This window comes from Cydia pomonella, chromosome 8, assembly GCF_033807575.1.
Source record: "Cydia pomonella isolate Wapato2018A chromosome 8, ilCydPomo1, whole genome shotgun sequence".
Lineage (NCBI taxonomy): Eukaryota > Metazoa > Arthropoda > Insecta > Lepidoptera > Tortricidae > Cydia > Cydia pomonella.
The window spans coordinates 10,448,448-10,500,385 of NC_084710.1; the positions used below are offsets into that span (position 1 = coordinate 10,448,448).

Below are 51,938 nucleotides of genomic sequence, written 5' to 3' on the forward strand. Positions count from 1 at the left end.
TATTCTCAAACTAAGCAAAGGTTGAATTATTGGTACTAGGCGACGATAAACATACGTATATTATTGATAAATATGTACATACTTAAATACATAGAAAACATCCATGACTCAGGAATAAATTCTGTGTTCATCACAGAAATAAAAGCCCTCACCGGGATTCGAATCCCGGGACCATCGGCTTCATAGGCAGGGTCAACTAACCAGTCTAACCACTAGGCCAGACCGGTCGTCATAACGGCAATTAATAACAAACTGCCTACTGACATCCATACATATGTAGGTATACCTACTTAATTATCACGTTAACCCCTCTGGTGCTGCGGGTGTCCATGGGCGACGATAATCGCTTTCCAACAGGCGATTCGTCTGCTCGTTTGCTTCCTATATCTACTCGTACCAGTAATAAGCTGTTATAGTATTATATGATAACAGTTTACTAGTCGTATAAATAAAAAATATAAGGGTTCCGTTTTTTGCCATTTGGCTACGGAACCCTAAAAACTGTGTCATGTTAAAGGCTATATTTTATGGGTAGAAGCGACACCTGCAGCTGTCCTTGTAATTTGAAAAGTTTATCTGCGTAAAAGTTAACAAATTGATTGGCGCGTCTACCAACTTCGCCTTTGTCCCCCGGGCGATCTCAGACGTCGTCGGTAAGGGCTATAGATTGCTCTGAGGCTTTCCAACTTTGCCCAAGAGCCTACATCAAATTAACTGACCGTGACATCCTCAATTTCGAGCCCTTCATTTAGCAAACAACGCCGCTTATTAACTTCGAATATGTTTTAGGGAAAATAAAACAACTCATAACATCGATAAAAACTTTTATTGATAAGAAGCGGCTGACAGTCAGCCGCTTCGTTCTATTAAGCGTACATTTCTCCCGAAAACTCCATAATTTTGTCGGCTATATGATTAAGTTGAATTGTTTAATGTTACAGTGGATTACAAGACACATTGTCGAACGACACGGGGCGGGGAGCGGGGTGGGGCGCGCGGCGGGAGACCGCTGAGGCGGCGGAAAACGCGCGCCCGCTCATCACAAATATATTTCTCTATCTAACAATAAGTCAATATTTTGATTGCTAATATTAAAAATTTACAATGAAAATAGAATTCACTCTAAAAATAATTGCGCGCAAAGCGGGGCGTCGGTCGCGGGTATGAAACGGTCCGATTTTGTGCGGATGCATGTCAGCATTTTTTAAGCACCGAGGGTTCTGATGGTAATACAGGCAAATATGTATGCATTCACACTTAGAAATGAGACGGTGGGGACGACCGGCGCTAGGCTCAGCGCACAGACTATCACATTGAAAGATCCGTAAAGTACAAAAGGTACATCGAACGCGAGAAAGGGACGTGGAACGAGTCGCGGCGGACCGCAGACCTTGAACCCTCTCGCACATCTCACTCTCCTTTTAAGAAATCAATCAGTAACGGCTAGGTAATAATTTACAAGAGTAATCCGCACTGGGTGCATCTACACGAAAAGGTCTTTTAATGATGTGCACAGGGTTGCATCGCATCCCTGCGCTCCTTCATCGTCTTCGGGCCTGGTGGGACACCAGCGCTCGTCACCGGGTCGGCCCGACGACCGAGATGCTCCTGGCGGCTCCGGCACTTTGGGTCGTGCGCCAGTACTTTTTCCTGTCTCTTTCAAAGTGGTGGCCGTAGTCCCCGAAACTCCAGGGTCTCCTGCTCCACCCTTCCTGAGAAAAACTTCAATTGCACTTCCAAGGGCGCTGGCATCTACGATCGAACCAGACGGCTGATCCCACACGACCGCCGCTATATCCCCCGGGGCTTGTTTAGCGTCTGGTGCAAAAGTGACTTTGGATTTTTTCTGTGGTTCGTTTACTTTCTTCTTTGTGGCCAAGGTCTGATGGCGTCGCGTGAACCAAGTAGTGCCTGATCCTGGGGGTTTGTCTCGCAAAGTTGACGCGTCGAAGCTGCTAGAGCGCGTGTCGGCCAATCGTCGTGTTCGTTCGGGCTTGCCGCAGAGGTCTATTTCAGTGGAAGAAGATGTGAGCGCATTAAGCATGTGATGGAGATCTGTGTCAGTGCAGACAACGCCAGCGCCGCTTCGCGGTGGGATGGGCGGTGGTGGTGGCATCTCGGAGGCACGTCGGCGAGCAGGAATAGGCGGCAATGGCGACCCGACGAAGTCAGAGTGCCGTCGGCCACGGTTCGTGTATCGCACGGACCCGCTCATCGGCGAGCGTTCGTCCAGTGGCTGCACCTCACAGACGCGTTCACTAGAGGTGTTCCAAAGGCGCATGCGTACTTTCCGGGCTTGTACGATGTCATCCATGATGTCGAGTTGTAAATTATGGGTGCTGCCTAATGTTTCGGTTGCTGGTGGACCTGGAACAGGCCTAGTGATTAGCCTCTGAACAGTGATTTGAAAATAGAAATACGAATATGTTATACAGGGTGTTTTTTTTAAACTCCGTTAACTGCGGGGTATCGCTATAAGTACATTTTTACCCTTTCCCGCGTATGCAACCATATATGGCAGTAATAATATTCAACTCTATTGACAGCTATTAAAGTTCAAAATTAAACAAAATATTTTTTTATTACATGCGTTAAGGAAATTTCGAATATTGACTGTCGGAGATAGTACTTGTGTTTAGCAGTAAATGTTGATTTGTAAACAGGCCTTAAGGCCTCATAAGGGGTCTTATCAGATAACAATAAATCATTGATTATCTTCAAGTTACTTAATTTAAGCTAAGGATGTATACCCTTGAAATTAACGGCCTTTAAAAAAAAAGCTGTGTAGGTAGATATATTGTTTCTAAATAATTACAGGACAGGTGTATGTGGTTAAGTAGGAGGGCACCTTAAAGTTAAAGGAATATGAAGCTTAAATATCTATGTTTTCAATTACATTTCATTTTAATTGGCAGAGTCCACTGGTTGCCAAAAGTCAACCGGAGCCGATTGATTGTGAAAATTCCATATAAATATTGAATGTAACTACCGTATGGTACTTGTTGTTTACCTCTTCTTTATGTGTTGTATTATTTGTACTGTTTCTGTATTGAGGTGTGCAATAAAGTGTATTTGTATTGTATTGTATTGTATAATGCCTGGTTGGCGGGCACCAATAGGGCTTAAGAATGTCAAATTTCGCGATACTAACATTTCTTAACTGAGTCCCGACGGCGGCCCAGCGCGGGGAAGGCGGCGATTGACTCGCGGCGACCTCGCCCGAACAGCGCTTGTGGCACGCGTGATATTGTCACAACGGAATGTCTGAAATACCATCATTTAGTTAATCAACATATAATTCTGACTTGTTGACAGGCAATGCAAAGAAACTTTTAGAGAACAGTTAAGTGACTCATCATTAATACTGCTATCATTTTCTGCTTTGTTCATTTCCAAATGTAACGACTACTTTATTGCATGTAACTCATTAGTCATTACTACATACTATGTATAAGTTTAGTGTGGGTCAGCAGTCGGTCCACTATTGAGTGGACCACGTCAGCACAGGTGTTCCATACCTTCGACCACCTGGTTGTGGCTGGACCTGGCTCAGTGTCGCTAGGAAAGCAGCTTCGCGTGCTTCGCGAGCGGCGCCTTCTCCTCGCTCTGATAGACGACGGACCTGTAGTAAAGAAATATACCCATGTACCTAGGACTTTAGCATCTTTTAAATCTTAGCTTTGTCTCTTAGTTGAGTTAGTTAGAAAGATAAATGGCAGGCATTTTGTTAATCTATTAATCGAAAAATAGTCTATTAATCCTTGGCTTTACGAGGTATATACATAAGTACAAGTAGAGATTGCACTCCTTCAGGGAGGAACTGGAATACGAGTATTAAGTGGTTAAATATACCTAAAGTTAAAGTGGGAAAACACTTTTGAGACCATAACAGTTTACACGAGTGGAGCAAAATACAAACAATGTAGAAGTTTTATTACTGTTTAATTGACCTTACTAGCAATAGGGTCTTTAGTGCAAGAAGGCGTAGGCAACGAGTGCTTGCGTGTATCCTGCCACGGAGACAGGTGGACAGACCGCGCGTGGCTACAGAGCTGCTCCTTCTTCTGCCCTAATATTCTTTGACTATACGAACTGACCTGACTACGAGTATACCTAGTATTTTTTAAACAGTTTATGGTTACGGTGACAAATATCATCCCCATACAATTTATAACTTTAAAACACAAAATTTTGCACAATTGTATCGAGATGTCATCTTTTCCTTTATCCAAGTTGTATGAAAACTACTATAGCAGTAGGGCCGGTAGTACAAGGTAGTCTGGGCAACAAGTTCCTGCGAATGGGACTCCTGGAACGTGGCTACGGTAGGAAACATACTTTTATACTATGGACTGACCTGACTAGCAGTTGGGCCGGTAGTACAAGAAGGCGTGGGCAGGGAGTGCTTGCGGGTGTCGCGCCACGGTGACAAGTGGTACGGGTCGGGTGGGGACTCCTGGTCGATGGACAGGCCGCGCGTGGCCACCGGGCTACGGTAGGAGGCCTCTTCTTCCGCGCCGCTCTCTTCCACCACTATCAGCGGTTCCCCGCCGCCGAGGATGGCCATTGAGCCGCGCCGCATCATGCCTGGACAAAGAAAAATACATCAATTTTAATTTTGAATGAAGTAGGTATCTAACTTGACTTTATTGGGCCTGTCGTTAATAGGTGGCACTCCACCATTTTAACAAACTGCAAGCCGTAACATATACCTTAGAAATTTATTCAACGTTACAATAAATAAATATAAGTAGGTAAAAATGCGCTACGTGGCTGAGACTATTCTGAGTTTGATTTACCTACCGATAAATATCGAAACTGCTTTAAGGCCAGAACTGCAAGCATAAACCGGAAACAACAATGCATTATAAATACATGCTTAGATAATGACTCTCAGCCAAATAAATCTTTGTCGAGTGAACAGTCAGAAAGTGTATTAAATTGCAGCGGACGAGCAGGTACGTTCCGAAACCAGCGACTATTCGTGTGATTTATGACAGTCGATAGCGAAGTTTGTTCAGAACTTGATTCAGCTATTCTAACCCGACATTTTGAACCCATTACCGAATTACGTAATCAGTTTCCAAAGCGCAATTAGTTTAAGGAAGTTTTTAATTACGTGGAGAATAGGTGAATGTGCATATAAATAATTACTAATATAATTCCTGTAACCGAAAACGAAATATTATACATACATTGAAAACATAATAAAAATAAACCTACAAAACTATGATCAAATACTATTACTTATATGACATACAAAAGATAAACTATATATAACTATATATAATTATTAATTATTTAGTATTTATAACTATATATAATTGTTAAATTACACTATAAGAGTATATACATTAGAAATTAAAGAAAATAAATCATTAAAGGGTCATATTTTCGTCTCCATTGATCGACCTTATCACCGTAAAACTCCACTGCCGAACATTGTAAAAAGGCGCAGTAGCCTTTTTATTAGCGTTGTCACTTAAAAAGACACCAAGAACGGGCGATTTTTATTCAGACAACATCAAGCAAGATAGTTTTTATAGCGTCATGAAAACTCTTTATTACCCGTAACGTATAAAAATACAATTCACCGGAGATTTCGGGTAGTTCCTTTGAAATAATGTTGGTTTATATAATAGCTTTATTGAAAATGTTTGCGGACGAGATAATGTATTGGCACATAAATTACTTGCTATTGTCGGAGAATGAGCAGCTGTATAAACCTGGCAACATTACCAATCACCGATATATATACATCCGCTATAATGCCAATAGTACTGTGATAACGTGCAAGCGAGCGTCCAAACCACATCAATGAGGGTTATGCATATTACATGTCGTATTGCGCAGTACAACTATTATTGTAAATTATATGTTTTTTAAATTCAATTCATTTACATAATATGCCAGCTAAATCTTAAGCCTCCAGACTACAGACTTAATGTTAATTTATAGTCAGTATCACCAAGTTCACGAATATATTTTAATACTTCAGCTACTAAAGGGCTTTAGCTAATATTTTAAAGGAATTCACTCTTTCAGCGGACACGACCGGGGGCGGTCCAGACCTTCAAAGTTGCCAAACGGTTTTCGCATTGTTATCTAAATCATGGTTTTCAAGTGTTAAACTTTATTACGTTGTTTTTCACTTTAGCTGAACCTGCGTTTGCGGAGCAAGCGAACGAAGCGAAAACAAATCGTTACAAACCCATTAGAAAGTCACAAGCATCTAAAGCTCATTATCATTAAATTGGCAACAAATAAGACAACTCTTCATTTATGCCATATTTTTTATTGCTATCGGGTTGTATAGTTATATGGGTTTGGCATATTAAGATGCAAGGCAAATGTGTCGGTCGATACAAGTATGTATAATCTGCACATTCTGGTCCAGAACTGCAAGTATATAAAATATATGCTAAAATATTGCACAATACATGAAGAGTACAAATGGCGGACTTAATGTCAGAAGGCATTCTCTAGCAGTCAACCATTAGCTAAACCGAAAGATCTAGTTAGTGCAGGGTCAGAATACAGTTAGAGTAAAAAAAAAAAAAAAAACACAAAATTATATAATATTATACCTACATACATGAATAAATAAATATACATACACCCTTCCGCAGGGGTCAGATCTAGGGGACCTAAGATAGGTGAGTATAAGTTTTATAATTATTATTTTTTATAGTTCGTACTTAATTTTAGTAGTAGGTTTTGTTATTGTACTTGTTTTTTTAGTCCTTGGTACTTAATTGTGTTCTAAATATACATACATACATAAATATATACCCATTGTGAAACATCATGAGGACGACCTTTGAATCTTATCAAACAGATGCTTGCGCAACATGCGCCTGAAGGAAAATTTGTTCTAGGCTTGTCTAATAGAGAGAGGAAGATCATTCCACAACCGGATTGCTTGGATGGTGATGATTCCTAGAGCGCTACAGTAGCGACAAATCTATCATATTGCTATTTTTGCAGGCATAAATTTGAATATTTGTGAAATTAGATTTATATCATGTAAATAATGATTGTATCATCATCGCGACCATATATTTTATACCTACGTCCCACTGTACGTGGCAACGTGGGCAGCGTTAGCCCAATGCGGATTGGGGACTTCACACACACCAATTAATGTATGTTATAAATATTGTTTACAGTGCTACTTTCCCGCACCCGTGCGGGAATGAGCACTTTCCGTGCATATGTCGAAACTTTAAAGAGCCATATGCACTGTAACGTTGTACGATACACGTGCGATAAGGTAATTCGCAACTCACCCCCTTCGGTCGTGTTTTAATTTATCACCACTCGTTGCGAATTTCCTATTTTCTGCACTTTCATTGTAAATAACTATTATTTATTTATTTGAAAACACTCAAAAGTGGATTCTACTAACAATAAGAACAAGATGGATTGATTGATGCCTCTTGTTTGAAAATTAAAACGCATCATTACTTTTCATTTTGATACCCACCGGGCTACCGCGAAAACTCGTGCAGACTAATTATTTAAATATTAACCCTAGTTTGATCGAATTGTCGTTTTCATACGCCCCTATATTGTGAATTTCAACAAAAACGCCACAGCCGGTTTTGAGAAAATATAAAATAAAAGTTATGCAAGTGTATTTAAAAAAATATGATACCGCTACTGTAGGTAGTTATTGAAATGTAAATTCAGTACCGATAATATTATGAAACTATTTTAGTTACACATAAATGTAAATATTGTTGTAAAAAATTGTATGTACGTTAATAATGTCTATTAAGTAAATAATGAAAACAATGCGCAAGTACCTGACTAGGTGGAAACTGAAAAAGCTATAGCGCTTAATGGAACGAGCTTTTGTCGAGTTCTGAGCATTGAAGATTTTTGTAAGTTGCAGTAAATTGCTTCTATAAATTACTTGTATTTACTACGCTTCGAATTAAAACATAGGTCGGTACTTCGGCCATACTACTTCTCGTTGTCCATAAAATGTTGATACTTTTTAGTAAAATGTATATTTTAGAATACTGGGCTATATTACCTTCCTTTTCTGTTTTATTGATGACGTAGCTATGTTCTATAAATAACAAACTCAGTGGTCCTTGATGTCTCCCGATTTGTATGAAAATAAGGCATTTACCACTGCGTTACCATCTTTTTACATAAATCAAAATTATTCCTATTCCTATTATTTAGTTCAGGTACATTTTTATACACAAAATCAATGCCTACTATACTTTTTTCTGGCAATAGATTAATGGTCATGAAAAAGTAGAATGACTCACTTTTATTGTTTCGCAAAATGAATGTTTGCAATTTCGTTGAAGAATATACAGTTAGAACAATTACATGAGTACTTAAGTATCTGTGTTTCTCAACTATTGAAAGGTTTTGGGTCCTTATTAAGCATACTCTATGTACCATGGATATAACTAAAAACAACTTCGAGAAGGGAGGAAATTCTTTAGAAACATTAGGACATACAAACAAAACCGCAGTCTATGAGTGTTATTAAAATTAATGTTTTAAAATAAAAAAAATATGCGCGACATATGCGCGCTCCTGAATGCATTATCATCCAAATTTGATTGTCCTTTTGTGTAGAAATGGAATGACATTCATATAAGTTTATGACATGCTGCTGCTGACATTTTATTTATAAACTATATTTAATCTGATTTGAATATTGATTTTAACTTGATTTTAAATGTGATATAACAATTATAATTTATTTATTTAGTTGTGACTGTGAATATTTATTTGAAATTAATGTAATATAATTTACTGTGGATACTAAGTTACTGACATACCCCCTTATTCATAAACGTGTACTAAAGTTACGATGCCGCTGCTCATCCATCATACCAATACGTCGGAAAGGGACAAACGATGATCAGCGGCATCGTAACTTTAGTACACGCGTTTATGAATAAGGGGGATAGTGTTTAAGAAAATTTGTAACTAATCTTACATAAATATGGGTATAATACCAGTACCCCTAGTGTAAATAAATTCGATTTCCAAACGTGACGTACGCGTTTGCGTTTAGTCTCATTTTGTATTGGATTTCGAAAGAGCGCGCCAAGCGTGACGTTTTGGAACCTCAAAATCCTATACAAAATGAGACTTAACGCAAACGCGTTCGTCACGTTATGATGTCGATCAAAGTTACACTAGGGCTACTGAAATAATTAATTCAATTTTAATTCAATTTCAAAAGTATCTTACCACGCAAGATAAAATTTAAAAGATAAACTTACTGTATGTAAAATGTATCAAGTTATTTGCCGTAACTTTTCCGAAACAAAAATAGATCAATCGAAAATAAATCGAGGATCAAATTGAAGTGAGAGTTTATTTAGGTATCACTCCTAAAGAAAATAAAATCACGTGGAACGTGTTTCCTCATATTCTTCCTTTGTTTTATTCAATTCGTTTTTATATTGACAAAAAAAAGAAACCTAATGATTTACTTCTATTTTTTTTTGCGCACATAGGTAAAGTCAGCAATACTATTCGCTTAGCATCTTTGCATACAAGCGTCTATGCAGGGGAGTCACTTTTCTTTGCAGCTGACTGTGCCTACTTCACGAATAATTGCAAAAAGTATTAGCCTGTACATAACACACGCCGGCTGGCGGCTCGTGTTAATAGAAATCTTAATCCAGTAATTAAAGTTAAGTGTGGTCGGGATCGGGATCAGCCAGCAACAGGTAGGCCAAGGCCCGGCACTGACCCGCGTGTGTCGGCCTCGACCCGCGCCGCACACTAACTGTCAAAACTCATCTCGCAACGCAACAAAGCCAGCTTTTAAATCAACGCCGCTTTGACTCGCAAATGTAGTCCGCATGTCACTGGAGAAATGATGTTTAGAGCAAGAAACAAATGTTATAATAATAATATCTAAGTAGGCATATCATAACTTCTTCAAGCTACGTGTTGATGGGTACTAGGGAAATGCAATTCTACCATTAATAAAAATTCAGTTCAAACACTATGTTCAGGTATTTATTTGGATATATTTTGTGTAATTCCTGTTGATGACTGACTTGTTACTAATGCAAATTTTATGGTCTTTTGCCAAAAGTAAATTAAACTCGATTATTCATTAAGTACATATTTTACGACCGGTATGTATTTTTAAGGTTTCGAGAATTTGTGTGAATATTGTACATTTTCGTCGTTTTTAAATTTTTTTGTTATTTTACTTTGTTACGTATTGCAATTTAATGGATGACTGTCATTGGCCTTCTTTTATGTAAGCATTTATATGTTTAGTTATATTTACGGCTGTTGTTATCCTGAATACCAATAAAATAAATAAAATAAATCTTGAGTATAAGAATTTTATAACATCTCCGACATTTGTTCCAATCCCAACAAATCTTGTAAAAATTAGCCTTTTTTCCAATGTTTTGATTCCAGACACATGAAATATATTGTGTGCTGTGTATTGCTAAATTTATTTACTATTTAGCTAAATTATGTACTAATTAGGTATATGCATATTTTTTACCTAGGTACTACCCTTACTTCACTTCGCCCACCTTGAAGTCGTTAAAATGTGTGTGTAATTTCCAGATTTTAAACAGATTTGTGCCAAATTTCATTGAAATCCGTTAAGCCGAAAACGTGAAGGAGAAACGATCCAAATAACACCCTTTACATTTACTTTACTTTTATAGTAGCATAACTTAAGCTTTTCAATGTGTAATGACACCAACTATCACCGTTATTACATAGGTACGTAAATTACCAGGGTTGAACAAAAGGCGACATATTGAATTCATATTCGTTGGCACGGTCGATTAGAGTTGTATCACGACGACCTATTTACCTAATCGACGCAATTAAATACGAACCATTAGCTACTGCTGTGTTTACAGACACGCGTTTGTTGTCAATGTAAATCACTTAATTTTGTTGTAGATGTAAGATACGACCCATAATGGTTATTTATTTAACAATGGAATGCAATTAAGGAATCGAGGCCAGGACTATTTAATTTTGACTAACGTGTAGTAGATATTAACAAAAGCTTATGTATGATTAAAAAAAGTGAGGAATGTCGGGATCCGTCGCCGCACTAAGGTGCAAGACGTTACGTTATGTTATTACCAAATTAAAATGGGAGTTGGTTGGGACGTGTTGCTAGGCAGAGTGATGGCAGGTGGACTAAAAAGTTAACGGGATAGTGGCCGCTTTCGGATGAAAGAAGCCCCTAGCGTCCGTTGGATCGTTGGGTGCTCGACATTCGGAAGAATGCGAAATGGATGAGATTAGCTCAGGACCGGGACAAGTGGCATACTAGAAGGCCTTTGCTCAGCAGTGGGCGATAAAGGGCTGACATGATGATGATGATATCCAGTTGCAAAAATGCATACCCACTTTATGAACGAATTTCATACAATACACTCTGCTCGTTTGCCTCCTCTACCATAAAAAAAGAAAAACTATACCTATGCTGCACATACACTATGCACATGCAAATACACTGTTCGTTGTACTTATAAGAATATGTCATAAGGCCTAATACTATTTATACAATACAATACAGTACAAATCCTCTTTATTGCACAACCTCAAAATAACATTTACAGAGAGACATACATAGTACATGAAGACATATTCTAAGTCAAATATTTACGAGTGTATCGATATAACTAACTAAGCCAAAATCAAACGCAGTAGCCAAAAATTCGTTGCGTCGAACTACTGACTTCCTTTTATTTCCTCCATATTTGGAAAAAGAATATCAGCTAAAATTAAATCGGAAAGCTAAAGCTAGTTTGTAAAAGCCTGAAGGAAAATCCTTTTCGTCTTGCTCAGCGATTACTTCCCGTAGTTTCTGTATCATGAAGCATAATATCGATGCACTTCCTTTGATACGTCGCGATTCAATTACATTCCTGTCTATTGAATCCCTATATCCCTTCGTTTTTATTTCTACAGACGTATGATGGATTGCGTTACCTGCGTGACAAAATAAACAACACTTTTGAGCATCATTCAACTGAAAGAGATGGGCACTGTCACTATGACGGTGTCACGTTCGACCGTCATATTCGTACTGGAAGTCAATTTTTGATGATATTTTTACAGGTGAATTATCACCTGAACCATTAGGAAAGAGAACCATTAGGTTCTGTGTGATAAGAAGAAGAAATACATGTAGATGGAGAGAAGAGAATATATATAATATGTCATAAATTCAATACCGAAATTAAAAGAACTAAATACCTAGTTAATTAGGATAATATTATTATATAATAGGGAAGCACGCATCGAAGATCTGTAGAGACTATCAATTAAGACTTAAACAGAAAAACTACCTAGGTATTTTTCGGCAAATAAATAAAACACAAATAGTAGTTTTGCTACACGGTTGCACAATAAATGCCTTCGTTTTTTTTTAATACTACGTCCCGCCTGGCAAACAAGCATACGGCCCGCCTGATGGTAAGCAGTCTCCGTAGCCTATGTACGCCTGCAACTCCAGAGGAGTTACATGCGCGTTGCCGACCCTAACCCTTCCCCCCCCTCGTTGAGCTCTGGCAACCTTACTCACCGGCAGGAACACAACACTATGAGTAGGGTCTAGTGTTATTTGGTTGCTGTTTTCTGTAAGGTGGAGGTACTTCCCCAGTTGGTTGTTAGTGTCGTTTTAAATGCTTCATCTAGTGGATAAAAGATCCGGGGTCTTACCGTACTTCATATGAGGATAATATCGCCTGAGCCGACGTTATGGCCCGTGAAAGCGTATTGAAAGCCCATTGGCTACAACGTATTGCACATAAAATACTTACACGAAAGCTTACTTAAATCCAAACGTTAACTTTAACGAAGCGTTAACGGTAACGGTTTCTTAACGATGACATGTTATGGTTTCTTTGCGTTTATGGATTAGTTTTCAGTGGGCACAACGCTGCATCCTTAGGTGAGGCAATAGCAGTAGGAGTAGGAGTTTTATTACTTTTATAAGTGCACTGCAAGTAATGTTATTTTCGCTTTTTAATAAGCACATAACATCTACAAACTTTTATATTTGTAATACCTAACTGTAATTAATTCCCCAGTGATTGTCATTTATAAATTACCTACTAAGTGAAATTGAATACAGTTAGTTCGTTATGGGGTAGATGTGAGTGCAGGCTAGACCAAATTGCATTTATGCACATGGAATTTGTAATTATATTAATTTAGTGTTTAACCTTTTCACCGCTATTGACTTGATATAAAGCCAGTAAATTTCGTGCCCCACACGCCTCGACTACATATCAAGTCGTGGTTTTGGTCAGGTTTGTATACGTGTCATTTTTGCCGTGGCGTTGATGAGACTTTATTACTTAATTGACGTGGCGGCTAAAAGGTTAAATCCATCAAAATATTTATTTAGAATAAATGTTGATAACAAATTGGTATTAAAAAACCAGTCAAGTGCGAGTTCGTTTTACTCGCGCACCGAGGGTTCCGTACAAACTATGAATTATCTTGTGTAACTATAAAGGCGAAAGCCTTTTGATCAGTTGTACCTATACTAAGCATAATTGTGTACAGCCATCTATCGGCAAATTGTCTAACTAATTTGCGCGATATAATGCACATATTATGTTGGTTTTTCGAGGATAATTCTCTATCATGTGAAACGATTTCAAAAATTTTGCTTTTACGTGAATAAAGGTGTCTTTAATGTAATCTCATAGAAATTTCAAGTGTAATTAACACACGTAAAGTTGGTTAAATTGCAAACTAAATTCGGAAATGTTTTTTTGTTAATTTAAAAAAGATACCTAGATAGAGGTCTGATAATATTTTTACGGTAAAATTTATAGTAATGTTAATTAAGAGGATTAAATGTTGACATGACATGTTGTTTTGGACCCGGGTACGTCCTTAAACTACGTCCACAAGAGAGGTATGGGCATTGTGGATGTCATTCCAGATCTAGAGCAAAGCCCAACTGGGGAAGTCCCTCCACCTTACAGAAAACCGCAGCCAAATAACACTAGACCCTACTCATAGTGTTGTGTTCCTGCCGGTGAGTAAGGTTGCCAGACCTCAACGAGGGGAGGGAGGGTTGTTAGGGTCGGTATTACCTCGTTAAACGCGCATGTAACTCCTCTAGAGTTGCAGGCGTACATAGGCTACGGAGACTGCTTCCCGTCACGCAGGCCGTATGCTTGTTTGCCACGAACGTAGTAAAAAAAATACTTATGTAAAATCTTCATAATATTCTTCGGTAAACTTCGGAGATAAGGGGGGGGGGGGGATGGTATTTTTTTCACATTTTCCTCCATTAATCAATTCTTTTTCACTACGAAAAAAAAAGAAAAAATGTTTTGGAATGTACAATTTGAGCTCTTTCAAATGATACCCCACTTGACCTAGTCACTGGACTGTGAAATTTTGAATGAAATGAAAAAAATGATACTTTCGAATTGTCTGGGTTAGCGTTGTTATAAACTATTCCAAATTTCAAGTTGATAGCTTAAGTGGTTCATGAGATATTTTGTGATGTGACAGACGGACGGACGGACAGAGTCCCACCATAAGGATTCCTTTTGTACTTTTTTGGTACGGAACCCTAAAAACGATACGTGCAACTCTGTTTTATTGTAAAACAAGGAAGGTAGAGCGCAGTTAGGTACCTACATGGAGGCATTCCTATAAAAAATGTTATATGCCACTACTTCAGTGTAAACCTAAAAGCGAGACAACTGACATTTAAATGAAATGTATGCAATATGTTAAATCTGAATATACCTCATGAGCGGACAAGTTCAACAGTATATTTGTATTCAATCAGTAATCCATTTTATGTTTCTAAATACGCCCCGAATAAATGAGTACTCTACTTTCCGCCCCCCCCGCCCCGCGGTTTCAATAATACACCCATTTGCAACAAAATACCCCATCGCTAGCCTTGTCCTACATTCGCTGCAAAATCTCGCATTACCCATCACTCCCATCTGTCTCTGTGCCCAGTAAAGTGTTGTGAGTTTATATCCGTATTTACCTTACAATATTCCCGGTAGTTGCCTTTTAGGAAATTGGCCGCTTATGGAAACAATATCAAAATTTTAGATTTTATTTTTTATAAGTAGGTACAATACATGTCAATAATATATTATGCCCATGTTTTTACGGTAGATTTTTTTATATATATAAATAAATAAATATTATAAGACACAACACAAGCCTTCTTGGTTTACCTTGACTTAGTATTAGTAGTAGTAGTAAAACACTTTATTGTACAAAAAGAAACATAAAACAGGAAAGAAGACATATCATTTGTACAAAGGCGAACTTATCCCCTTCATTGATCTCTTCCAGTTAACCTTTGAGCAATTGAGGAAGACTTGGAGAACGGTATGTCTACCGTTTAATTAATTTTGATAATTTAATTTAATTAATTTTAATGTTAATTTTGATGTCTCAAAATTGTACTAAACGGCATAAAATAAATTATTTAATATATAAGTGTAATTAGTCAATTTGTGTAAGAATGTGCCTATTATATTTATCATATTTATTTATATTATAGGACATTTTTAAACAAATTGAGTAAGTCCCACAGTAACCTCAAGAAGGCTTGTGTTGTGGGTAATCAGACAATGATATATATAATATGTAAATACAGAACACAACAATTTTATTGGCTTGGTCGACTAATCGGTAAGACAATCCGTCCATCCGACCATCGGCTTCATAGGCAGGGTCACTACCCACTAGGCTAGATTGGTCGTCAATGATTTTAATGGGTGTTGTTCTTGTGTTATTGATGGTTGTAAATGATTTCCACTTCACTACTTTAGGTAGTCTAGTAGTATTCCTTAGTACGAGCGATGAGAAAAAATGGTCGCATGTAATGAATTTTTTCATAGAGCTTATTTTTTGTTTTTATACATAGTCATTTAAATTTTTATACTTTTATTACATTTTTTTTTAAATACGTTGAGTCTTCCATTGTAATTCACAGTATTTAATTGCAGTATTCATCATTTATTTGTATGAAATGACTAGTAAAATACGCAGTCTACAAACTAACCTATATTGTTTACTCATATCCTCTCATATCTTTGGCCGATACTGTATTAGTGTTTGATCATTACTTTTGGTTACGTTCACTGGTACATTAAAGTATGAATAAAATATCAATTATTTATCAGTTTTGCCTTTAATAAAAAAAAAATCTTAGAATTACCTTGAGTTAAGAATATACGCCTAAGAACACCACATCACTAGCTGACCTATATGGATAGAGTTTCAGAGTTATTCAAAGCAAGGGAGACAGGATTGATAGAGGGGTCAGGTTCAACTGTCTCACCGTTGGGCCCTCATTTATTTCTTGGATTATGTTTTTCTTGCTTTGTACGTAGCTTTCGTAAAAAGGGTAACTGTTACAAATTGTGGCAATCAAAGACCTACGACGAATATAATTTAATTCTTTTTGTCATAGGTTGATACCTGCGCCAAAATAATCTAAACATTTGTATCACTCCGTTTGAGAACGCTTTTGAATTTACGTTTTTGCAAAAGCAGAATATCATATCATATTTCAGGAATGTTCCAAGTCTTGTATACAAGTACTAGAGATATATACAGTTTTTGAGTTTATCGCGAACAGACAGAGATCGGCTGAGGACATTGATTCATAAGCTGTATTGGTTAACGTATACATCTTGTTTTGTGTATAAGTAGCAAGACAATACACATTTGTACCGTTACTTAATGGACATCTGGCATATTTGTTAATCTCGGTCTTCGAAACTACAGACCCTTCAGATATGTAACTAGCAGCAAATCAACCAGCCAGTTTCAATTCTACGTCGGTACATGGAATCTACCCATGCAAATCGATTTACTTCGATAAAAGCTTTCGCTTAGAAGCTTGAGCTTTATTGCAGACTCGCAACTCGCATGTTTATCCAAGCTACGTGTTCCTAATGCTAATGGAATGAAGTTGAGTCGAATGTTTATGGTCCTGCCTCGAAAAAAATGCTCTGAGTACGGTGACACTTGCAACATCTCGCGCGCGACACTTGCAGCATCTCATCTCATCTGTAAATTTAAGCGGGATTTGTTGCATTTTATTTTTTTATTTAAGTATTTTATTTTTTTGTGTATCCAACAGCTGTGATATTGAACATAAAACATTTAGGTAGATACAAGAAGCCAATGATAGGAATCCACAGGTAGTGCCATATACTTTATAGAGAAAGTCGTAACCTCGTTTATAGTCGAATCGAATTTGCTCGGAGCATTTTTGGTGGCCGTGGACACGTGTTTGTATTTTTTTAATTTATTTATCGTAACAACTCACTAGATTATATATTATTATTACTAAGACTCTGCTGTCCGTCCGTCCGTCTGTCTGTCATGAGGCTGTATCTCATGAACCGTGATAGCTAGACAGTTGAAATTTTCACAGATGATGAATTTCTGTTGCCGCTAAACCTCGGTGGACGAGTCCGACTCGCACTTGTCCGATTTTTTTAATAATAATTATAACGTTGTTTTACAATTTATAATAGCCGTAAACTCTCGTAGTCCGAGATACCGGTACGATATGATGTCACTTTTATTTTGTTGTCTATATTATTTTGAGAGTTCGACGAACATAATTGTAATGTTAGGAAACATAAAGAGAGATAAATAGTTGTCTTCGATAATCTTAACAACTGCCGCCTGAGCAGTCGACTCGTCTGTTTTTGGAGCAAATGGAATGACACCGTTGGATACACATCAGGGTTGGTACACAGTGTATGGCGGTCTTTACATTGGATGCGGTTTCGCATGCCGCTCCGGTGTGCGAGCGGGACATCGCTATATAGGCGCATAGCGATGTCATGCTCATTCACCGCGTATGCTGTAACATTCGTCGAATGAAACCACATCGTTTTCCTGCAAATATAAATACGGGATACAAGACGAATGTGATTTTATTTGCACTGCATAATAGTCTAGGAGTGGCGTTTCAAAACGGAGTTTTCAGAAAATAGTGTACCCATTAGCGTAAGCAGTTAATCGCTGTAAGTTTTGTGACGACAATTAAGCATGTAATCTTTATGTATTATCGCTTATAGCTTATAAAATTAACACCAAAACTAAGTTTTATTGAAATTTAATTCAATAGTTTGTGTCATCCACAATGACGTGCAGATTTGTCAAATCTAACCTTTAATAACATGACAATACGAGTCAAGGCACGCGTCGTCGTGAATGGCACGATCTATAATGCTAATCATCTTCACAAAAATGACAGTAATTAACTTTTCTTAACAACTCACACTAATTGGGTCCACTATTTTCTGAAAACTCCCAGAAACACACTTCGTAGATCGCTAATCGCATGAATATTTAATTATTTATACTTTATTGCACATAAAATATTAAGTACAAATGGTGGACTTAATGCCTTAAGCCATTCTCTACCAGTCAACCACTGGGTCAAAAAGAGACTTTTGTTAGGTGCAGGCTTTGTACTTGAGAATAAGATATCACTACCTACTATTTACAAATTAAATACCTACTAATTAATATAATATAATGAAATCATAAACTTAAACATATACTTTGTATAATATACTTAGGTACATAAATATCTACATACCTATATACATTATTCATGTACCTACTGAGAAACATTACTTACATTTGTCAGATAGATGCTTGCGCAACATGCGCTTGAAAGTGAATTTACTTTGGCGTAAGCGGGCGTATTTATTTATTTATTTTAAACTTTATTGCACATAAAAAAGAGTACAACAGGCGGACTTAATGCCAATAGGCATTCTCTACCAGTCAACCATAAGGCAAAACAGAGAAACTTCAAGGTGGGTGCAGTGAGAATTAAACAAAAAAAAACCGTAAATTTTAAGCGAAATAAAATTACCCCTAACCCAGGCGTATCGCCTGAACAGTATAGGAGTTTGTCAGGAAACCGGTGCGATGAGGGGGAATGGAAAGCTTAAGGGTATGGGAGGTACGAAGAACACCACCAGGGCGAGCAGTAACACATTTAAATTTGGATCTTAGAAGAAGAATATCATTAGCATTGCGAAGAAACGTCAAACGACTGATTATAGCATACAGCTTGTTTAATGATTCAAATAGAGAAATCTATCGACATCCACATGGTACTTTTATTTAGGGATACGTTTAGTTGCAGGGCCTGCCGAAGAAATATACATATAGGTTTGTAGAAATAAACAAGTAGGTACAAAAATAATTTTATCCACAAACACAATAACGATCATGGAATAAAAGTAGGCAATATTCCAAATAGCCTAAAATTCAATAACAAAATAAAAATAAATTATAATAATAATAAAAGGCACTACAAGAAAAATCACAATTTCTACAGTTATTTACATAAATACGGGTTATTTGTTCCTTATGCTTACCTACTTTTTAGAAGTATCGAATAATTCAGAATCCTAAGTACAAAAGTAAATGTAAACAACGCAGCTGAATGAGCACAAGAAAGGTGGTAGTATAATCCACAAAGATTAATCCGTCCAGGAATGCCTTGAGCCCAAGTATTTGAGCAACAATTAATCTCAGCGGAGAGTGTATAAAAATGAATAAAAACCGTGGCGATAAAGGCAATAAAACACGGGGAGGCAAAAAGGGGCTTTGTATTAATGAGCAGAAAAATGGTGTCAGGGGACGTACAACATCAATTTACTGGGGTGAGCTTTTGGCGCTCATTGGCATTAGCAACGAGCTGGGCTCGTGCCGGCGACGCAAAGTGGCCGCTTACTGTCGAACGGACAATAAAACTTGTTGTCAATGCCTTTGCAGCCGGTAACGTTACTGAGAAACGTTAATATGCGACGATAGTTACTCATGAAAAAAAATTGGTGAAACGGATTATATTGCGTATAATGAATTTAAAATACATCCTAACGTTTCGAACCCTTGAAAGTCTTCGTGGTCAACGGGTGACTGAGAAAAAATGTACCTACATCTATGTCGTGACATCATTGGTGTCACGACACCAAGCTAAGTGAGGACCATTTAGCGCAACTCTTAATTTTGTGAAATTATTTCTGTTAGTTATTGCGCTAATAAAAGCTTTTTCTTTCTTTTATGCGTAAAACTACCCACATACAAAAAATAACGAATTAAAGTATAATTTTGGATTTAAATATACGCGAAGTAATCCGTTTTCATATTAATATGCAACTGAAATTTTAATTAATTATAACGGCACCCATGGAACACCATGTTGAATCAACATCCAAAATATTTTTGAATCCATATAATTTTTGGTAATTTTTCAAAAATGGTTTGCGATTTCGATTGAATTTACAATATAGCGACGTACGACGTACTCGTATGAAAACGACAATTCGATAACCTGGGGTACATTTTTAAAATAATTAGTTTTCCCGAGTTTTCGCGGTAGTCCGGTGGGTATTAAATTGTAAAGTAACGATTTGATTACATTTCAAACCTGTTGCTAACGAGGGCGAAACATCGATTCGTTTAGGTTTTATTGTTGGTAAGATTTGCTTTTGAGTATTTTTAAATAAGAAATTCAATATTTATAACTTGCGTGTGAAGTCCCTAATCCGCGTTGTTCTAACGTGGTTGCCTGTTGCTACGTGCACTGGGACATATATATGTATATATATATATACATATATCGTCGTGATGGTGATACAATCATTGTTTATGTGATATAAAGTCTAAATTCACGAATTTTTGTATGAATGCCTGCATTACAATAAGCAATATGATAATTTTTTTGCCGCTATTGTAAACGTTATGTAAGCAATTCGGGAATACAATTTTTGGAGAAACAATACTAGGGAAAAAGCTGCGTAGTTTTTCTAATGACATGATAATGATGATGATGAGTATCTTTCTAATGAGATTTAACTTGTAATTGGGCTAAAAGTTGCAGCTCCAAATAAGTGGATTGGAAGAGTATTACATTTTGTATTCTTCGATTCAAAGCAATATCCCTATAACTTCGGGGACCGTCCTCGGAATTACTTATGAAAAGATAAGACATTTTCCGGGACTTTTATCACATTGGAGATTTAATAAAAGGAAGTGAAAAATCGGTCAAGTGTGAATTGGTACTCGCCTATAAGTGTTCTGTATTGTACAAGAGTGGCAAATAAGGATTTTATAACAGCATACAGAAAGTTTGAATCACATTCGATTGGTAATATCTAAAAAAATCAGGCCTTATTTTAGTTTCGAGGACTGGAGAACGAAGTGACAAAAGAGCGAGACTTTAATTTTCTCTTATACATATAAAAGCCCTACATTTTTATGTGATGTAAACAACACTTATGTCGAGGACTTCTTCTTTATACAATTAATCATACACCACCTCCAACACCATTAATAACATTTTAACAAAATTAACAACACACTGTCGTGATCTCCGACTCTATCTATAAATGAAGTAACGACTTGGTGTCGTGAGTGGCGGACTGTTGGTGTATTGTTAATACTCATTTAACATAAATTAATATAATTGACAGGCGATATTTAATCGTATAAGGGTAGGGCTCACAAAATTTTTATCTCTTATTTATTTCTTCCTGGACCTAGCTTTGCGTAAAGCAATAAGTTATTTAAAGAGTTTCTAATTATTCTGGAGATAATTTCCCGTAGTAAATATATGAATAAATAATTATATGGTTTCTGTATCTGTTTACTATTTATTTGTGCTATTCGGTCCAAAACAATTAAAAAATTAAAAACGAAAAAAGAGTTCTATTAAAAAATCTACACTTTCAGTTTTATTTAAAGCAATTAGTTATTTAAAGAGTTCCAGATAATTTCCCGTAATAAATATATGAATAAATAATTATATGGGCTCTGTATCAGTTTATTATTTATTTATGTTATTCGGTCCTAAACAATAAAAAAAAAGTTCTATTCAAAAAGCTACATTTTCAGTTTTATAGATAAATCAAGTGTCTTTACCCCAATTTGAAGCCATAAATTTATTTTTAACATGTAGGTCTTATATAACCGAAATTAAGATCAATGAATGAAAATATTATGTTCAAAGAAATGACTTCATTTGTGTTTCACAAGTATTTTTTTTATATACCACGACGGTGGCAAACTATCATACGGCTCGCCTGATGGTAAAAAAAAAAAAAAAAAATTCACGCAAGGTGCGTTAGTGACGTTCTGTTGTTAGTTCGTCATTGGATTTTAATACTTTTCGGAGGCGATTTTTCATTGTAAGTAGTAATTCAGTTCATTAGAAATCCGAACACCTAAAGCAGATTTTGAAATATGATTAATTGAAGTGGTTTTTAATTAAGTTGCATTGAATCTGAAGATGCTACTCGGCTCTGAGGGGTGTTGCGTGTGTTAGGTAACGCGCCTGAAATATAATTTAAAAACGATTCTAAAAGAAAGACTATTAAAAAATCATTCAATAGACACATTCGAGACTATTATTTCAAATCCTATCCTAGTGCTTTCATTACTGCTATTAAGTGTAAACTAACCTTAACATAGGTTGTAGTGTGTTGCGTTGTGTTACCGGGTGTTACATGTGTTATGATTTCCCATGTGATATGGTACAGTCGCCATCAAATATATCGGAGGGTGCTCACAAATATCTGAACACGCCTCTATTGTCAAGGCGATAGTGCGTGTTCAGATATTTTTGGGCAACTCTGCCGCTCTGATATATCTGATGGCGACTGTACAATTTGTGTGAGCCTTACCCATAAAACGTTTACATTTAAGTAAGAAAACTAATTTGGCTTAAGATTATACATATTATGATATAAAATTTATGATACAAACACTGTTAGAGGTTTAATTTATGTCAACAGTATACACCTTCTTATGGTGTCGGCGTCATACGTGACAACGTGTTTGACATTGTTGTTGATTCCTGATTCTTATTTTTGTTGTGCTTATAAACTCTGGTCTTTATTTTGATATAAAAATATATTTTTAATTTAACCCATACAAGAAATACAACATTATAACAGACGAGTTAGTTAATATCTATACGACAAGACAATCTAAGATAGTTACTACCGAAGTAGATGCAAGTTTCGCTAGTTGATCGAAGATTACCTATTACATAAGTACTATTTTTAACTGTGTGACAGATTCCGTTCATTCATAATTCGTTCCATTTACCTGTCTCCGAGTTCAATAATTATTCTGTCTCATTCGATGTCGGTCTCACATTGTACGTGGCAATTTTCTTGCTATCGTTCTTCTAATCTTGTAGTTGTATCTTCAAGACGAAAACTCACTCCATGTAAATAGGCCTTTAGATTGAGGGTGTGAATTTTACTGTCGCGAGTAAAAAGCCTCGACGGTCTTTGTTCCTCACCGTATAATAGAGTGCAGGTGCGTGTCGAGCCGACCTATTTGTGAGCTGTTTTATGCTCATGATACCCTAGTCTGAAGATTTGTTATTATAATAAAGTTGGCCGTAAGTACAGATGTACTGCATAATCCTTTACCATCGTTTTTTCTCGGAAGTCTGCGTATTTGTCATGCTACTTCAGTAAATCTCAGTATTGTTTTAGGGTTTCGTACCTAAAAGGTACAAAAGGAACCCTTATGGTGCGACTATGTCCGTCTGTCCGTCTGTCTGTCACATTGCTAAATATCTCGAGAAGTACTTAAGCTATCGATTTGAAACTTAGAATAGTAATGATCAACAGACATATTGGAAGTCTAATTTTTGTACTGAGACTAACTGAAAAATAGCATGACACGTTTCAGTGAAAATCGTTGGTAACGGATTATGCACCTCTGTATCTAGTACCTTAGGTATCGTAGGTCGGTTTTTTAGATATTGATGCCATTTCAGGAGCTTGTCTTTTTGTGAGAAAAAGGGTGATTTTTATTTAAGGGCCACCCTTGAGAATCTTGAGTCTCGTTGCCAAGCGGATTCAAGGTTCCCATGAGCCGTGGCGAAAAGAGGACAGATAATGGTGACAGATGGAAGGAAGTCAAGGGTAGGTACTGGTATGGTATTATAGCTCGGTTTCAAAATCCAGTTGAGACAGATTCAATAAAAGAGTATATTGAATACCAATGAAAGACTAGATTTATAAAAAAAAACAACCCAATTTAAATCTACCTCTATTGAAACTAATGTACTTATTACAGACTACTTCGAACTAATATTATTATGATCATTAGAAAATCGTTACTTCTATAAGTGGATGGCCATTATGGAAGAAGTGATGGACGGCTAAAAGAATATCTAAGAGATCAGATAAAACGGAATATTAATGATTACGATAACAAGCGTGAATTTGAAATAAGGTCTATGTATATTTGAGATTGAATATTTCATGTTTCGTTTGTATAATAATATTAAATTATGTTGAGTAGAATTCTGGAGCGATTAGCTGATGAAACTTTTGAATCTACGCGTAATCTCTACTTTAAAATATTGATTAAGTATATCTATTTAGTACAGTTATGAGGCATTTAGTAATTGTATACACTTATAATTATAACATTTAGTAATGAGTAAACATTTCGGTTGTACAAAACTTGTGGAATCTAAGAATTTGATAGAGACGATGAGTAAAAATTGTAAAATGTAAAATGAAAAGTGTAAAATGGATGAATCCAATTAAATTATATCGAATCGTGTTATATTGTTTTAATTACGGACTTTTACCAAAATACTTTCAGTGACACCAATATTCGGTAACACGGAGTCGTCGAGGCGAAAGGAAACCTGGAAAATTTTACGCCGTGGCCCAATTGAGTTACTGGTTGAATGCCTGACACCGACAGGCACTCCAGGACACGTTATTGGTGTTCTAGTAGTTTTACGCCCCAGACCAAAAATATGGAAATAAACTTATATGTAAAAAGTCTGTGATTTTCATACTACTTATTGATAATTAGATAACAAATTAATAAAAATGAGTTGTTTTATTAGTATTACTATAAAAGTTTGGTAATAAAGATGTTTCTGTAAAAAAAATTTTTATAGAACATTTAAAAAGTAAATAACTCAAATTGTGATAACGATAATCGCCAGTTCAACATTTTGTATGGTAATTATAAAGGACGAATTGTAGTTCTCAAAATATATAAGAAATAATAAGAATGTTACAATACTTACAATACTTAGGATCAAATAATGTATTTTTAATCTTCTGGGGTTGCCAGATGTAAATGTTTGGTTACCAATATACAATAACAATAATAGAAACATGAGAACAATGTTGTTTCCATATTTTTTCCTGGGGTGTACACTGTACATCTTTGTGTTGTACCAACTGGTAACGGACTAAACAAACATATAAGCGATGGTTGGTTGTCAGCTCGATGGGTTGACATTCGGAATATCGCTGTTTACTTCTGGATAAGGCTAACTCATGGTCAAGATAAGTGATGTAGTTGTAAATGGTGAAGAATCCAGCTTCAAAGAAAAAAAATATCGCACCTATGGGTTATACAATATGTTTCAAGGTCTCTCCGGTTTTATTGTAGGCGTCGGTATGAGATTGTTTATTAAACAATTAGGTTGAGTACGTAGCGTTAGTTGCAGTGGTGGTGCAGTGGATCTGACGTCCGATTTTGAGCTAGAGGTCTCGGTTTAAAATCCTGGCTCTGTGGCTCTTACCAATGAGTTTTTTGGAATTTAAGTAGGGAATATGATTTCATATTTACCACTACATTTTCGGTGAAGGAAAACATCTTGAGGAAAACTGCTTCTTAATGCAACAGATATTAAGGGTAATTATTAATCGATAGGCTTACTTTGATAATATCTTTGATGTCATAGTAATGATAATTATGTACTTCAAAATGTATAATACGAGTCCCATCCCGCAACTTTGTCGTAAAAAACTTTAAACCTATTTCAACCTCGTGTTAATTCAATTAAGTGGGTTATCTGTCAGTGTCTATATAATGCGACCGTTTTTTTATATTTTCATATATTGTTGAATACAGCAACTAAATGATTATAATGGCCGGCCATATGAATACAGTTTTTGTTCTGCGTGTGCACATGTGTGTATTATTATGATTTAGGCCTTTTCATCAGTAAATACGGTATTAAATTCAAATATATCGATATTAAGTTTCACTCGAGAACTTCGAGGCTCGTTTCAAATCGAATCCAAAGAAATGATGCATCGGCGGGATCCGCGGTAATCCGGCGCTGTTCGTGCACTTTACGGCGACATTCGCAATATCCCCCGTGTTATTGCTTCCTTCGGTTCAAGTATGTGCCCGTGGTTTAGTGCCTACTCATATAAACGTACACTTTGCCTAAATTATATATTCACTAAAGCTTTTGTTTCTCTATTACCGTCCATTTATTTTCATTCGCCGAAAAAATAATATTTCTGTTATGGACAATGCGAGCTGACTTTCGACTAGTGAAGTGCCGTTCCTCTCAAACCTGGCCCATATAAACTGGGGAACCATTTCTGGAACTCTGAATAAAAGGCGTCTTCAATTCTATAACTTCTGTTATGGTTTTAGTAGTATTTCTAATTCATAATTGAACGTATAAATTTTTCGATTAAAATAATAGCATCAACAGAAGTTTTGTCCATTTCAATCTGCAAAACTAGGACGCATTTAACTGAAGTAAAATTGATTCTAAAACCCTGTTCAAACTAGGTACATTTCAAGACATATAAATCGAATCCAAGGAATGATGTATCGGCGAGATCCTCTATAATCCAGGGCCTGTAGTGCACTTAACGGTGCCGTTTGCAATACCCCCTGTGTTATTGCTTCCTTCAACGAAGCACGTATGTGCCGTCTACTTTAATTTGCTGAATTAAAACCTGAATTTCTACTAAAACGAAATGCATCTGTATCCATATTATTTGAAAATATTTTTAAAGGCCATCTCGAAATCTTCTATAAGCGAAGGAACGTCAAAGAAATCTCAAGAACTTATATTTATGTAGAAACATATACAATAAATGTAATATTTCTTATTTAATTGTGATAATGTAGATATTTATATTTATTGTATGTATATATAATATTAGTATATAGGCTACATGTTTCAATTATTTACTTGTGTAATGATTGAACCATAGTTTCCTTTTTTGTATATAGTGTTCGTTTGTCTTTGATGTTTTACTTTTGACTCTCAACTGCTCAGAGGTTGACTGGAAGAGATCCCTTATAGGGATAAGTTCGCCATTGTACTTTGGGAACATTAATTTTTATATTGTATCGGTTCCTGTCTCGTATGTACAATTTTTATTATTTATTTATTTATTTTAACAACAAAATTACACAGCATTACAGTATATACTAATGCACTGCGAAATTTAGGACAGAAAGTATATAAATGCATACACATCAGGTACAGAATAGATTAGATGATTTATTTCATGAAAGACAATTACATAATAAAGCATTGATGTCAAAAATATAAGAAATTCTATCATGATCGTCAAAATAAAATAAAAATGAAAATAATAACAGTACTAATGAAATAAAATTATAGCTCCAATAAGGATTGTCAATACAATTAGAATAACAATAAGTAGGTAAATACTTACAAAATCCAAAATATAAATTTACAATGTCAGAACTTACGAAAATACGAGAACAATAAAAATAAAAACGATAAATTAATAAAAGAACACAAATAATATCTCCCAATAAGAATCGTCAACACACAACAATATAAAAAAAACAATGAAATTGTATCTCCCAATAAGGATCATCTGTATGATAAAGAAAACAATGTCAATAAATAAAAACAATAAGAATAAAACAATTTCTGAATCAAAATGTCAATTCCATGAACTCATTTACTGAGTACAGAGGGTTTTCCAACAAAAGGTTTCTCAATTTACGTCTAAATATTTCGTCGCATTGCTCGTTTCTTATCTCGGCAGGTAGGTGCTCGAAATAAGTAGGTCCGATTATTCGTGGGTTCCCTTTTGAAAGCACCAAGCGACGAGGAACTGTTCTGAGACGACCTGTGTTACGCAGTTGTTTTCCTGGACATCTACAAGAGAAAATTGAGCAATATTATTTCTGACAAATATTATTAGTTCAAAGAGGTGTTGTGAGTAGTGAGTCATTATGCGTTCCGAAATAAAAAGTTCTTTACATGGATGTCTGTGTTTTACTCCAGCAAGTGTACGAATTGCTCTCTTCTGAACTATGAGGACTCTTCTGGCATCAGTGGAGTTACCTCAAATGAGCGTGCCGTACGACATAATAGAATGGAAGTGAGCAAAGTACACCTGCTTAAGAGCTTCCTTCGAGATAAGTGGCTTCATCTTTCGCAACGCAAAGACTGCACTACCCAACCTATCACAGACACTGTCAACATGGTGCTTCCAGTTAAGGTTACAGTCAACTATAAACCCAAGGAACCTACTCCGACTACAATCGAATACAATCTGGGACTAGGTAGGTCAATATTATTTTAAGTTATATATCCGTACACAAATAGAAGGAATGATCATTAAATTGTGTTATACATGAAAAATAGAATAACAAAAGACAGGAGAATCTTAATAACTAACTGAGGACGGACGGTCATCCATTGCCTCACAATGGTTTTTGCATTGCTCACAAATTTGACTCCAACTACTGGCAAAAAGATCGCAGTCACAATAAACTGTTTACATACATACATACATAAATGTAAGTATATAAGCTACATATATTAAAGTAAATATCATCCTCATTTAATGGAAGTAAACACAGTTCATATTTTAGTTTTGGCTGAATAAATATCATAAGTCTTCAGGTTGAGTATCAAAACTAAATTATCTTCACGATAAGTTTCATCTTTATTATAGTTACTACGATAATGATGGACCGCAAATAAATCAAATTTTAGCCTACAAGTCATTCTGTCATCAGATAATCCACCTATTAACAACGGCAGAGCGAACTGGTAGGTAAGTATCTATTATTGTTTGAAAGGCCCCACAGCGCGAAGCCTTCCCGTACCGCGGCTAATCAAAATAAGTCGCCCGTTAAATATCTCAAGTCGAAGTAAGCAGGAAATTATAACGATTTATTTCGAGTTCCTTGTACCCGGTAACAATTTCCGTGCAATCATTTCCTCTAGCGATAGCGGTTTATGTCGTCAAATGTGTAATAACGGAAGTTTCAGGCTGAGACGCGGCTTAATTTGACGCGCTCAAACATTATTGAGATTATTTCAGCGCTTGAAATAGTTAAGCCGCTCTTTTACAAAATATGAGCGCTCTATCTTCGCCAATGTTTATGTACGCTAAACAAGCTTACAGTAAAGTAGAGTATATTTATAATTAACCTCGTCATTTTTATGAGTCACGGTTATACGGATTACTCGTGGTACGTAGCTTAATATTAGTAATATAACTTCTAAGCGTTCCTTGGCATATTATGTTGTGTGTGAAATAATGTATGCGTTTTTGATGTTGCATTCGTTTGATGTAGCAATCCAGTGATGTTATTACGCAAGTTGACGGGTCGGGGTATCCTTTTATTATTTATTGTTACATACAAGTATATATACAAGTGTACATCATTACAGTGACTACTAAGGAACTATACAAATTAATTGATAAAAGAAAAAGGATATACAAGAAATAACAGGAACATAATAATTCCAAGTGACATCTAGAGTTTCACAATACATCTGACATGCCCGTCATATATTTACCCAGGGAGTTGCAAAAATATAACTTTCTGGTGTCCATGATAGAAGCGAGCTCAATAGTCTTAGTGCTCGCACGGCCTGAGAGTTTTTGTACGCTACAGTGCGTGAAGGTGTTTATAAAGGTGGATACTATATTATTAGCTATACATAGTTAGTTAATTATAAGGTTCCACTTTGTCAATAAAATAAGAATTTTATCGAAAGGCGAATTGTGTTTTTCACACTTCATCAGCATCCAAGCAGCCACTACACCGCTATGACAAATTATACGACAGAAAATATATTCTCCTCAATCTCTTTAATTTGGAGTACAAGGTAGTCGGTAACTATTGGCAACTATCTTAACAATGGATCGTTAATAATAATTGCTACGGTGTTCCTCTCACTTATTTATTTATCTATTGTATGGCATTTCAGTTACTGGGTTTAAATTAAATATTAATCTAGAGATTGATGTTTGCACTCTTCAGATACTCGATACCTCTCACTTAATTTAATTAATTATAAAATTCGTTTATTAGAATGAAGACGACAAAAGAGATACGTAATTGCAAAATTGGGATGGCGGGTAAAAAACACGTTTATTTTTAAAATATGGCTTAATAGAACTTACATAGTCAGACATCAAGGGTTAAACACAAGGATTATTTTTACACATAAACATTTATTTATAATATTTTAAATATTACATGCCAAGTTATTTAACAAAAAAACTAGTGCCTACACCAATTCTTGAGATTAGTTGACATGCGGAGCCCAGGCTCCCATGCACCGAGGCAAAATGCCGGGACAACGCGTGGGTAATGCTGTAGGTAATGAAACCTACGGTTTTAGGACTTGGAGGTCTGTATAATTAATAAAGATATTAGCCTAAAAACGTTTTATTTTTTATTTTACATTCATATTGTACATTCATAATATAATAGTACATTACGATACAAGTGCGAAAAATAGGAAATTCGAAACGAGTGGCGATAAATTAAAACACGACCGAAGGGAGTGTTTTAAATCGACACGAGTTGCGAATTATCTATTCGCACATGTATCGTACAACGTTTTACAGTACATATGGCCCTTTAAATGTTTGACACAGTAACGTAATATGCTTATTTGCGCACTAGTGCGCTAAAGTAGCACCATATGTACTGTAAACTATATTATGACCATTTCGCTTTTTGATTTTATTCGATTCCAGTAAAGTAAATAAGTGATGAATTAAAATATAAAATATCGGGTTTTTTTTTTATAATTTATGTGTTTATTTTAATAAAAAAATACTGATGTGCACTGCTAATTATGCATTTAATTTAAAAATAACAGTAAATTAAAAGGAGGTGAATGTTACATTATTGATCGTAATGTTCGAAACAATACTGGGCGATAATAAATAACTACAATTAAATATGTGTTATAAAATAGAGAAATTCAACGCATCATTGATCCATTTAAATATCTAACGAGAATAATATTTTCATGAAACTATTTTTAAATAGACGCACTCAATTTCTCAAGCTTAACATTCTGGAACGTACAAAAACGGTCACGTCGGAAAATATCGATACAAAAAAGAGCCAAAAAATATGTATACACGACTTTATTGACCATATATTAAGGTGGTGTATATATATTTTTTGGCACATTTTTCGTATTGATATTTTCAGACGTAATTGGACCTACCTAAGATGTATAATTCTTGAAGCTAATGTTCGGTACTGTGATAAGTTACTGTGATAACATTGTAGTGTAGTTTGAAAGCCTCCCACTAGGCCTCGCAAACAAGTTGCACTGCATTGAATACTGGCATAACAGAGTGCAAACTTTGTCTGCACGGCTGTAGGCATGTTTTTGATTCGCTAGCTATGACACATGATGGTCGTACTTGTCTACGTGATAGCGTGATAAAACGGTGTCCATCACTTTCGATCCCGCGGTGTTAAAAAGTAACAGGTATTTTATCACGTGGATAAACCCATCCATAATGATGACCATAATATTATCAGCTTATTTTGCTTTTTAAAGTTGTGTTATGAAACGTATTTCGTACGTCAAGTATTTTTGCTGCTGTATTATTTTATTACTTACTATTTCTGTTTTCATTTATTACGTGCTCGATACTTAAAATTTAATCGTTAACATTTGTTAACCGTATTCGAAGTCGGACTCGCAATTCGTCGAATTATTTTATGTGTGAGCCTCGATTTATCGAATATGGTTGTCCGATATGTAAAATTGTTTGTTTTTTATCTGGTCCTGTTGTCTTCTGATGCTGGGAGATGAGATGATACTGGAGAAATCGAGGGAACTCCTCAAATATTATAGGCGCACTAACCAGAATTAGGTACGATACTAGATATTAAATAATCGTGCATTTGCCCCCGGAAGGTAAACCACCACCGCACCGTTTGGTGAAGTGGAACTACCACTGCAAAAGTCGCACTGTCTGTCTGTCTATATGTCACCTCTAAGATGCTAACTCCCGGATCGCATACCATAATTTAATATTTTCTTCTGTTTTCAATTTAGAAAAAAAAATCACTACCATCATCACCTGACCAATCATCACCTCATCAATCATGACCTGAGTCATGCTTTGAATTTTTTATTTGTATTTTTTTATTATTGAATTTGTATTTAAATGCTTTTGAATTTGTTTGACTTGGTGTGTTTTAATATGAATTTTATTATTAATGACTTATTCCGGTATATATTATTCTATTTGTATAGGTAATTTGTTGTGTATACGGACTGTTTGTCTGAAATAAACGTGTTATTACAAATTATACTGACCATTGAACCGATGTAGATGAAATTTAGCATGGAGATAGTTAAAGGTGCGGGTGCGGAGTATCAGGGTCAGCAACGCGTATGTAAAGTTGCAGGCGTCCATAGGCTACGGAGACTGCTTACCATCAGACAGGTTGATGCTTGTTTGCCACAGACGTAGTTTAAAAAAAAGATCAGCAGGTATGAATAGTTAGTATTAGTCATCATCATCATTCTACGCAGACAAAGTCGCGGTGGAAGCTAGTGCAATTATAATATTTACAAGTGACTTTCCCATATCATGTTTACCGTGAACTTTGTCAATATTGCCTACTATGACCAAAATTGCCTGACTTGAAAAATAAACTGATTCTCTACCACTCACGCGGCGCACTGATTCCAGTAATTGCGATGGATGTGAATAAATTTAAATTATATGGACGCTCTATTTAATCAATAATGAAATCCACTTTAATATGTTTGCCAATTATAATGAATTAAGTAGTAGTTATGTATATCGTACAAATAAAACGTAACTGCACATTAATATGTATAGTTATGTTTTTATTAACTAATGTTGAGGAGATAGTTTTGTTATTATTAGCTGGAGCTAAGTATATATGGTAAAATGCTTGTCAAAGAGCTATAGCTACCGTTCCACGGAATTAATAATATTTTTAGAAGTGTGTACTTAATGATATATATATTATAATGTTAGTTTGCAGGGATATTTGTGATTATTATTTTGGAATTGAACGCATATGATGATCCAAGTCAATACCTCAAGTTTTTTGCCGTGTCTGCCTTTTGATTTCTTGGTTGTTTCAATCAGTACCGATTCTGATTGTGATCAGAAAATATTTACAGTCGATATGAAGCGTTTGTTTTTAATGATATAGGATGCAAACAGGCAGACAATTTTAACCATGGACACCTGCAACACCAGAAAGGTTGCAAGTGCGTTGTCGGCTATTAAGATGTGAGTTCGCTCTTTTCTTGTAGGTTTGAAGTAAGACAGCTTCATTTGAATGACAGGTCATGTTTTTGAATGTACGTAATGTATTGTAAATAATTTAAAATAACTGTCAGGTTATAAAGTTCACGGTGGCAGCATGGTTGCACTTTTATCACCTGTCACTATGTCTGTCACTTTCCACTTACATATTTGTTAGAACGTGACAGGCATGGTGACAGGTGATATAAATGCGACCGTGCTTAGCCCGCAGTTTGTTTTAGAACGTTATATATTCGTACGTCTGCTCGTACCCTGCTGAAAAGTAACGTCAATCACAGCTGAATGTAGATACCTGGAGATCGATGCATGGAGGCGGGCGAATCCCGCACTACATCTAGTAATTACGTAGACGCGGTACATTAAATCATGGCTAAGTTACATAGTGTACAGACATGGTGACAAAGACACTTAAAGTTATCTACTCTGAAAAAATATTCAACGTTGCTGATGAAGTATTTATATATAACATTAGACTTACTGGTTTCTTTTATTCCAAAGGCTTAATATGGTTTCCACACTTGTTTTAAATATCCATGTCCGCGTTAAAAACGGACGGCACACTGGACTTCTTCTACTCAGCCTTCTCTGCACTACATGAAAAACGAGCTAATTCAGAAGAGCTGTTTGTAAACTAGTCTGTAATCGCGATTCGCCTCGCCACGGCCACTGCGGTTCAGTAAACACGTCATAAACATCTGCGACGAGCTAAGGAGCGGGTGATCTAACACATAGGTAATAGGATTTAGACTCATTTGCAGGCATGCGTATAAGTACATAGGGGAAGAGGATGATAACTACGATTCAGTTTCTTGAAAATGCAGGCATATCTATACAGCAAAACATTTAGAATAAAACATAAGTTGTGCATTTTAAGTCTAGTTGAACTCTGCTCTCGTAATACGCAGCAGGTACTAATATAATGCCTACCTCAAATGAAATCATGTTAGCATTCAGATAATAAAATAAAATTAACATAATGGGATAGAAAATTGTTAAACATTGATCCCTCGTTAAAAAAAATGGAATTAAGCAAGTCGTTTCAAGTTACGGCAACAAAGGTATGTTTTATCTTTTGAACTGGAACTTTTAACAGAATTTTCCGTGAAGTAACAAAAAGCTTAACGACATATTGAAAAAAGTATTAGACTTTGATATATTTCAAAGAAATCCGAATGAAACATTCGATAAATATTACAAAAAGATGAGCATTAAAATTGTATTAATATCCTCCCGAAAGCTTTTAAAGCTATGATGCTGTACGCGAGGCACTGAAAAGAGTAATTTAAATTTGTGCAAATGTCTTCTGATGTTCCACCAAATACTTGAGAGAAAAGATACTCGTTAAGGAGAAAATTCGCTTTGGAGTCAATGAACATTTTGATTTTGATTAAATTGTAAAGAGGAAGTCTTATTTAAAACTCTTTGATAAAATTAGCATCCCACTTAGATATTTTGTGATAGAGTTGTAGCGTTCTAAATCGAGCTGTTACACATTTATTTAAACATTATTGCACAATAAAAGAAAGTACAGATTGCGGACTTAATGCCAGGCGGCATTCTTCACCAGTCAACCATGGGCTAAACCGAAAGATGGCTAAGTTGGTGCAGGGTCATATGTACATTTCGAGTAGAATAAAAGATTGACAATACTTACAAAACTATATAATATGATACATACATAAGTAATATATACATACATACATAAATAAATTCACATTGTGAATATCTTTAATTTAAAGTAGACAAATTAATTCAAGTACTTTTGCGATCTACGTAGCATAGTATCGAAATCGTCGTTTTCAATAAATTTACATTTAATTTACTCTTACCTTCCGATCTACCGATCAATGCCATTTTGATCAATGTTTCATGAATGCTTGTTATGTGTAATAAAATCGGTTAACACGATTCCGTTTGTATGAACAAGTTACAAGCTCTTATGAAACGGCCTTTATAATTTAGACCCTATTTTGTAGACCTACGATTACGGTGCAAGTGAACCGGCAATATGTTAGTGACATGCGCATGGCCCATAACTAGATGCCTTACGACCAGTTATAACGTTACAATTTTACAAGCTAAACAGCTTGTAAAATTTTAACTTTATAAAGAGCGCGGCAGCAAAGAATAATTATAGCTTAGACTAACTAATGATGTTTATTAATTCTCTACCTACGGGGAATATTATAGCTATCCCCATACTCTAAGTATTTAAACGGTAGAGTTACAAAACAGCTAAGTACAGCCTACTTCTTACAAAGAGATAGGAAACTCCATTAAGGAAAGTTGTAAATGAGGACCTGACGGTAATGTACCTAGGTGATGGACAGACTAATTATTCTGAAGTAAAAGAGGTAGATATCAAAATAAGAGTAACGACGGAGCAGATCAAAGTTCTACGTACAACCATGCAACATTTATTGAAAAGTAGCCTTTATTTTAAAACATGTACCAACGGGATACACATTGCGCAAAGTATTCCTAGAAACGAGATCTAGATATAGAGCGTGTCCAACTTCCAAAAAGTGTTCAGTAAACAATGAAAAGTTCTGCAAACTAGTTAAACATCGTCGTTCTAGATTTAAAAAAAAATATAGTTACGCCAGCCAATGAGCAATGAACTGTTAACAGATTATCAAGTGGTTAGTGGGTGATGGACGTATGCACCGCGCAATATGTATCCACGTGAAGGTCGCGGAGGCTGTGGCCGGGAGGGGCGAGGGCGGGGCGGGTTAGGGCGGAGGGGAAGGTTTGCATGCGAAATACCGCGTACCGGGGCGGAGCACGCGGCGTGCGCTCGGGTCGGCGGGCGAGCAGTCACTGCCGCCGCGCGCGCCGCGGCCGCGCCGCAGCCTCCCGGCCGCCGGCCGCCCGCCCAATCGCTTGCCCTATTCCCTTCGAGATCGAAACGGCATCGAGTGAGTTAGTTACGTAGTACCTGTGGTACGTTACTCGAGTTAATGATCACATTAAACTGACGTGTGCCGGAAGGTATTCTGTGGCTTCGCGTTAATTTGAGCGCACCGGCGTGACGCGCATAGCCACCCGTCAACTCTTACGGGGCCGTACTTTTATTAGCTTCCTGAACCTTTCTTTTTCTTAGTAAGTACTTCTTAAAATTATAGCTCAATTAAATGTTCATTCTTCTGGAGCAGAGCCAGTATTTTAGGAGTTATCTATAGAACTCGTAAAATACTTGGTCTGTCTAGTACGAGCAACAAGTGAAAACAAGCTTTGGTTGCCGTCCCTTCACCCGTGGCGTGTACCATTCAGCAGTGGTACCTAATATGATAAAAGGCATATACTACAATATTAATAGTATTTATATTCGTACTCACATGACGGCCACTGTACGAGATAGAGTCTCGTTTACTTTATTACCGGTCACCGCATAGTAATTTCGTGTAGATTCAACAAGTATTTTTGGAACTTTGTAAAAATAAACAATTAGATCATACATTTTTATGAAATAGTCCGATCATGGTCCTATGTGAAACTCTGGAGGAATTTCTGATAAAAAAGCGTTAAGACGAAATAGTAGATGACGGATTCCATTTCTAAAAAAAAAGGTTTTATAAATTCAACTCCTATGGTGAATTTAAATGTTATAGTTGCTTAATGCCTTTATACGATACCTATTCAATAAACTATCATTACCTTGTTAGAGTCGGACAGTCTTCAACTCTACTTAATATCTAATGTAGAGACAACAATATTTGTTGAGACTCCAGAGCATAAATATGATATTATGGTCTTCGTGTCCTGTAAACTCCTGTACCTACTTCGATATACTTATACGACACCGTAATTTTAATAAAACTGCAACTTTTTATATTAAAATCTAGTGAGATTGAGTTTGTGTTGCATCAAAATCTCATCACCTCGCGTACTGCCGCGTTAATCTTACATAGGTTGCGCGCGGCAAAACTTTTCCATGCATGTTTACCGACCTTTTACTCAGTTGAATTTGTTCGCTATTTTCATAGTAACACTAGTGTAGGCTATAGAAGTGTAAGTTGCGGAAAGTTTCCAAAAAGCTAGGAGAGTTATTGGAAATATTCGAAAAATTTACAAGAAATAAAGGACGTTTCCATTTCAGATAATGGTAAATTTTGTTTCCTAAGTATACGAAATGTGAGATGATGTTTGTATGTGAAAATTCCGCAATTTTGTAAAAGTTCTGATGGTATTTGTGTGGATCAACTTTTTTTGTTGTTATTCTGTCCCATAAGTCAGGCGATAAAAGTATTAAATAATAATATAAAAGCATAGTTTTTTAAGGAATGTTATAGGTAGTACGTTCTACTACCTATGCTAAGGAGATGGACCATTATGGAAAGGGATAGCCATTCAGAGCCCTTCAGATCATAGGATTGGCGTAATAAAATGTCTATACAACACACTTATATTTGGTTATTTTAAATACCATAAAACTAAGGTTTTAAGAGTGACCCGGGCGACCGTAACCATGACAACGAGCGACATGAAATAGTAGATCCACCGACCTACATTAGGAGTGAAGTCCGTTAGCAAATCGTGGAATCGCGGAAAGTTGAAAAGGTATTAAAAAAAACGGCCAAGAGCATATCGGGCCATGCTCAGAGTAGGGTTCCGTAGTTACGTTTCCGTCACAATAAGCTAAACTGGAGCTTAAAGTATAGTAGATTATTAACCAAGGGATGAACTGTGGATAGTACGTCTTTTTACTATGAAGGGGAAACTTTTTACGATAACTCAAAAATAGCTAAACTGATCATGTCCGCTATAGTTTTCATTTAATGTCTTTCTTAAGCTCTACTTCCACGATTTTTTTTCATATTTTTTTGACCTATGGTTCAAAAGTTAGAAGGGGGGGGGGAGACACAGGGTTCCTAGTTGACTACGGAACCCTAAAAACATGTTTTTAGTGACAGCAATGGTTCATCGGACGAGTCTACTTATATGTGTGTGGCTGTTACACCCTTCTGATCGCCATAGGTCGCATATTGTTTTTCATGCTCTGAAAGTACTCAATTATGGTTTCTGGTTTCTCTACTTCTTTTATTTATCGAGGCACGGGAATTCTCGACCAGGATTTCTCGAGTTTCTCGAGTATCTCGAGGAATTTTAAGTTTCAGTAAAACACCATGTTATTTTAATTTTTTTGCCGTATTACAAATCAGATTCATAGAAGTTGCGTAGGTGAGATCAATAATTAAAAAAAAATGGTTTTAAGTAACCATGCACTTACCTACTACTATACCTAACTTATTAAAATTATTAGGTACCCTAACATTAACTTGGTTAACAATTACGAGTAATTTCCAACGATTCGCCATACCTAAGTTGTTCAAAAGATCGGTGCAAGTTATATTTCGTCCATTTTACCATAGTGGTGCTCCATGTACAACAATCTATAATTAAATAAATAAATAAAACCCGAGTTTTCTCTTATGTACAAATTAGTAAAAATTATAAAAATCTGCAAAGAGGTCACTTATACAATTATGAGTATGACCGCGCATACCGTTTCTTATCCTCGATGATTGATTACGTACTTCAAATAAAGACTATATTTTTATGATTTAATTACAAATTTCGGATTTTTTCGTATAGTTGCCAAATTTCATAGTTCTAGGTTAACGAAAAGTACCCCATATATTTTGATTCCCTTTAGAGTGTCGAAATATACATTTTTGCGGTATACACGTACGTACCTTTTTTTACATTAACTCAGAAATTTGATTATTTCACAGCTTCATAGAACTGTAGACCTGAGTATATAAATAAATAAATATTATAGGACATTATTACACAAATTGACTAAAGTCCCACCGTAAGCTCAATAAGGCGTGTGTTGTGGGTACTTAGACAACGATATATGTAATATATAAATATTTATAAATACATAGAAAAAAACCCCTGACTCAGGAACATTTATCTGTGCTCATCACACGCCTAAATGCCCTTTTCTGGATTTGAACCCGGCACCATCGGCTTCATAGGCAGGGTCACTATTACCAACTAGGCCAGACCGGTCGTCATATGGTTTTAATTTCTACTCGATACCTCCACGCGTTCCCGAGATAAAAGGTATTGACAGACAAATGGACGAACGGATGGACTGACAAACGAAGCTCGACACACAACATGTTACGAGTACACGCGTGTTTTTAAGTACTAGATAGTTAAGGCCCGATTCGGACTTTAAGATGCGTCAAATATTAGGTCTAGATACGATATGCATCGGATATGTCAGTTTATCAACGTTTCTTCAAACAAAACGTCACTTTTGACACTGACATATCCGAACCATATCAAATCTAGACCTAATATTTGACGTATCTATCTTAAGATCCGAATCAGGCCGCTATTACCTAACCTAATCCTTTAGTGCACAGGACCTGAATTCTAGCTCTAACCCGGATTAGTTTGTAGAGGGTAACGGCCCAATTCGAACAATATTTATGAGATGTCGAACCGATACGATAACAATCTGGCAGTATCAAAGTGACATTTTTGGTTGAAGAAATGTCACTTTTGATACTGACACATCAGTACGTATCGGTGTTACTTTTTATAAGCATTGTTCGAATTCGGCCGTAAGTAATAGGTAAACCGTCTATTACTAGCCACCCTCTAATTACTGGCCACCTTATAATAAAAGGGATTCTGGTTTAATAATCACACAATCTAAGTTATATTTAAGTTATTTAGTTAGGCAAGATAGTTATTTAGTTTACTTGAATTGTGTAAATAAATAAATAAAATTCTTATTTTAGCCATTTCAGTATAAAGTGGCCAGTAATTGGAGGGTGACCAGTAATAAACGGTTTACACTAACGTAGCTACTTATACAGAAAACTCTCTCGCTTAATCATCAGCATAGAGAGAGAGAAAGTTTTAGTTGACCATATAATTAGGGTTTCTATAATTCTTTGAAATTGGTAAGGGACAATATGGTAGTAACGGCGTTACATGGGGGTGCAAATATGCATTCTCATAGATGATTGTGACTATTTATATAAGTATTCTGCAGCGGTATTGATATACGGGACAAAAACCGAACGGGAGGGGAATAATACGGGACGCGGTACTCAAATACTGTAACAGTCCAGTATATACGGAACGTATGGCAACCCTACATATAATTAACACATAGTTAGGAAAATAGCAAGATAAATACCTAGATGTCTTGGTAAATAGGAATTTGTAATTATTCAATATTCGTGGCTATGCGCTTTGTGCGAAACCTAGCCTGACCTAAGTTATATCTAACTTTGACATTATAGTCATCAATAAATGTTAATGGTATCTTAGATATTATAAACTACGATCGTATGCTTTTACAAATTGGAGAGATCATATCTAGTTCTAAACTTAAATAGAACTTTTTTTAATTTGTCACCACCGTGGCGTGGTTCATAACCATGATATGATTGTAATAACCGGTCTCGCTTAACAAAGCTCCGCAAAGCGACGTTCTCTGTTCGTAGGCGCTACATATGTCTTTTTCCATGTTATCGGCTACGCTTGTAGCGCGTAGCTCGCACTGGCACTGAATGTGTTAAGCTTGTCCATATATTATGTACACTTAAAATATGCTTAATGAATGGATATACTTTTGAAAAGTAAAAGTGTTCAATCTTTCAAAAACATCTGGACAAAATTTGAGAATGACCATCTACCAACCAACCATCTATCTACCAACTCGTATAAACTGTTAATTAGTCAGGCCACACACAGTAAAATTATTCAGTGAAATACAAGAAACAAAAATAAATAGGTATCTACTACTCTCGTCTTGTCAGCTTTATACATTTCGATGCTACCAGTGTACGCGGCAAATATCTCAGAATAAGGTTGTCTGATTGAAATCCACCCTGTCAATACCAAATGCCATAAACCTGAGAGTTTATTGCCTCAAGGGATTTAAGAATTCGGTACGCAGCGGTTGTGCTTAATGGACTGAGAGTAACAAAATATACCTATTACTTATGGTTTTACTTGAGGTTCATGGTATTAAGGTAGCAAGAAGGTGTTCAATTATTGTTTCATTACAAGCAAGCTCCGCAAGCCGGTCGGAATCGAGCTTTATGGATGCCTCGTCACTGTGCACAGTAGCTTTTGGCTTTGACTTATCGCACCTTATTATAAGTATCCGTACTCAAAATAACAAGCTGTTTGTTAACACAACATCTACTTCTTGCTGATTTTAAAATGAATATTGCGTGGATTTTTTGAGAAAAAATAATATGTTAAAAATATATAATGAAAAATATATAAAGTAAGTATATTTTATTACATTATTAATTCTTAAGGGACGTTTGTAAGCAAACCTTAATAAAGCACTGAGCGCGTGTGTGGAATGCGGACGAATAATTAGGAGAGCAAAGAAAATGAAGGCGGCTGTCGCACAGAAAATAACGTGGGAGTGATATCATCTCCGAGTTATAGTGTAGTTTGGAACGTGATCCGAAAGTAGGCCGACTTTTCTGTTGAAATTGTCTGAGATAAACCTTTTTCTCAATATAATTCCTGCAAGTACAGACCCTGTTGCCGGCTTAAAAGACTCAAAATATAATTACAGTTTTGGAAAATTTGCTTGTTTGTAATAATTTTGACGAAAATTTATGAGCTCCATGGCTATTCAAGCCGAGCAGAGGAGTTTTCCGGCAAAATAACTTGCGAATATTGTTGTTCGTTAATATGACAGCGGACTCGGTTATCCTAAGGTAATGATCCCTTCGGTGATGTTTTGTCAAGCGGGAGGAAAGTTAACACCGAACTCAATTAAGGGTTTCCTGCTGAGAAAAGGTAGGATACTTGATACAATATTTGTTTTTTACGCAATTTTTATCTTTTACGCAAATACCTACGTTCGTTATTTTCTTAATATGTTGGTACCTGTGTCTTTGATATTGCCTAACTCAACCCTGGCCTAGCCTAGCCTAGGGTCGGCAACGCGCATGTAACACCTCTGGAGTTGCAGGCATCCATAGGCTACGGTGACTGCTTACCATCAGGCGGGCCGTATGCTTGTTTGCCACCGTCGTGGTAAAAAACTGTGTCTTTTAACGGGTGTCTGGATATTTTAAAAAATATTTCAAGTCTGTCTTTATGTTCATAAGATATTTTTATCTGTTAGTTTTGTAACTGCTGCATTAAAAGAGGACAAACCAAATAATAATTTTACTGAACATAAGTAAAACATCGTTGTATACTCACCATGGTGGCCTGAATGCTTGTATACGTCGTCGTGGTACTCGTGGTTTAATAAATGACGCATTGATATTTTTAGTCTAAAAGAAGGAGGGGGATGTAACAGTTTCGTTACTTAGATACTGACAGACAACGCACAGCCTAAACAGTTGAAAGTAGAGCTTTAAGATTTGTAACATATGTATACTCGTATTTTTCAAATGAGTCAATTGATTTCAAACTCAGATAAATCCATCTGTCAGATTATGCTATTCTGCTATTAAGAAAAGAGAGTCGAATGGATTTACCTGAGTTTGAAGTTAAGCGACACAAATGTTGTAGAGCTCCACTCAGATTTAAATTAAATAAATTAATTTGAAATTAAACGGACGGCGATGCGAGTAGAGGCCCGTAGTAGCCTATAAAGTGTTCCACTGTTTCGGATTTTATTTTGGAATAATTTTCATTTTATTTTTGCTTCAATATAAATTATGTCAACTGTACCTCTATAATATAGTCATCATGGTGGAGCTTTCATGGCTATCCTGTTGGAGTCTAAATGATGGGATATTTTGGAGCACGTTCCATCATGACAATACTTGAATATTCGAAATGACCTACGTGACGATTTGCATGAATTTGGGGTAAACTCCGAAAAAAAATTGATCAAAATACGTCTGTATTCATCTCTGAAAAGCCTACAGCGGCTGCATTTCATTAATATTCAGTCAGGTTAATAAATTATTATATTAGTTGCGATCGTAACTTAGCAATACGATAGACAACTGGACTACTAAGTTGCACCTATGTTGTCACAAATAACAATTCTGTTTTTATGTTTCAAGTCTTTAAAGTGTCTCGTATACATGTTTGCCTTACGAGCTTTTGAGCAATCATCATGTATCGCAGTCAAGCTTCGATTGATGCTAATTTGTACTTAATTTGTCACTTTGTACTACTACGAAAATTTGGCTTATTGCCGATGGTACATTTTATTGATGGTAATATTTATGTAAAATAATATCAGTAGTCTCAAAAAGCGCGATTTTTGCGAGCCTTTTTGTCACTTAACAGGCAAAACGAAGCGTAGATGGTAAGAGACCGATAAGGGGTGAAGCTCGTTGAACTGAGAATCTGACCTGAAATTCTTATAGTAGAACCTAGGTACCTACTAAAATCAGGCAAGCATTCGTCTCGGTCGTTCCAGTAGAAAGTGAGTTCAAGATCTGTAAGAACTAAGTAGGTACCTAGTAAAGAATCCAAAAAGCAGGCTTTCGCTCAAGCATATCAAGGTATTCTTCTGTTACTAACATTTGTCGGATGTAATATAATACTAAACACTTTACTAGTTTTGACTTTTTTTTATTAATGAATCAGAACAAAACTTAATATTTGTATCTACCCTACTGTCGGTTATGCATAATTCAAGGTATACTGACATTTTAAAAATATAATTTTAGGCAACATGGAGGTATTGGTGTACTTGCTATATATTCTAAAACTGATATGATTATGTATTATATTTTTGAAATCTGAATACGCTTATTAAGCATAATATTGCAAATAATTAATGTGAACAATCCAATGTCAGCAGTTAATATGCCTACTTTAATATTTTATAACTATCATTTTTTAGTTAAAATATATGTTGAATCTTAATATTTCTGTGAAAACAACCTACCTAAAAATTTTAGGTTATATGTCAAATGCTAACATATAACCTTTTTCACTGAACTCCGTCATATATATATTGGCCTGTCATAGGCGAACGCTTGTCAGATCTCGGTAGACGATGTGAATACAGAACCTGTTGCTTGGGGCGCTTCGATAAATAGCTCGGGGCACGGAATGTCGATTACAAACGTTAACTTGACTTGACTTAAATAAATAATGCTCGCCACTTATTTTTGCCCAGAGATTGAATCATGATAATTGAATTTTTTTTGGATGAAATGTCCTTTGGATAGTTACGAGTATTAAATACTCATATGATAGGAAATGTAGAATTGGCAGTTTTTTACAGAAATCAGCCTTGGCTGTGTGTTATACTTACGTCAACTTTCGTTAGGAAAATTTAACAAAATCCCTCTGGCAGACGTGGATTAACCGCCATATCTTCATGCCTTCATTGTTGGCGCATCGCAAACGGCTTTATTCGGCATGGAGACTAAAACGCAATAGTTCTTTGTTTTCAAGGGGGCAAAGTTGTTGTTTAGCCGCTCGTGCTAATATTGATACGCGAGCAAGCGAAAGATTCCAAAATTGAACCACGTGCGTAGCGAGTAGTTCGAGAAATGGAATCTTGAGTGTTGCGAAGGTTTCAAGACTCGAGGGATAAACAAACTTTGACTCCGAGTAAAACTCATACTATGCAATACCAAAAAATAAAAAACGAAATCAAATCCAAATGATACGTTCATAAAAAAATTCGTAAAAAAATTATCATTCAAAATCATCATTTAAAAGTAAATTCTCCCAGCCAACATAAAGAAAGAACTCAACATTTGCACCTGATTACTTTGCCCCACATGCGGATAAAATGCAACTTTCTCATTAGTTATTGAACAAGCAAGAGGGCCTTTACCAGTTGGTGGGGTGAAAAATAATATATTATCATCTCCCTTCATCTTGTGAGCCGCTTTGCGCGATCTTTCTTCGTTTCATGTATCAGTTCCAATCTCTCCTTATCCACACCGGCATATTAATAAATCGCAATTAACCTAAGATGGGGGTTTCTATCTTAGTGGTATATTTCTACCATTTCACCCGCGACAGAACAGAGACGGTATAAGCATTTAGTGTGAGAGGCTGTTTATTTTTTTTACGTGTTTTTTTCATACAAATAAATGTTCCCAAATATCGCAAAATCAGACATATCGATTGTATATATTTAAAGGCGGTACGTTTCACTCGATTATAACAACTAATTATATATTATTTGTCGATATAACGGTTAATTAACAAGAAATATACATATAAATGTCATTTTCTTATCAGGTATAACTCTCGTGCGGTAGAACAGGCATTTGATATAATATCTTTCAACCTAATGCTAAGATTCTATATTGCAAATATGTACTTTATAAAAGGTTTTAATATAACATTATATTTTGTAGATATAGTTTTTGATGTTTGAGCATTGAACGCAGTACCAAGTATGGTATAGGTTAGACAAATAGACATAGGTATACCATACACAGAGTTTAAAGAGTAATGGGGCTCGCATAAAAACGTAGTAAGTACAAACGCTATTTATTGGGTAGGTTTGTCAATTAAATTAAATTATTTATTCATAAAATTTACATTTGATACGTCACTATACAATTAAATATTATATTATATACAATAAATATACTTTACAAGCCTCAGCTAGTTACCTTATGTCTATCAGAGTGGAAAATAGAAGCTCCAAAAAGCGGGGCTTCATCGACTTGTCACCTGGTCGTATTTACTACGTAAAAACCTATATTAGTAAGAAAAAATACAGAAATATTATGATTTATAAATTTAAGTTATGATCGTAAAGCTAATGTTATGGCATGTAATATTCATTTCATTTTTCAGTCATTTATTAATAGTATTGGTGCTTCAATTTTTTTCGATTAAATATTTCATGTATCTAATGCTAATTCAAAATTATACCATATGATATGTTGTTATATCGAGTGAAAGTAGACTATTTATTGTTATAGCGATCATTACACATTTAAAGCATTTATGAAATACTAGCGTTAGTTCTTGGAAAAGTTTTCTTAACAGATGGACTGTTATAATAACTTATAATCAGACAAAGAAGTTCTTGTGGCAAAATAAAGTGATTGACAAAATCAAATATCGACATGTCTATTATCGATATTACCTTGGCGCTATAGACATTTTTAACATTGTATATTAAGATATAGCTACTACGAAATGCACAACACGTCCTGTATCTTCTTTGGTATATTGGTAGTTTTGTATTCTTTTGGCATTGTTTACTACAGTTAACGATTTTATTTTGAAGTCTAAATATATGTAATAAAGAAATTATGTATCGATTTGTAATTGATTTGCATTCTTTAAATTTCTCGATAATTTACAGGAAGTAGAAGTTACATTTTTTACGTTTTTGCCACAAAAACTTCTATGTCTGCTTATAATTTTGCAGAGGTGATAAGTAAGGTAAGTAGGTAGGTGAGGTATGTTAACAGTTATATTTTACTAGCGTCAGGTAAAACATGGTCGTTTTACTGTCGAAAACAAATGACGTTTTTAAAAAACGTTGTTGAATAATTGCCATTCAGCCCGGGCGCTCAATCCGCGCGCCACTAATGGCCGCCGACGCACGTCAATCGCGCACACAATCCAATTTCACACAAATCACCCGCTTTCCGCTTCAAATATTGATTGTGCATATGGGGAAAGGGACATACAATCAAATTTAATCGTTATACAGTTTATTGTATGCTTAATAATTTGTAAGCCTACCTGTCTTATGTTATATCGCTAGTTTTAGAAGGAAACGCTCTTTCGTAAACATATTCGTGTCATATGTATTTGCGTGTCAGGGTTTAGGATTACAGCAGGGCTGATGGCACCTCACTAATTTTCAAAGTTGACAGGAAACTGAGCGATTATAGCCAAGTCAATGAAACTTTGGAAAAGGTACTAGAATGGTTCACAGCAAATAACTTACTTCTTAATGCGAAAAAGACGAAATGTGTCAAATTTTCGCTGCCGAATGTAAGAAAATCTGAAACTATCATCACATTAAATGGCGAAACGCTGGACCTTGTCGAGAATACGGTTTTTCTGGGCCTTACTTTAGATAGTAAACTGCAATGGGCCCCTCACATATCTGCCCTGGCGAAAAGGTTGAGCTCTGCCGCGTATGCAGTAAGAAGAATCAGGCAGTTTACTGACGTGGAGACAGCTCGCCTAGTTTACTTCAGTTACTTTCACAGTATTATGTCTTATGGCATACTGGCGTGGGGCAAAGCAGCTGACATAGAAACCATCTTCGTTCTTCAGAAGAGGGCAATCAGATCTATTTATAACATGGCTTCTCGTGACTCACTGAGAGAACGATTCAAGGAAATAGATATTCTCACAGTAGCTTCACAATACATACTAGATGTGATAATGTATACGCATAAGAATATAAAGTCCTTTAAGAAACTGTCCGATATCCATAGTTATAATACGCGAAATAAACATAAGTAAGTAGTCTCCAAGTTTCGTCTACAGAAAGTTAAAAAATCGTTCATGGGAAACTGTGTAACATTTTATAACAAAGTACCCTTAGAGGCATGGAACCTGCCCTATACTTCATTCAAGCAATACGTCAAAAATGCACTTCTCAAAAAGGGATACTATAAAATAGATGACTACTTGGGAGACACGGAATCATGGCCAAGTATCCAGTCTCAAAAGCTGTAATAGTTTTGCGTGCAGTGTCCCGGAGAGGCATATGGCGCTGTTGTTTCTAGCTGTTCAACCTTATGTATTAATGTTTGTTATGTTTTAGTTATTTTGATGATGACATTGACATATTAAATACATAGTAGTTATGTATTCTGTAGAACTAGTTTTAAGATTGTTAGCTTAACAGTCTCTTGACGTGAAATATGTATTTCATACAATTTTTTATTTTTTTAATTCTTTGACATTTGGAGAACCTTTACACCTCCAAATCTTATTATTGTGTATTATTATTTTTCTCAGACCGTGGGGACCTTATACATCTCCAAACTTAATGTATTAACCGTGGAGACTATACGTCTCTGTCATATTGTATAACATACTTGACTTGGTACATACTAGTTATGTACAGAATGTAGCATTAGTTTATGAGACTGCTAGTTTAACAGTCCAGACGCGGTTTATTTATTTAGTATAAATTTTATTTTGACACTTGGAGAGACTTTACACCTCCAAATTTTATTAGTATTAGTACTCTGACATTGGGGACCTTTTACATCTCCAGATTTAATGTGTTTTTAACCATAGAGACTATACATCTCTATTGTATTGTATTAATTATTTATTTTAAGATTGTTATAATGTAATGTTTACCCAGGTATTGGCTGTTGTATTTATAAATGTTGTTATGTATTTTTTATGTCACTATATGATGTTACTATAAATGTTGTATTGACTTGTAAAAGAGCCCTTGAGGCCTACTTGCAGAATAAATTTTTGAATTTTGAATTTTGAATTTTGACACACTTGACAAGTTAGTGTATAACAAAAAAAGTATAGTTTAAGAGGAAAGGGGATGACCGTTTACCCTTGGTTTGACTTTTTCGTTTTTTTTATTATTCTAAGAGTTAGGAGCGAAATATAAATAAAAAATACGAAAAAAATTGAACAAAGGGGGCATAGCTGCGGGCGGTTGCTATACATGAAATTGTGTCAAAATATTATCATTAATGTTAATAACCAGAGACGAAATTGGGGACTATAGGTATACGGTTTGGGGCGATCATCCACTTTCGTCTTAAAATGTTTTTTGACTACAACAACCCTTCTATTATTAGAACATATTTTTCAAAAATATGTGCATGCAATAGTCATAAAAGAACGGCAAAGTGAACTAGCGTGGGCAGTACTGCAATTTGCGGATAGTGCCCATTATTTCATGGAAATCAGATATCCGTTTTCAGAATTCCATCAATAATTAATGAATTCGCTTTCAATTAACTTGAATGAAATGCACACAGCGTTGACGTTTTAGTCAGAAAATACGAGAATGTGCAACTAGATATAAGCGTCGCTCTCCGGCTAAAAATTGTGTATCGTGACCGTAGCCGTGGCTTAATCTGCTGTAATAGTATTTTATTATGTGACTGCTACATAATAAAAGTCATTAAAATACGAGTGTGGGTTTAAAAAACAAACAAATTGAGTTCTTCTGTCTCTTTTTAAAAGGACTACACGATTGTTTTAATGCCTAATTATGTACAGTTACATACACTTTTTTATCTACACATATCTAAACACTTATTATGAGACGGTGTCTCCGAAATATTTTTATCGTTCATTTTACACGAAACTTTTGCATAGTTGGTTTAAAATCAACAAAAATAATGATTTTTATATTTATAAACTAATTAAACGATAAACTGTACATCATATAGCGGTAATGAAAACTTTTTTCAGGCATGTGACGCATCCGTAGTTTTGTTTTAATTCATAGACAAACTAGAGTCGGGGGCCGATTGCCATATCGTACGAACGAAACGATACCAACATACGAGATATGTCAAAATTATGGAAGGTAGAGGCAAGGAACAGAAACTCCTTAGGCAGAATTGTTGCAAAAGTGTCCAGCTGTCAACTATAAATAATAGTTCCAAATCGTTCGTGATCGTTATTGTCGGAGTGAAGTGCGCTGTCTATGATTAGGTTTTTTTCTCAAGTATTCTAGGTATTGTAGCGCCACCTATTTATGGTTTTTTGTCGGACACTTTTTGGTATATGGAGATTTGGTTCCTTGCCTCTACTTTCCATAGTCAACATGGTATATAATTGACATTTCATTTGGAATAAAACGTCATCTCGCCTGATTTAGACAGAGACATGTCAGTCGCTTCGCTTGACAGACAGATGAAGTGTGCGAAAGGGAAGCCATGACGTATATGAACAAGCCATAAGTGCGAAAGAGGCAGACTACATATGAGAAAACGTAACCAATTTTGAGTTCGAAGGCGGCCGAGGCGGCCAAAATCATATTGCCGTATTTTTTAACGTGAAAAATATAAGAGCATCAAAAAGAAAAATATATATTAAGTAATTTAGTGACGATGGTGTCATGTTGTGTGCCGGGTTGTAGTGTTTCAGGGCCAAAAAACCCAGGAAAATACTCATTTCACAGGTTATTATGATATTCCTAGCGAAATTTTCGTAACGATATTTTATCAAATGAACAGCATAAAAAGTGTAAAAAACCAATTTATACAGTTCATTATAAGTTTTTCTTCAATTGTGTGTTAATATTTCATCATATTAGTCAATATTTTAGAATATTTTGTGTAAAAACCTAAACTGTTACTTTACGCTAGGGCTTGACAAAATGTTCATATGACTGTATCGATAACTTGTCGGTATATAAGTAGGTATGGAATTAGTTGTTCACAAGATATCATTAAGATATTACCTTTACAACCGACTTAAAATATTTTTGAAGGTGCACATGTTTAGCGATAAATTTAAACTTCACTTTCCAACACAGTACTTACATTTTATACACTTTTCCACGGCTTTGCCGTCAACACAAGGAAACACAAGACAGCGTATACTTGTACACAGCGTATACACACCCAACCCAACTTGTCAGCAGGAAAAGGCGCGAAATTCAAATTTTCTTTGGTAAGTCAACTCTTTGCGAACACATTTTCAAACAACTTCAACTTTATCATTTTCAACTTTTTCAAACACATTTGAAAAAGTAGTCGATAAAGCAGTTAAACATCGATAGATTATTAATATGTTGTAACATGACATCACTATTTTTGTTCGCACATAGACAATTTACGCACACACTTGCATTTCATTTTTGGTCACACTTTCGAAGTTTGACAGTCGTTCTATACTATCCTATTTCTATGGATTTAGAATAGAGGTCTAATCAAATTGCTTTTTTTCACAGATGTTCGAAATTTGAATGTCATTACCTAATCAATTTTGATATAATAACAATTACATTTTCACAGATAAGAAATTTGTAGTAACAAAACAGTTTATCGTTATGTTGGCTTTTGTTTATGGATTTTGAAAGCATCATAGAGAGTTTATGATATGTGTGTAGATAATAGAACTTTACCAGGAATTTTCATTAAATACTTCACCTATTTGTCAGTTTACTGTGTTATTTGTGTGTTATTTTTATTTTGAAATTTGTTCATTTAGAAAAGTCATTTGACACAGTGCTGTAATATGCAGGGTGATTCTGCAGATGTGACCATCAAATTCAGTCCCCACGCATTCAGTAAATTATAAGCAACTATTTTGTACCAGTATTAGTGAGATTGAAACATTTGTTTTCTAGTGAACAAAAAAAAAAGTTTTATATTAATTACGACATGCATAAATGCCCTATAATTAGAATACTTCGGTCAAATATCGATACTCCTTGCTTTATCCATTACTCATTACAAGTTTAAAATTGAATATCATCAAAGTAGGTAACCAGCTACTTTTGAAAAATCGTATCACATCTAGTGTGACATTCTCTTTCTTCATAATCAAAGTTCTGTCATAATGGTTGAAGAAGTATTATCCAGGAACCGGTCTGCTATCCCCTGCGAGGGTGTATTCGTAAGTCTTTGCTTACCAAAGCCGTTGCTCTCTAAAACCCTTTCATTCGGC

The 51,938-nt window shown here is 35.7% G+C and overlaps 1 protein-coding gene and 1 long non-coding RNA gene across 6 annotated transcripts; one reads left to right on the plus strand and one right to left on the minus strand.

Moving 5' to 3' along the window:
* Positions 1 to 807: 807 nt before the first annotated feature.
* LOC133520544 (uncharacterized) lies at positions 808 to 36,265 on the minus strand. Of its 5 annotated transcripts, none has more exons than XM_061855025.1 (6): positions 36,184 to 36,235; positions 33,889 to 34,000; positions 4,358 to 4,587; positions 3,519 to 3,622; positions 3,152 to 3,264; positions 808 to 2,367 (listed from the first exon to the last, which is right to left on the minus strand). In XM_061855025.1, the coding sequence occupies exons 3-6, from the start codon at positions 4,583 to 4,585 to the stop codon at positions 1,484 to 1,486; spliced, it is 1,329 nt and encodes a 442-aa protein (XP_061711009.1). In that variant the 5' UTR covers positions 4,586 to 4,587; positions 33,889 to 34,000; positions 36,184 to 36,235; the 3' UTR covers positions 808 to 1,483. The 5 variants fall into 5 exon arrangements, with proteins under 5 accessions (XP_061711009.1, XP_061711008.1, XP_061711010.1 ...); XM_061855024.1 differs by having other exon boundaries at positions 36,177 to 36,228; XM_061855026.1 differs by lacking the exon at positions 33,889 to 34,000 and having other exon boundaries at positions 36,184 to 36,265.
* A 14,067-nt stretch (positions 36,266 to 50,332) lies between these two features.
* On the plus strand, positions 50,333 to 51,110 carry LOC133520546 (uncharacterized). Its single transcript, XR_009799772.1, has 2 exons — positions 50,333 to 50,445; positions 50,758 to 51,110. It is a non-coding gene; the product is annotated as an uncharacterized LOC133520546 (long non-coding RNA).
* The last annotated feature ends 828 nt before the right edge of the window (positions 51,111 to 51,938 follow it).

Coding starts and splice junctions, on each gene's coding strand:
- LOC133520544 (XM_061855026.1), bottom strand. CDS start 4,585: ATGATGCGGCGCGGCTCAATGGCCATCCTCGGCGGCGGGGAACCGCTG. Junction 3,265..3,518: donor CCACAACCAGGTGGTCGAAG/GTATGGAACACC, acceptor ATGGTATTTCAG/ACATTCCGTTGTGACAATAT. Junction 2,368..3,151: donor TCGGGACTCAGTTAAGAAAT/GTTAGTATCGCG, acceptor GGCCTGTTCCAG/GTCCACCAGCAACCGAAACA.